General features: G+C 43.4%; 1 protein-coding gene across 1 annotated transcript; it reads left to right on the forward strand.

Annotated features, from left to right (window-relative positions):
• Window positions 1-2,062: 2,062 nt before the first annotated feature.
• Window positions 2,063-56,781, forward strand: LOC308094038 (NACHT, LRR and PYD domains-containing protein 3-like). Its single transcript, XM_080440481.1, has 13 exons — window positions 2,063-2,136; window positions 12,922-13,000; window positions 17,288-17,567; window positions 17,918-17,998; window positions 21,051-21,140; window positions 31,359-31,448; window positions 31,832-32,072; window positions 32,486-32,538; window positions 32,999-34,829; window positions 36,353-36,526; window positions 39,394-39,552; window positions 40,649-40,698; window positions 55,232-56,781. Exons 2-13 carry the CDS (start codon window positions 12,956-12,958, stop codon window positions 55,786-55,788), a joined length of 3,651 nt encoding a protein of 1,216 aa, XP_080296607.1. The 5' UTR covers window positions 2,063-2,136; window positions 12,922-12,955; the 3' UTR covers window positions 55,789-56,781.
• Window positions 56,782-72,089: the final 15,308 nt, after the last annotated feature.

Consider the following 72,089-nt stretch of genomic DNA (forward strand, 5'->3'; position numbering starts at 1 on the left):
ACAGTACAGTACAGTACAGTACAGTACAGTACAGTACAGTACAGTACAGTACAGGTACTGGTAGAGGTACAGTACAGTACAGTACAGACCGCACAGTACAGTACAGTACAGTACAGACCGTACAGTACAGTACAGTACAGTACAGTACAGACCGTACAGTACAGTACAGTACAGTACAGTACAGTACAGTACAGTACGTACGTACAGTACAGTACAGTACAGTACAGACCGTACAGTACAGTACAGTACAGTACAATACAATACAGTACAGTACAGTACAGTACAGTACAGTACAGACCGTACAGTACAGTACAGTACAGTACAGTACAGTACAGTACAGTACAGTACAGTACAGTACAGACCGTACAGTACAGTACAGTACAGTACGTACAGTACAGGTAGAGGTACAGTACAGTACAGTACAGTACAGGTACAGTACAGTACCGTACAGTACACACACACACACACACACACACACACACCACTTTTGAGTAAAAATACTTAAAATGAGTAAAAATACTTAAAATGAGTAAAAATACTTAAAATGAGTAAAAATACTTAAATATTAGTAAAGATACTTTAAAGTTCCTAAACTGAGTAAAAATACTTTAAATGAGTACAAATACTTAAAATGCGTAAAAATACTTAAAAGATGTTAAAATTAGTAAAAACACGTACAAATCTGTACAAACATTTTAAAGTACTTAAAATGAGTAAAAATACATTGAAGTCATCAAAGTCTGTAAAAAGTAACTAATGCAATGACCTCATGAAAGGCACCACTCTCTTCACACTGGGTGTGATTTTTTACTTTACTGGAGTATTTTCCAATTTCCAGCACTTTTACTTCTACTCCACTACATCTCAGAGGCAAATATTATACTTTTACTCCACTACAATTATTTGAAAACTTTAGTTACTAGTTACTTTGCAGATATAAATGATTATATTATAAAACATACATTAACCACTTCAGCCCTATTTTATACCTAGGCCAGGGGTGATGCAAATTTGATGATGTAGAGGGCCACTATATTTACACACTCACTCCAGAGGAACACATTGCATAATATACTGTCGGGCCATTCTATGTCACACAAAAGTAGCAAAAATAGACGATCTACAAGCTCAAAACACGTCGCAGTGTGACACGTTTTGAGCTTGCAGATCTGCTATTTTTTGCTAATTTTGAATTGGAATCCAGATTCTTTTTTGCTATTTTTGAATTGGAATCCTGAAAATGGACAGACAGACAGACAGACAGACAGACAGACAGACAGACAGACAGACAGACAAGAAAAGTGCAAATCTCCGCCAGGCTACCCAGGGCCCACAACTTTGAAAGTCAATCATAGCCAATTGGAATTTAATATGCAGGATCCGACTGATACATCTTGATCACATGACTCCACATATAATGTGTAGCGATGTGTGAGAGTTTAGGACAAAATCTGTGGGAGTTAACTTGTAGCAAAAAGTGTGTTTTGAAGAAAAGAAATGGTGAAAAATATAGTCAGTCACAAATGGGCGGGGCCAATATGATTAGTTGCAGCATGATCCAAGCAATACAAGGAACAAGAAAATGTGATTTTAGAACCTACGGTTTGAGTTATAAGCCAAAATGCGTCTTATAGCGTCACCATGAGGCCCATTTAAAAAATGTGTGGCAGGGGTTCTTCCTTGGCCTACAGGGAGTGTGTGCAAAGTTTCATACTGATCGGTCCAACGTTGCTGGAGATTAGCTGTTTACAGACGGACAGACAAACAGGGGCAAAAACATAATCCCCGGCCTTTCGCCGTCTGGCCTGGCTGAGATATTTAATAACTAATATAACTGTATATTCAACTCCAGGTGGAGTTAAGTCATTTTGGGTCATTTTATTTGTATTTACAGTACCTTCTTAGAGTTATTACTAAACTTCTCTTCACTTCACCAACAAACCCCACTATGCCACGCCCCTTTCTCTTTACTCCAAGGTTTTATAAGGTCATGTTTACCTGAATGTATTGACACATCTGACCGCTGTTCTAAACCAATCAAACTCTTGTTTCCTTGTATGGTCAGGTCCTGTATCAAGTCCTGTGAGAGCTATGAAGATCTAGAGCGCCTTCTTAGACTGAACTACAACAACACAGGTAAGACTTACGGAATAAAATCATGACTGTATTCATAGATTCAAGATGTATCTTCTTTCCTGCTCCTTTTCATTCATGGAATATGTAAAACAAAAAAAAAGAAGTCGAGCGCTGGCTAAGAATGGCTTCCAGAGTTTGCAGTATTTAGACGACAAACGAGGTCAGGTCAGGTGACCAGTATGTTTAGAGTCTGAGGCAGAAACACTATGTGCGTGTATATGTATGTGTAATTACCGGATACAGTAGGCGGGCTCTAGACCGGATCCGAGCGCTGAGCAGTAAATAGAAACCAGGCTTTAGCATCAGTGTTGCCAGATCTGCTTAAAAGCTTTTTAAGATTTTATTGAAAATAGCAGATCTACAAGCTCGCGACACGTTGTGAACTTGTAGATCTGCTATTTTCAAATAGCCGATGTATATACAGTCAGTATAAGTACTAAGTATTAAGTGCTCATGTGGCCAACAATAGTCGCTTCTTTTGGGCTTGTTTTCCTAGACCTGGTTGCTTGTTTCTCTCACAGAATCTAGCTGCACTGTTTAGCACGCAGCCCTGCACATTAAAGCCAAGACATCTACGATGTGTTCAGAGAATGCACTTTCTTTAATTGAGTTAACTTTATTATTGCTGCTACATCCTTGGTTTAAAGAAAAAAAGGTACTATTTTGTTTACAGGAAATGTAACACATTTTGATTTTATATCAGCACTTTGCCTACAGCAACCCACATGATTTTGGGGGGGTACCCGGATGACAGTAAAGTGACAATTTAAGGACTTATATACCCTTTTAATACCTAAAAAGATCAAAAGTAATAATAATTAAAAAAAAAGGAGGCACGGTGGCGCAGTCGGTAGCGCTGTCGCCTCACAGCTAGAAGGTCCTGGGTTCGATTCCCGCCGGGGACGCTGTGGGCGCTGGGGGCGTGTCTTCTCCTCCGCGTCATCAGCGCCCATACCCTAGGTGGAGTTGGCGAAAGGGCCTACTCTGTGTGGAGTTTGCATGTTCTCCCCGTGTCTCCTAGGGTAGTTAATACCCTCACAAAAACATGTAGTAATCCTGGTCGCTATACCGCCTCCCCCATGACAGCCGGGGCGCCTGATGGAGGGGAAGGGAACTGGTTGGAATAACGTGTTCCTTCCACGCGCTACGTCCAACCAGGGAACCTCCCCCCTGTCAGGTGACAAGAAGGTCCGTTGGCTCTCATGCCTGAAGGAAGCATGAGCTCGGCCCTGGCCTCCCTACTGTGGGGGACTGGTGTAGTGCTGGTGTAGGGCTGGTGTAGCACCCAGGATCACTTAGGAAATTGGCACCGGGTGAAAAATATGGGTTACAAAAATCGCGGGATAAAAAAATTATGATAAAAAAAAAAAGTAATAAAAAAAAACTCTATATAAAAACGTATCAATTGTGAAATAATATATATAGCTGATCTACAAGCTCTATCTCAATCTATTTTGTAGATCAGCTATTTTCACAATATTTATCTGTGGAACCGAGTCAAACTAAATGTAACGCCTCAACTCCTGCAATTCCAAGTGCTTGTCAGGGTGGGGGGTCCCCAGTTCAAATATGATTATTTTGGGGGGTCCCCACTCCCCAGTTCAGATATGATTATTTTGGGGGGTCCCCACTCCCCAGTTCAGATATGATTATTTTGGGGGGTCCCCACTCCCCAGTTCCGATATGATTATTTTGGGGGGTCCCCACTCCCCAGTTCAGATATGATTATTTGGGGGGGGGGGGGGTCCCCAGTTCAGATATGATTATTTGGGGGGGGGGGGGGTCCCCAGTTCAGATACGATTATTTGGGGGGGGGGGGGGGTCCCCAGTTCAGATATGATTATTTTGGGGGGTCAGCCTCAAAAGGTTGAGAACCACTGTCCTAGACTCCTCGGATACACAGGTTCAGCAGCACCTTTTTTATTTGATTGATTGATTACTTTAGTAACAGTTTTGTTATGTTGTTGATATATTAGAGAACAAAATATATTTAATGTTTTATATTCAGTATCTTTTGTATTTGATTGATTGAATACTTTAATAACAGTTGTTATATACTTACAGTAACAGTACAGTTGTTTTACAGCCAAGAAAGCTGTAAAAAGATATTATCTTTGAAGGAAGTATTCATTATTATTGTCTTTATTGTTAGTTAGAACATGCCTAAAACTAGCCTGGGACCAGACGAATCTGCGAGTGCAAAAAAAAATTGCACTCTCGGATTTGGGTCTGGCACCGCTCCATAGAGAATCCATTTCCTGCTCCAGAAGACGTGGGTAACCAATCAGGGCCCAGGATTCGAATATGGGAGACTGTAATTGGTAGTTGGTTTGTAGGTCTAACCAATTGCGTCGAGAGTCATTGTTTTGATCCCGCCCCCTTGGAAAAAAAACGTCCTCATGGAAGCACCAGACTCATATCCACACAGTGATATAGTCTGTATATCTGCGTGGATATGAGTCTGGTGCTTCCATGAGGACGTTTTTTTTCCAAGGGGGTAGTATCTACATTATAAGATAATCGACCGATTCATCGATTATGAAATTAATCGTTAGTTGCAGCCTTAATGTTGACAGCAAGTCATGTGACCTCAGGGTAATAAGGTCATGTGATACTTCCTTCTTTAGAGTGTGGACTATTGATTGATTGATTGATGTAGTTTATTTAGAAAGACATGAGAATAGTACATGACAGTACATAACAGTACATGGAAGTACAAATTCACAATACAAGGTCTACTAAACTGGAAACCCTCATTAAGCATTACGCTTGTTTAAGATGAGAACCCCATGCACACAAATCATGATGAAATATAAGAGGCAGGCAGATATACACACTACTATACAGAATGTCATACAATCAGCTTTCAGGTTACTGGTATGACGAGAGAAAAAAAATATATATATATATACAAAAGAGGAAAATGAAGGAGGGGGGGGTAGGGAGGGGTAGGTTAAGACTTAGACAGGGGCCATTTTCGAATTGCAGCCTCCTGAAGGTGTATCTTTAGGGCAGTTTTGAAAGTGAGTAGGGTTTTACACTCCTTTACTCCTTTTGGTAGGGCATTCCACATTTTTGATGAATAGCATGAGAACGAGTTCATACCCTTAGTTGAGCCAAATCTGGGTTGAACATGATCAGTGGAGCTGCCTCTGGTGTTATGATCATGGACTTCATTAACATTTTTGAAGTATTTTGACAAATAATGTTAAATATGTCTGCATTTACACACACACACACACACACACACACACACACACACACACACACACACACACACACACACACACACACACACACACACACACACACACACACACACACACACACACACACACACACACACACACACACACACACATCTGGCCGTAAGTCATCAGCAAGCACCCCGCCGGCCGCAGACGTGCCGCTGAGTCCCGTCGTAGTTACAGACCTGTAAGGGTCCATTTGGTTCTATTTGTACACTCTCAGAGGTACAGACCTGTAAGGGTCCATTTGCTTCTATTTTTACACTAGAGTTACAAACCTGTAAGGGTCCATTTGGTTCTATTTGTACACTAGAGTTACAGACCTGTAAGGGTCCATTTGGTTCTATTTGTACACTAGAGTTACAGACCTGTAAGGGTCCATTTGGTTCTATTTGTACACTAGAGTTAGACCTGTAAGGGTTCATTTGGTTCTATTTGTACACTAGAGTTAGAGACCTGTAAGGGTCCATTTGGTTCTATTTGTACACTAGAGTTACAGACCTGTAAGGGTCCATTTGGTTCTATTTGTACTCTAGAGTTACAGACCTGTAAGGGTCCATTTGGTTCTATTTGTACTCTAGAGTGACAGACCATCAATTTGAAACCACTCCAAGGAACCCTGAGGGTCCCTGTATAACTAACTAAAGCTGGCCTTACACTACAAGACTTTTTCAGTCTTAAACCATTTTGAAATCTGGTATCATCACACACTACAGGATCATCTTTTAAGATTTTCTTATCAGATTATCTTAAACATGCACACACTACACCATTAAACAAATATGGGGCATCTCACACTACAAGATTCTATCCAGATTATCGGGCTTGCCTGAACAGAGCAATAATAAATAATATAAAAATAATAATTAATTATTAATTATTAATAATTATAATTATATAAGATATTATTATATCAGTAGCCTATATTATTTTGATATTAAATAAAGTTACACATTACAATCCGTACATTTTCATATGTCAATTCAGTGTTTTTTTCCGACATCCAGTTGCGCTCCTGAGCAGCGCTCCTGCGCTGCGCTGCACGCGGTTTTACCGCTATGGCCCAACGTGCCAATGACGTGTTTTTGAAAAAATAATAAAATTAAATTAAAAAAAAGTTCAGAACCCAAGATATCATTATCTGAAGATTTGATGCTCCATTCACTCCTTGTTTAACTTATTACTGAAAAAGGCTGTAACTCGGCTCCTGAGCACTTTTTTTTTACTATGAATTTTTAGCCCAGACATGTTATTTTCAACATCAGATAATTAATGTCAACAAGATCGCGATGACCTCGTTGACCTTTGTGAAACCACACAGTGCAACCCTCAGTGATTAGCAACCACCCTAGGATAGATAATACTGGAGATAAAAATTCTGTGACTACTTGAAAATCTAAGATAAATTGAAAAATCTCTGGCACTGAGACCACATAGCCAGAAATAATTTTGGCACTCAATGAGTTAAGTTCCACATCACCTACAAACTACTCCTCCTCACCTATAAAGCTCTCCATGCCCTCGCCCCAGGGTACCTCTCAGACCTCCTCTGTGATTACACCCCAGCCTTAGGTCTTCTGACTTGGGGCTCCTCACCACCCCTCACAGCAACAAGCGGACCCTTGGCGATAGAGCGTTCAGTGTGGCAGCCCCTGACCTCTGGAACTCTCTCCCAATGGAGATTCACCAGGCACCAACACTGGACTCTTTCAAGTCCTCACTGAAGAGACTTATTTACTCAGGCTTTTGGCAATTCATTTGTTTATTTTTTGTACTGTAAAGCGTCCTTGGGTTTCAGAAAGGCGCTATATAAATTCAAGTTATTTGTATTGTCTCCGCCAGGCCGAAGGCATGGTGGAGAGTATGTTTTACCCTCCGTGTGTGTGTCCGTCTCAGCCAAGCTAACATTGGTCAAGCTTCACGTGACACGTGACAATATGTAATATTGTACCGTGATTGGCTGACTCTATTCAGACCCTTTGCTTTGATTGGCTAGCGAGACGCATGATGAAATAATAACCTATAAATAGCACCAAGCACTTCAGAAAATATTTTTTTTTTAAGTGAGCTTCCATCACTGTGATGACCACTGTTGTTTCTAAATAACACCTCTCACTTCACACTGGGTGTGATTTTGTCTCCGCCATGCCGAAGGCATGGTGGAGAGTATGTTTTACCCTCCGTGTGTGTGTCCGTCTCAGCTTCACGTGACACGTGACAATATGTAATATAGATAGGTAAGACAGGATTAATCAGGAACAGTACTCGTCTGGTGGAGACCTGTGCTCCGAGGAGCACATTTTCTAGTTATTATTATTATTATTATTATTATTATTATTATTATTGTACAGAGCCTGAAGGACACTCTTCCAGTTGTGGAGTAGCTCTTGAGCTGTATCGCCGCCACAGTACAGATCATCTGCAATCTTGGCCACAACACCCTCCTGCAGGAGGTGACCCATAACGAGGCACATCAGCCCCTTCCAGAGCCGTCTCTGACCCAAGCCCATCGCAGATCGTGTTTGTACTCGCACTCTCTTAAAGGGCGTGGCAACGGCGCAGAACTCCATAGACTCAGGTGCAAGCGGTATTTGCTAAAATGCATTCGCCAAGTCCTAGACCACGAGTCCTAGACCTCCAGCTGGTCAAACGTATCCTGAAGCTCCTCAAGCTTGCCTCGTACATAAAGAAGAAGACGCCCTTTTTGCTTTGGAGGCTCGAATGGCTCCAAGTTAATCTTGGCCTCAAATGACCCAGCGCCATTGTATCCTTTAATGCCCGGGCTGAAGACAACTTCATGTTAAGTACAGCGCCAAACTGCACACAAACCTCCGGTGGGAGGAGGCTGTCCGTGTCAACCTGCACATCAGTTTTATTTGGTGCATGTTTCACAGGGTCCTGTGGTGGGCCTCCGTCTGGCAACAGCACCTCAATAAACTCTCTCGAACATACAGTCCTTAAGGGAGTCGAAGCGCGAAGTACAGCCGCTGCACCGGACACGGCGAGCCTCACCTCTCTCTTGGCAGGGCGGAAAGCAATGTAATTCAACTCTGTGAAGGGATTGTTAGCAAGCACCTCATCATCAAGATCATCCACAATGAGATCATCAAATCATCCCGAGTTAAAGAGATTTGCGTCTGGCCAACCACCCGCAGTCGTGAGGCTCCATCAGGCCGACTATGAGATGGCCACGACCCGCGCCACTGTCGGCATCAGACTCGCCCTCCAAGACGTCTACGATCTGCCGCGCCCTGACAACGTATCAACAGTCCTTCTCAGGGAGGTAACTGCAATCACTCAGTAAATGGCGGGTCTCCTGGCACCCCGCCTGCTGGCACAGAGGGCGCCACTGTCCTGGCGTAGCCGTCTGGGCCCATGAATGAGGTGCTCTGAGCCATGTGGAAGATTTTTGTGTCGTCAGAGGCACAAATCTCATCCAACAGTGACAACAGTGCCTGTGATATCTCTGGCTTAATAGAAGCCAAGGTACTTGATCTCAGCTCCATGCCATACCGCTGTTTGATGAGACTTGGCACACCAGGATGAATGAGTCTGAGCCATGTGAGGAACACCATATTGTCCTATGTAAAAGGTGAGACCTCCTCTTCCTCTACCATCTTCTCACCATGGTGGCTAAGGCCGTTGCCACACAACAATGAATCCTCTACAAAGGCCAGAAGCCGCTGATAAAAGTCCTCTGGGTGCTCATCACCTTCCAGAAGAAGGTCATTAAAGTCAATAAATGTGCACCAGTGGCATGGAAACCAAAATGCTGCCTTAATGTTTGTCATATAAACTCTAGTGATGTTGAATGTATCACCAAAGTACTACAAGAAATAATGAGGCAGTAAATGGCAATCTTCCCCAGCATCAAGAAAGGCCAATGGAAGGCCAATGACATGACGGGGGGGGGGGGGGGGGGGGGGGGGCATTGGGGCTACACTGAAATGGAGGATGTGGTGAAGGTGTTGTTGGGGGAGGAGCTACACTGGACAGGGTGGAGGATGTAGTGAAGTTAGTTAGGTAGGTAGGTAGGTAGGTCATTGGTTAGTTAGTTAGTTAGTTAGTTAGTTAGTTAGTTAGGTTGGTAGGTAGTTTATTTCGGTCATGATTTAGAAAAACAAACAGTTGAACATACAGAATAATGTCAACAAGATAATTTTGGCCGAAAAGGTTTGGGCTGAAGCCGAAGCTTATTATGCCCACCATATTAATATTAAATAAAATGTATTGACACAAAAGAAAAGGAAACAAAAGAGCAAAAAAAACCTGAAGAAACCCAAGTGTTAAGGTACAGAGGAGGTCATCAGGACCAACCACTCCCATCTCCTCCAGATGGAGATGAAGAACAAATGAGCGATAGGAGATTATTCCTACTCGACGCTATTGCCATGGCTCTCCACACCGTCCTCTCGCACATGGACAACAAGCTGCTGAAGGACAAATATGTACGTATGCTGTTCGTGGACTACAGCTCAGCATTCAACACCATTGTCCCAGCAATACTTGACAAAAAGCTCAGAGACCTAGGGCTAAACACAAGCATGTGCGACTGGATACAGGACTTCTTGTCCAACCGACATCAGGTGGTGAGAATGGGCAGCATCACATCCGACCCCCTGACCCTCAACACCGGAGCACCCCAGGGATGCGTGCTGAGCCCTCTCCTCTACTCCCTGTACACGTATGACTGCATAGCCACACATGTCTCCAACACCATCATAAAGTACGCGGACGACACGACAGTGATAGGCCGAATCGTCAACAACGACGAGTCTGACTACAGAGAGGAGATCAAATCACTGGCACGCTGGTGCCGGGAGAACAACCTCTCCCTTAACGTCGACAAGACCAAAGAACTGATCGTGGACTTCAGGAGGCCGCGGAGAGACCATGCGCCCATCCTCATCGACGGTGCTGCAGTGGAAAGGGTCAGCAAGTTCAAGTTCCTCGGAGTACACATCGAGGAGGACCTCAAATGGGAGACGCACTCCACACACGTGAGGAAAAAGGCTCAGCAGCGACTGTACTGGCTCCGCCGCCTGAAGAAGCTCGGAGTAGGACGTCGCATCCTCAGGCTGTATTACAACAGTTCTGTTGAAGGCATCCTAACAGGGTGTCACGGCCTGGTACGGGAACTGCACTGCCCGAGAAAAGATCAGCCTACAACGAGTAGTGCGATCGGCAGAGCGGATAATGGGAATCGAGCTCCCAGCGCTCCAGGAACTGTACAAAAAGCGGTGCGTGGTCAAAGCCAAGCGCATCATCAAGGACAAGCACCACCCAAGTCATAGACTGTTCAACCCCCTACAACGACCGCGACCGGGCAAGGGGCTCTACCGCAGTATCAAGAGTTCCACCACCAGGCTCTGGTGTAGTTTCAATCCGGCTGCTGTCAGAATGCTGAATGGGGCATAAGACTGAATGAGGCATAGGCCTTGTTCAGCAGCCTGACAACAGGCGGCGCAGACTTTTCTGGCTCTTCCTGAACACACCTGTGGATTATACCAGGGACAATGACTTGGACTTTAGCCCCCCCTCGGACACACCTGTGGACTACACCAGGTACAAATGACTTTTTGTTGCACTCCCTCATGGAGCTACTTGCGGATTATACAAGGGTCAGTCCACTCTAGGTGGACACGCACTGACCTTTTGCACCTTAATCCCTTGTATAACGCACTGACTTTTTTTGGTCTTTTTTTATTGTGCTCCTTTTCCTCTAAGCACCTTAACGTCCATTGTCTATCATGCACAGTATAAGTATAACATGCACAGTATACAATACATTGCTGCTATGCTCAGGCACCTTAGTTTAGTTTTTTTTTAGTTTTTTAGTTTTTTATTATCTCAGGTAATTTGTAAATATGTAGATAACTTGTCTGGCCTTCTGTTGCTCTCTTGTTTTGATCTCCTTCCCACTTGCCCCCCACCCTCTTCTTCTCCCCCCCCCTCTTCTTTCTATGGAAACTAACGTTGCGATGGGAACGATGTACAAAAAAGAATTTCACCCACCTTTTTACCTTGTAAACCTGTGATGTGACAATAAAACTGATTCTGATTCTGATTCTGATTCTACTCTAGGATGAGGCTGGAGCGGCTTTGTCAGTTGTCAGTTCAATAGAACCGAAGGGTCTATTGAACGCATGCACAGGTCTATTGAGAAGGTCGACCCTTCTTAATGGCAAGCTTTTCTTGAAAAGTCCTTCTTGAAAAAGGCTTTGCCAGTAAATCCACCTCCAAATCTGTTTGTTTTCCTCCTTCAGCCGTTTTAGTTTTTTTGTGCGTTTGTTTGTGAGTTAATTTAGTGAACTCAATCAACTAAGAGACGACAACAACAAACCATAGAGCAACAAACCCGCAGCAGAAGTTTGAATTAATCAGTTCTCTCGTCTCATTGGTCAACATTTCTTCCCAGCCATGGGATGCAATCAAGATGTTAATGCAGGGGTCTTCAACAGGGGTTCCGGGACCCCTAGGGGGTCCTCAGAGTTACTACACGGGGTCCGCCAATTTTTTGTGTGATATGATTTATTTTTTCGCATTAACCACTTGAACCCTAGCATCCCTTTTTGGTGGAGAACTTTAGCCAAAAATAGCGGATCTACAAGCTCACATTGTAGATCGGCTATTTTTGGCAAAGAGGTATGTGTCGAGGGAAAAAAGAGCAGACCAAGTAAAAAAAAAAGTTAATCTGAAACACAATTGTATACAATATAGAGGGGGTCCCTGCTTCATCTCTCTCTCAGCTAAGGGGTCCTTGGCCTGAAAAGGTTGAAGACCCCTAGTTAACGTCATCAGGTAGACCAGCTAGAAGGCCCTGATACCTGAAAGAATACGCCCAGCAGGGCAAACTCGAAATCTGATTGGTTAAAGAACCTGCCAATCTAAATATCGGCCCCATTTACTTCAACAGCAGGTGGATTCAGTTGAGATTCTGAAGGCCTCACGGTGGAGATCTTTACCCGGAGACAACACAAGAAAAACATCTGATTGGTTAAAAAACAGGCGGTATTTTTAGACCTGCAGAGAATGGAAGCAGCGCGTTGGCGTGTCCAGTCTGACTGAGAGACAGTGCAATGACGGCAGCAAAATAAATACAATATGTTCGTGAAAAGTAAATATATATTATGAAATATAGATGTTTTAATCAGTCAAGTGCAGCAGGGCCAGCAGAGAAGGCTTTGCTGGCCCTGACGGCTCGCCTCTGCGTATAGAGCAGCAGTAACTGACTCTCTGTGACTGTAGCATTATGACATTGTGTGACTATTGTATCATCCAATCTATTGTGCTGATGTCATCTATCTATCTATCTGTCTACAGTATCTATCTATCTATCTATCTATCTATCTATAGTATCTATCTATCTATCTATCTATCTATAGTATCTATCTATCTATCTATCTATCTATCTATCTATAGTATCTATAGTATCTATCTATCTATCTATCTATCTATCTATCTATCTATCTATGAATGACTTACTGCACATGAAGTACACAATTAGAATAAATGCCACTGTTGTTGTTGTCACCAGAACCAATAGAAGAAGCAGAAAGGAAGAAGTAAAAATGAGGAAAAATCAATCACGGAAAGTCAGAAGGAAACAACAAAAGGTATGTTTATTTACACACCAAACTAACTGCAGACCAGCGTCCAGGGCGTTTAAATGCATTGTAGACATCCACTATAGACATACTCTAGGTATCCAAATTCAGTTGTTAATCACATAATGCATTGTATTTGAAATTGTTATAATTTACTTATATTTTGCTGAAACATCTGTATAGCAAATAAATATTTCCCCCCAAAAACACATGTGAAAAACTAGAAAAATGTGATCCTCGAGCTCAAATCCCTGCCAGGCTGGGTTGCCTACCCATGTTGTACTGTTTAAGAGTCGCCAGGCTGATTTGAAAAAATAGGGTGGAAGTTCTTCCTTGACAATACTTAGCATGTGCGTGCAACGTTTCACGCAGTAGGACACTGCATTCAGGATTTGTCATTTTCTGCAAAATGGAATTTTGAAAAATAGGATACCCTATCTCTTGACTACAGAGATATGGTGTACCAATGAGTTTTGGACAGAATCTCTAGGAGTGGTAGCACACAGGGTGTTTGTGAAAATCAGAGGTAGCTCTGTAGCCTACTAGCAGCATACAAGGTAGCTCTGTAGCCTACTGGTAGCATACATATAAGGTAGCTCTGTAGCATACTGGCAGCATACATACAAGGTAGCTCTGTAGCTAATGGTAGCATACATACAAGGTATCTCTGTAGCCTTCAGGCAGCATACATACAAGGTATCTCTATAGCCTACTGGCAGCATACATACAAGGTAGCAGCCTACTGGCAGCATTCATACAAGGTAGCTCTGTAGCTACTGGCAGCATGCATACAAGGTAGCTCTGTAGCTACTGTCAGCATACATAAAAGGTATTGCTGTAGCTACTGGCAACATGCATACAAGGTAGCTCTGTAGCAACTGGCAGTTGCATACAAGGTGGCTCTGTAGTCTACTGGCAGCATGCATACACGGTAGCTCTTTAGCCTACTGGCAGCGTGCATACAAGGTAGCTCTGTAGCCTACTGGCAGCATACATAAAAGGTATCTCTGTAGCGGTTACATGTCGGCTTTCCGACATGTCGCCTTTCCGACGGTTACTAACCCTATACCTAACCCTAACCCTAACCCTAACCGCACGCGGAGGCCACTAGTCGGAGTAGTGAGATGTCGGAATGGAGGCAGGACACCCTCTGTAGCTACTGGCAGCATGAATACAAGGTAGCTCTGTAGCAACTGGCAGTTGCATACAAGGTAGCTCTGTAGCTACTGGGAGCATACATACAAGGTAGCTCTGTAGCCTACTGGCAGCATGCATACAAGGTAGTTCTGTAGCTACTGGCAGCTTATATTCAAGGTAGCTCTGTAGCTACTGGCAGCATGCATACAAGGTAGCTCTGTAGCTACTGGCAGTATATATACAAGGTAGCTCTGTAGCCTACTAGCAGCATACATACAAGATATCTCTGTAGCTACTGGCAGCATATATGCAAGGTAGCTCTGTAGCTACTGGCAGCATACATACAGGGTAGCTCTGTAGCTACTGGCAGCATGCATACAAGGTAGCTCTGTAGCCTATTGGCAGCATACAAGGTAGCTCTGTAGCTACTGGCAGCATGCATACACGGTAGCTCTGTAGCTACTGGCAGCATATATACAAGGTAGCTCTGTAGCTATTGGCAGCATACATACAAGGTATCTCTTGTATGTATGCCAGTCACTATTAGGATGCTCTATTGTATCTGAGGTTTTAATTGATATTTGCATTTGCACAGCAACGCCTCAGTTGTTGTGTATGTCCCATCTAATGTAACGTTCTACATTCATATAGTAACAGTATTTAAACTATGAGGGGCTTGTCCACAGAGAACGCCTTTTGAGCTGAGGAGCACTTTCCATATCATGACCATAGTGCTCTCTCTCTCTCTCACACACACACACACACACACACACACACACACACACACACACACACACAGTGGATATCATGTCCACAGTGCTCACACACAGCACTGTTCCAACCAATCAATCATGTAGGTGGTCACCTGTCATAGGGGAAGGACCAGATAAGCATATCGTTGCTGTCGGCCAGAAACCAGCTATCAATAATCTTTGGGTTAGGGTTAGACAGCTATGTTGTATGGTTTAGAGACATACAGCTATGTTGTATGGTTTAGAGACAGACAGCTATGTTGTATGGTTTAGAGACAGACAGCTATGTTGTATGGTTTAGAGACAGACAGCTATGTTGTATGGTTTAGAGACAGACAGCTATGTTGTATGGTTTAGAGACATACAGCTATGTTGTATGGTTTAGAGACAGACAGCTATGTTGTATGGTTTAGAGACATACATACAGCTATGTTGTATGGTTTAGAGACAGACAGCTATGTTGTATGGTTTAGAGACATACAGACAGCTATGTTGTATGGTTTAGAGTCATACAGCTATGTTGTATGGTTTAGAGACATACATACAGCTATGTTGTATGGTTTAGAGACAGACAGCTATGTTGTATGGTTTAGAGACAGACAGCTATGTTGTATGGTTTAGAGACATACAGCTATGTTGTATGGTTTAGAGACAGACAGCTATGTTGTATGGTTTAGAGACAGACAGCTATGTTGTATGGTTTAGAGACAGACAGCTATGTTGTATGGTTTAGAGACAGACAGCTATGTTGTATGGTTTAGAGACATACAGCTATGTTGTATGGTTTAGAGACAGACAGCTATGTTGTATGGTTTAGAGACATACATACAGCTATGTTGTATGGTTTAGAGACAGACAGCTATGTTGTATGGTTTAGAGACATACAGACAGCTATGTTGTATGGTTTAGAGTCATACAGCTATGTTGTATGGTTTAGAGACAGACAGCTATGTTGTATGGTTTAGAGACATACATACAGCTATGTTGTATGGTTTAGAGACATACAGACAGCTATGTTGTATGGTTTAGAGACAGACAGCTATGTTGTATGGTTTAGAGACATACAGACAGCTATGTTGTATGGTTTAGAGTCATACAGCTATGTTGTATGGTTTAGAGACAGACAGCTATGTTGTATGGTTTAGAGACATACATACAGCTATGTTGTATGGTTTAGAGACATACAGACAGCTATGTTGTATGGTGTAGAGACAGACAGCTATGTTGTATGGTTTAGAGACAGACAGCTATGTTGTATGGTTTAGAGACAGACAGCTATGTTGTATGGTTTAGAGACATACAGCTATGATAATGAATTTTATTTGTATAGCACCTTTCCAAACAAAGTTCCAAAGTAATGCACAGAGCAAGGTTAAAAACAACAGACAGCAAACAAAACATGAAATTAGAAAAACAACATTACAGTGCATATACAATCATATAAAAACAATTAGGAAAAACTCTTAGTGTAGAGGTAGGTTTTCAGACGTGACTTAAACAGAGGCATGGATGGTGCTAACCTTAGCTGCACCGGCAGTTCGTTCCACAGCCTAGGTGCCCGGGCAGCTATGTTGCACTATACTATAATACAAAGATGCAACCAGTTTACCTTAATTAAACAATAACATGCGTCACTTAAGGACATGCAGCGACAAACACAGGCTGGCTCAGCACACGCGCACGGCTGCACACACACACACACACACACACACACACACACACACACACACACACACACACACACACACACACACACACACACACACACACACACACACACACACACACACACACACACACACACACACACACACACATCCCCTGTGTGGTCCTATTGGCTGGTCTTTAAACAGCCATAACTCCAGTTCCCAGCAAGCTAAACTTCCTAAACTTAGTAGGTGCTCTTAGACGGCCAATAGGGAAAGGTTGTAATTGCTTAAGCCCCGCCCCCTCTGTGTTCCTGTTGAGCAGCCCTGAAATGAATGGACAGGGATTTAACATTGTTCTAGAGGAACAATGTTATGAATGTTATGTTCATATAGCTTAATGAAATTAACTCATCAAAGGCACCACTCACTTCACACTGGGTGTGATTCTTTGCATTATTGTGCATTATATTGTGCTTTTAAATTTTGATATTAGCACAAATAGCTACACTGAAACAATGTAAACATGGATTTTCTTCATTCTCTACGGACAAGGCCCCTAAGACCGCTTTCACTGACCTACATGTGCCTATATGTAAATAATTAATTCTACTATGTTTTAGAAACATTGCATGTATAATTGTACATTCATGTGTATTTGCTAATGTATATAAAGTATGGTTAAGCTTGTGTTCATTCTCTTCATAACCAACACATGAAGAAAATGAAGCTGAGATGTTATCATCCTCTGTTTGTACCAGGACTCAACCATTGAGCCACTTGAGAAACACATCTTGAAAACTCTGGATGAGCTGGGAGACTTGGAGTTCGAGATGTTCAAGTTACATTTGCAACACCCTGATGTCCTTGAAGGCCTGGCTCCAATCCCACAGAGATGCCTGAAGGAGGAGGGCAAGAGGACCATCGCTCGTCTGATGGTGAGGCGCTACTCCAGTGATGCAGCTCAGAGGATCGTGGTGAAAGTTCTGAAGAACATCCACAGGAATGATCTAGTGGACATGTTTCCAGACACATCCCAAGGTAGGTGAAGAGAGGCTGCATACAGTAGGTTTACACGATAAACCTACTGAAACACTCCTATGTTGTAATTGGATATGAACAGCAGGTGCAATTCATTAATATCCATCCATCATCCACCCGCGTGGGCGCACGCACACACACACACACACACACACACACACACACACACACACACACACACACACACACACACACACACACAGTTGTCTTTCCTGCTGCATATTAACTGTCTGTAAACAACAGTCAATTACATTACTAAAACACAAACATAATCAATGTAATTTAATATAATTACTGACAGGTAATAGCAGGTTTCTTATACAAGTCTGTTGTCTTTTCTGACACAATAGTTGTAACATCAGAGCAGCATGAAGCTACAGACGCTGACCCACCAACAACTTCTACAACGAGGGGAGTCTCTACAACTGAAGGTGAATAGATGTGTTCAATAAACTGATTCAACTGTCTGGTCTGTTTACACTGTTTACCTGTAGTCTGTAGAAACACACAGCCAATGTTGGTCAATAACATGTTACTTAGTAATATATTACCGTTCATATTATTACTTTACCCACCCAGTAAGAAGTGTAACTTATTACAGCAGCTAAAACAGTAATATTATTACACATTACTGATCCAAGTAACGCTGCGTTACTCATTAAAATGAATGTGATTTGTTTTTGTTTCTGATTGAGATAAAAGCGTTCTCTCTTCTCTGTATCATTGTCTATGAGCCGGTGTTGCGGTGTGTCTGTCTGTGTCCAGCAGTCAGCTGCAGATCTGTGGAGCAGACATGCGCGTCAATCCCGGGGGGGACGGGGGGGTTTTGTCCCCCCCTAGCTTCAGATTGGACCCCCCCAAGTCAGATTGGACCCCCCCCCCCCCCCCAAGTAATTTAGGATAATTAAAAAATACTTTTTTAATTTAAGTTAATAGAATCCGAACCCGCTTTTGAAATCATGACATGCACTAATAAACACTAATTTATCCCCCCCCCCCCGTGTAAATCCCAAAATGGTTTGGTCCACAGCGCCGCATTCTCGAAATTCAGAGGAGCACGGTGAAAACACTCGCCCCAAAACACACTCACCCCTATTTTTTTCGCCGGCCGAGGCCGCCAGATATACCCGGGGCGAGTGTGTTTTGGGACGATGCGTTTTTGTATTGTACCGACACACAGCAACATCCATGTGGTTTTTCACCGGGTTTGTTTACGTTTTGGGGAAAGAACTCAACAACATAACGAGACACGAGAGGATACAAGAGCTATCTGTGCTAGCTGCAAAGTGTGCAGATTTAAGCAAGTATTTTAAAACAGTGAAAGCTACAGAGGAAAAAGAAACAGAGTGATAGACCCCCGCCAACTCAAACTAACGACGAAAACGGGAGTTTATCATCAAATCCAAGGATTCGTAGTGTATAATTATAAACAAACAACCTCCTGGTGCTTCCAAGTTGGGGGGTAGTTTGACCAAAACCAAAGGTATTGAAGAGGAGGATATGGATAATGTTACGGTCATCAGAGATCAAAGGATTTAGCAGCTGCCATTCTGATAATGTTAGGAGAATGGACTGACAGGAGTGACACTACGATCAGGTAAGACCATGTATTATGCAAGTACATAATGAAGTTGACCAAAGTTTCTCAGGTGCATTATATTTGTTATTAGTGTCTGTCTATCCTCTGAAACAAATCAACTCCAAGTGCGGCTGCATCAGGAGTAAGTTTACTAAGTTAATATAAAGCAAACTTCACGTTCTGAACAAAACTCACACGTCTCTGTGCCAAACCTTCTATTCGTTATACTTTACAGTAGCTATTGATAATCGTAGATGGTTGATGCTCAATTCCTCTGCTCTGCTCATTATTTGAAACAGCCAGTGGTGGGTAAAATAAAATGTATACTCCTACTTGGCAGTTGGCTGTGCCTCGGCCTGTGTTTTGCCTTGAGGTGATCAGGGCTACTCATCCCCAAGTCATTTAGAATAATAAAAAATGAATGTTAAAATAGTATTTTGATATTAAATCAGTAAAATTAGGCAAAATAACATAACCCTAACCTAACCCTAAAACCAAAATAAAGTAACCAAAATCCAAGAAAGAACCCGCCATATAACCATTTTTTTTACATTAGTATAAACCCATTTTGTTTGAATATTTTATTAGGCAGAAATTGTTTTTTGAGATAATAAATTGGTAAAATCAGGCAAAAATATGAATTAAATAACATAACCCTAACCTAACTCCTAATCCTAACCCTAAAACCAAAATAAATAAACCAAAAACTGGAAAAAAAACGAACCCAATCCGCCCAGAACCGGCAAAAAAACGGACCGCGCGCGAGGGACCCCCCCCAGCCTTGAGACAGATTGACGCCCCTGGGAGCAGAGCACTTAAACATCAGAGTAGAAGGTTGTCACAAAGAGGAAAAAAATAGAAATAAACAGATTTTCAAGCCAACAACACTGTGCGATGGTACAGGATATTAGCTTGTAGATCTGATCTTTTTAAGCATGCGTCATCACACAAAGTTATGATGCATACAGTATGTGCAGGTCTGTGTTCCTCTGTGTGTGGCTCTTTTATTATTGTGGGCAACAGTGGCTCAGGAGGTAGAGCGGCCGTCTTGGAATCCAAAGGTTCCAGTTCGATTCCCGGCTCCTTCTGGCTAAGTGTCAAAGTGTCCTTGAGCAAGACACTGAACCCCTAAACTGCTCCCTATGAGCAGGTTGGTGCCTTGCATGGTTTCCTCTGCCATCGGCGTGTAAATGTGTGTGTGTGCCTGTGCGTGTGTGCCTGTGCGTGTGTGCATGTGTGTGCGTGTGCGTGTGCGTGTGTGTGTGTGTGTGTGTGTGTGAATATCTGAATGTGTGTGTGAATAAGTGAATTTTAAGTACATTGTAAAGTGCTTTGGAGAAAAGCACTTGAACTTGCTTCGACATGGTGGGGAGGCGGGGCCTTGCTTTGACATGGGGCGGGGCCTTGCTTTGACATGGGGGAGGCGGTGCCTCTGCGTTATTTGCAGAGCCCTCTGTAAGTAATGTAGTGAGTGTAGGAGTCATCATCTGGCTCACAGACACAACCATTTTTTCTAACAGTAAATAATAGTGGTTATTGTGGTGATTTACAAACATAAGTCAGTTTCATTTCATTCATGGTCCTTTTCAGTCACTGGAAGGGAAATTGAGGGGAAATGTGAAAGCTAAATAAAAATGTATAGTACATGCATCTGAGACAGAACACCTTCTAGATTTCCTAGAGCGCAGCAGGCAGGTTCTGGAGTCGAGCTCCGGCACAAATGAAGCCCTGAGCACCCAGACGTTATTATAATTCGTCTCAGACTTTTTACTCATTTCAGTGCCTGGTTATCTTTCCTGCTACTGTTAATTGCTAAAATTCAAATAAAATAATTCTTATGTCAGGATAATTACTGGGAGGTAATAGCAGGTTTCTTATGTCTGTTGTCTTTTCTGACACAATAGTTGTAACATCAGACCAGCATGAAGCTACAGACGCTGACCCACCAAGTTCAAGTTCAACGTCAACAAGTACAAAAGTTTCTACAGCTGAAGGTGAGATGTCACTATGAATAGATGTATTCAATAAACCACTTGGGGGAACATTAGCCAAAAATAGCAGATCTACAAGCTCACAACGCGTTGCAACATGTTGCATTGTGAGCTTGTATATCGGCTATTTTTGACAAAGAGAATTGATGTACACAAAAAAATCTGTCCTAATAAACAAACTGAGGTCCAGTTTAATAAGAATAGAAGGTTTAACATATGCGTGTCGGAGCAGTCAACCCGGCCTATCTTGAGATTTTGAAGTCAATAATCTTTGCTCAGGAAACTCTCAGATTCATTCAAATGACGAGAGGTATGAGCCGCTACGTGGCCCTCGTATCTAGACTTCAGGCCGCTACGTGGCCCTCACATCTAGAGTTCAGGTCTCTACGTGGCCCTCACATCTAGAGTTCAGGTCTCTACGTGGCCCTCACATCTAGACTTCAGGCCACTACGTTGCCCTCACATCTAGACTTCTGGTCGCTACGTGGCCCTCACATCTAGACTTCAGGCTGCTACGTGGCCCTCACATCTAGACTTCAGGCTGCTAAGTGGCCCTCACATCTAGAGTTCAGGTCTCTACGTGGCCCTCACATCTAGACTTCAGGCTGCTAAGTGGCCCTCACATCTAGACTTCAGGCTGCTACGTGGCCCTCACATCTAGAGTTCAGGTCGCTACGTGGCCCTCACATCTAGAGTTCAGGTCACTATGTGGCCCTCCCATCTAGAGTCCAGGTCACTATGTGGCCCTCACATCTAGAGTTCAGGTCACTACGTGGCCGTCACATCTAGAGTTCAGGTCATTATGTCTAGAGTCCAGGTCACTATGTGGCCCTCACATCTAGAGTCCAAGTCACTACGTGGCCCTCACATCTAGAGTCCAGGTCACTATTTGGCCCTCACATCTAGAGTTCAGGTCACTACGTGGCCCTCACATCTAGAGTTCAGGTCACTACGTGGCCCTCACATCTAGAGTTCTGGTCACTATGTGGCCCTCACATCTAGAGTTCAGGTCACTACGTGGCCCTCACATCTAGAGTTCAGGTCACTACGTGGCCCTCACATCTAGAGTTCAGGTCACTATGTGGCCCTCACATCTAGAGTTCAGGTCACTACGTGACCCTCACATCTACATTACATATTACATTACATTAGTCATTTAGCAGACGCTTTTATCCAAAGCGACTTACAATAAGTGTATTCAACATAGGTAGGGAACGAAAACTACTAATCACCAGAAGTCTTTAGTGTATTTTCTGCAAAAACAAGCAACCAAGAGTATACCTAGCGCTAAGGTAAAAGTGCAATATATCAGCTACCTATTTCCTTAAACAGATGAGACAAAATAGCTAAATCAAATGAGCATGAGCTAAAACAAATAAGTGTATCGACTAAACAAGATCCAATAAACAATACAACAATAGAAAACAAGCGTTCGTACAACTAGTTAACAACAAGTAGGTCAGGCAGAGAGGAAGGGTAGTGTTTCCTGAAGAGGTGGGTTTTCAGCCTGCGGCGAAATATGGGCAGTGACTCTGCTGTCCTAACATCAGTGGGAAGTTCATTCCACCACTGTGGGGACAGAACAGAAAAGAGTCGTGACCGTGTGGATCGGCCAGAAGGACCCTTGAGTGACGAGGCAATCAGTCGCCCCGAGGTGGCAGACCGAAGTGGTCGGGCAGGGGTGTAGGCATCGACCATAGCCCGGAGGTAAGAAGGAGCTGTTCCTTTCACTGCCCTATAGGCTAGCACCAGGGTTTTGAACTGGATGCGAGCCGCTACGGGGAGCCAGTGTAGAGAACGGAGAAGGATGGTTGTGTGGGAGAACTTGGGGCGGTTGAACACCAGACGAGCCGCAGCTTTCTGAACAAGCTCCACCGGAGCACCAGCAAGGAGGGAGTTGCAGTAGTCCAGGCGGGAGATGACAAGAGCCTGGATGAGCACCTGGGCTGCCTTCTCCGTGAGGAAGGGGCGAATCCTCCTGATGTTGTAGAGGAGGAATCTGCAGGACCTTGTCACTGATGCGATGTTTGCCGAGAACGTCAGTTGATCGTCCAGGGTCACACCCAGATTCTTCGCAGTCCGAGTTGAGGTCACCACAGCATTATCAATGGTGATGGCCATGTCTCGGTGCGGACAGCCCTTCCCCGGGAGGAACATCAGCTCGGTCTTGTCCAGGTTGAGCTTCAGGTGGTTTGTCGACATCCACTCCGAGATGTCAGCCAGACAAGCAGCAATGCGTGCCTCCACTTGGGTATCAGAGGGGGGGAATGAGAGGATCAGCAGGGTGTCATCGGCATAGCAGTGGTAGGAAAAGCCATGGGAGTGGATGACAGCACCAAGAGATGTAGTGTAGAGAGAGAAAAGAAGAGGACCCAGAACCGAGCCTTGGGGAACCCCAGTTGTGAGCCTGTGTGGTTCTGACACAGACCCTCTCAGCATCACCTGGTAGGAGCGACCCGTCAGGTAGGATGCAAACAGGGAGAGTGCAGAGCCTGAGACACCCATCCCCTCGAGGGTGGAGAGGAGGATCTGATGGTTCACCGTGTCGAACGCTGCAGACAGGTCCAGGAGTATCAGGACGGAGGAGAGAGAGTTCGCTCTAGCGGCATGGAGCGACTCCGTCACTGCCAGGAGGGCAGTCTCTGTCGAGTGACCCACTTTGAACCCAGACTGGTTGGAGTCCAGGAGGTTGTTCTGGTGGAGGTAGGAGGACAGTTGTTTAAAGACAGCACGCTCGAGAGTTTTAGATAGGAAGGATAGAAGGGAAACCGGTCTGTAGTTCTTGATCTCAGAGGGGTCAAGTGTCGGTTTCTTCAGGAGGGGGGTGACTCTGGCAGTCTTGAAAGCAGAGGGAAAGTAGCCAGATGTCAGAAAGGTGTTAATAAGGTGGGTTAAGAAGGGAAGAAGTTCAGGTGCAATAGACTGCAGCAGAGTGGATGGGACCGGGTCCAGAGAGCATGAGGTGGGGTGACTAGAGGTAACAAGGAGAAGGACCTCGTTAGGGGAGAGGGGAGAGAAGTGGGATAGAGAGGGGATGGGGGGTGAAGAGGAGTAGATGAAGGTAGAGAGGGGGGGTGGCAGGCAGACGGGTGTGGGTAGTGCGCAGGGCACCAGCCGGGGGAGGAGGGAAGGAGGATCGGATATCGTTCACCTTCTTGTCAAAGAAGTTGGCGAAATCGTCAGGGAGGAGGGACGAGGAGGGAGGAGGGGGTGGTGGTTGCAGGAGAGAGGAGAAAGTTTCAAAGAGTTTTTTAGGGTTGGAAGCAGAAGCCTGAATTTTAGTGCAGAAAAAAGCAGCTTTAGCAGCTGATAGAGAGGAGGAAAAAGTAGAAATGAGAGATTGGAAGGTGAGAAGGTCCTCCAGGAGGTTGCCATTTCTCCATTTGCGCTCAGCCGCTCTCAGGCTCCGTCTCTCAGTCCACACTGAGTCCGACAACCAGGGGGCAGGTGGAGTTTGGCGTGCAGGCCTGGTGGTGAGGGGACAGAGATGGTCGAGAGAAGAGGATAGAGTAGAGAAAAGAAGATCTGTGGCGGTATCAGGGGATAGAAGAGCAAAGGATTCAGGGGCAGGGAGAGCAGAGAGAACAGAAGAGGAAAGATCAGTGGAGGAAAGTGAGCGAAGATTGTGACGTGAGGAAATCATGTGGGTAGGGAGGGGCTGTGAGGGGGGAGAGGAGAGAGAGAGAGTAGGACATGAAGTAGTGATCAGAGAGTTTCTTACCCTTTTCACTGGAAAGAGGAGTGACAGACAGGTTAGCAGTGGAGCAGCCTCTGGTGAAGATCAGGTCCAGTTGGTTGCCCGCCTCATGGGTAGGAGGAGATGGGGAAATAACTAGGTCAAAGGCGGCGAGAAACGAAAGTAGTGGGTCTAGCTGCTTCTCAGTCGGGAGGTTGAAGTCACCCAGAAGGTTGAATCCAGAGCCATCGACAGGGAAGTGAGAGACTAGATGGTCCAGCTCCTCCAGGAAGCCACCAGCAGGGCCCGGTGGGCGATAAACAACTGCAATGGTGAGCTTGACTGGATGAGAAACAGTGACCACATGAAATTCAAATGAGGTAGGAGAGAATTGTGACAGTGAAACAGGAGAGTATTTCCATTTTCTGGAAATTAGCAGACCAGCACCACCACCTGTCCGCACGGCTCTGGGAGTGTGAGAGAAAGAGTACACATCTGACAGAGCCGCGGGCGTAGCAGTGTTTTCTGGTCTGATCCAAGTCTCAGTCAGGGCAAGGAAGTTGAGGGAGAGCAAGGATGCGTAGGCTGAGATGAAAGCAGATTTGCCTTCCACCACAGCCGAGTGGCAATTCCAAAGCCCTCCCGTTACCACTTGCTCGACGTGAGTTGAAAGAGTAGGATAGATGAGATTAGTAGTGTCGCGACATCTGGGTGTAACCCAGTGTTTGTGCGACCACCAGGAAGAAGAGAGGACAGGAATAGGAAGAAAACACATTGTAGATCACTAAACATATACACTACTATATCTATCACACTACTATATATGTCACTAATCAATGATACAGCTTATCGTTCATTGACGAAGTCGGACTTTGACAAAGTCGCCTGTCGCCTTTGTTCGCCTGGCCTTTGTTTGCTGGCCGCCGCTTAAAAGCTGACGCTTCCAGCTGGTGGTATAAGGCCACTTCAACTGATTGCTAATCGTCTGCCAGGAGTGCTGGCCAAACGAGACACTTAAGAGGGCAATCAAATTGGCCTATCCTGGGTGAAACTATTCCTACTACAGAGTGCCAATAGCCTACTGCTTGAAGCACAAATACAATACAGCTATAAACTACAGACTAACACACAAGCTAATAATACAGTACTAATAGAAAAGCACTTAGGGTACAACTACTAGCAGCTTGCTAAATAACAAAAATGCTACTATACTCAACTAGCCAGAGGTCAGGAGCTCAGTTCTCTTCAGATGTTGTTTACACACTGAGTTCAGGTCACATCTAGAGTTCAGGTCACTACGTGGCCCTCAAATCTAGAGTTCAGGTCACTATGTGGCCCTCAAATCTAGAGTTCAGGTCACTATGTGGCCCTCACATCTAGAGTTCAGGTCACTATGTGGCCCTCACATCTAGAGTTCAGGTCACTATGTGACCCTCACATCTAGAGTTCAATTCACTATGTGGCCCTCACATCTAGAGTTCAGGTCACTATGTGGCCCTCACATCTAGAGTTCAGGTCACTACGTGGCCCTCACCTCTAGAGTTCAGGTCACTACGTGGCCCTCACATCTAGAGTCCAGGTCACTACGTGGCCCTCACCTCTAGAGTTCAGGTCTCTACGTGGCCCTCATATCTAGAGTTCAGGTCACTACGTGGTCCTCACATCTAGAGTTCAGGTCTCTACGTGGCCCTCACATCTAGAGTTCAGGTCACTACGTGACCCTCACATCTAAAGTCCAGGTCACTATGTGGCCCTCACATCTAGAGTCCAGGTCACTATGTGGCCCTCACATCTAGAGTTCAGGTCACTATGTGGCCCTCACATCTAGAGTCCAGGTCACTATGTGGCCCTCACATCTAGAGTCCAGGTCAGAAGAAGAATCAGTTTTATTGTCACATCACAGGTTTACAAGGTAAAAAAGTGGGTGAAATTATTTTTTGTACATCGTTCCCATCGCAACGTTAGTTTCCATAGAAAGAAGAGGGGGGGGGGGAGAAGAAGAGGGTGGGGGGCAGGTGGGAAGGAGATCAAAAACAAGAGAAGAACAGAAGGCCAGACAAGTTATCTACATATTTACAAATTACCTGAGATAATAAAAAAACTAAAAAAACTAAACTAAGGTGCCTGAGCATAGCAGCAATGTATTGTATACTGTGCATGTTATACTTATACTGTGCATGATAGACAATGGACGTTAAGGTGCTTAGAGGAAAAGGAGCACAGTAAAAAAAAGACCCAAAAAAAGTCAGTGCGTTATACAAGGGATTAAGGTGCAAAAGGTCAGTGCGTGTCCACCTAGAGTGGACTGACCCTAGTATAATCCGCATGTAGCTCCATGAGGGAGTGCAACAAAAAGTCATTTGTACCTGGTGTGGTCCACAGGTGTGTCCGAGGGGGGGCTAAGGTCACTATGTGGCCCTCACATCTAGAGTCCGGGTCACTATGTGGCCCTCACATCTAGAGTTCAGGTCACTATGTGGCCCTCATATCTAGAGTTCAGGTCACTACGTGACCCTCACATCTAGAGTCCGGGTCACTACGTGGCCCTCACATCTAGAGTCCGGGTCACTACGTGGCCCTCACATCTAGAGTTCAGGTCACTACGTGGCCCTCACATCTAGAGTTCGGGTCACTATGTGGCCCTAACATCTAGAGTTCAGGACTCTACGAGGCCCTCACATCTAGAGTCCAGGTCACTACGTGGCCCTCAAATCTAGAGTCCAGGTCACTACGTGGCCCTCACATCTAGAGTTCGGGTCACTATTTGGCCCTCACATCTAGAGTCCAGGTCACTACGTGGCGCTCACATCTAGAGTTCAGGTCTCTACGTGGCCCTCACATCTAGAGTTTAGTCTGTTACTTGGCCCTCACATCTAGAGTTCAGGTCACTACGTGACCCTCACATCTAGAGTTCAGGTCACTACGTGACCCTCACATCTAGAGTTCAGGTCTCTACGAGGCCCTCACATCTAGAGTCCAGGTCACTACGTGGCCCTCACATCTAGAGTCCAGGTCACTACGTGGCCCTCACATCTAGAGTCCAGGTCACTATGTGGCCCTCACATCTAGAGTCCAGGTCACTATGTGGCCCTCACATCTAGAGTCCAGGTCACTATGTGGCCCTCACATCTAGAGTCCAGGTCACTATGTGGCCCTCACATCTAGAGTTCAGGTCACTATGTGGCCCTCATATCTAGAGTTCAGGTCACTACGTGACCCTCACATCTAGAGTCCGGGTCACTACGTGGCCCTCACATCTAGAGTCCGGGTCACTACGTGGCCCTCACATCTAGAGTTCAGGTCACTACGTGGCCCTCACATCTAGAGTTCGGGTCACTAGGTGGCCCTAACATCTAGAGTTCAGGTCTCTACGAGGCCCTCACATCTAGAGTCCAGGTCACTACGTGGCCCTCAAATCTAGAGTCCAGGTCACTACGTGGCCCTCACATCTAGAGTTCGGGTCACTATTTGGCCCTCACATCTAGAGTCCAGGTCACTACGTGGCCCTCACATCTAGAGTTCAGGTCTCTACGTGGCCCTCACATCTAGAGTTCAGTCTGTTACTTGGCCCTCACATCTAGAGTTCAGGTCACTACGTGACCCTCACATCTAGAGTTCAGGTCACTACGTGACCCTCACATCTAGAGTTCAGGTCTCTACGAGGCCCTCACATCTAGAGTCCAGGTCACTACGTGGCCCTCACATCTAGAGTCCAGGTCACTACGTGGCCCTCACATCTAGAGTTCAGGTCACTATTTGGCCCTCACATCTAGAGTCCAGGTCACTACGTGGCCCTCACATCTAGAGTTCAGGTCACTATGTGGCCCTCACATCTAGAGTCCAGGTCACTATGTGGCCCTCACATCTAGAGTCCAGGTCACTATGTGGCCCTCACATCTAGAGTCCAGGTCACTATGTGGCCCTCACATCTAGAGTTCAGGTCACTATGTGGCCCTCATATCTAGAGTTCAGGTCACTACGTGACCCTCACATCTAGAGTCCGGGTCACTACGTGGCCCTCACATCTAGAGTCCGGGTCACTACGTGGCCCTCACATCTAGAGTTCAGGTCACTACGTGGCCCTCACATCTAGAGTTCGGGTCACTATGTGGCCCTAACATCTAGAGTTCAGGTCTCTACGAGGCCCTCACATCTAGAGTCCAGGTCACTACGTGGCCCTCAAATCTAGAGTCCAGGTCACTACGTGGCCCTCACATCTAGAGTTCGGGTCACTATTTGGCCCTCACATCTAGAGTCCAGGTCACTACGTGGCCCTCACATCTAGAGTTCAGGTCTCTACGTGGCCCTCACATCTAGAGTTCAGTCTGTTACTTGGCCCTCACATCTAGAGTTCAGGTCACTACGTGACCCTCACATCTAGAGTTCAGGTCACTACGTGACCCTCACATCTAGAGTTCAGGTCTCTACGAGGCCCTCACATCTAGAGTCCAGGTCACTACTTGGCCCTCACATCTAGAGTCCAGGTCACTACGTGGCCCTCACATCTAGAGTTCAGGTCACTATTTGGCCCTCACATCTAGAGTCCAGGTCACTACGTGGCCCTCACATCTAGAGTTCAGGTCTTTACGTGGCCCTCACATCTAGAGTTCAGTCTGTTACTTGGCCCTCACATCTAGAGTTCAGGTCACTACGTGGCCCTCACATCTAGAGTTCAGTGTGTTACTTGGCCCTCACATCTAGAGTTCAGGTTGCAGAGAAAACACCTTCTAGATTTCCCGGAGCGCAGCAGGCAGGTTCTGGAGTCGAGCTCCGGCACAAATTAAGCCTTGAGCACCCAGTGTGTGAATATGTGTGTGAAGAACATTGTAATGTAAAGCACTTTGAAGAAAAATGCTTTATAAATGCAGTCCATTTACCATTATTGCTTTTTAGAAGGATAAGTAATTAGTAACATATTACTTATCTAATAGAGTAATATTGCTCAACACTGTACACAACATATCCCATCATCACCCAATGAAGCCGTCATTCTTTAGTTTGCTGAATTTAAACTTGCATGGATAATGGATTACTTTCTTGACTTCCACAACTGGCTTCTGCTGTCTGCTGATGGCCGATTCTGAGTCAGAATTTCCCAATTGAGTCAGAATTTCCCTGCCAATGGGATCCCATGGAATTTTTCTCCGGAGATTTTGAACCCGCCCCTCTAGACCAGATATCAGACGCGGTAGGGCAGCCTAGGGCGACACTGGCAAATACTCTGAGGGACCTAATAATTCAGCTCTAAATTCAACTGATAGCCTAGGGGGAAAAAAAAGTGGTGGAATCTGCATCATGTCTATACCTATGGTCTATTATGCATCGGCTACAAGCAATACATCGCTTGACATATTTTTTCTTTTTTATATATATGTGTTGACTAATGTTGAGCACATACTATTTTATTTGAGACTTGAACACTGTTGTAATTGATTTTGCATGAAGAATAAAGCATTCTAATGACATACGCACAGCTTTGCTCCCTGGTAAGATAGCCTCGGGGCTGACTTGAGAACAGGTGCACCTCACGCTCAAATCACAGACAAAAAAACATGAATGAATCTGACTGCTAGTATAGGAATTGTCTTAAATGCCGGTACGATCAAAGTATGGTCGTAAATTACTTAGTGAATCGGGGCCAATGTGAGTACGTGTTTAACCTGACTGACTTTGTGTAGGCCTAGGTACTTTGGATTGATTATAAATGTGAAATATAAAGCTAGGGATTTAATATTGTAGACAATAGATGCTTAGTTCATTAAAGGAGTAGTTCACCCCAAAAAATACTTATTGTCTATCAATTACTCACCCAATGAAGCCTTGAATTCATGGAGATTTTTTTGTTTTTGTCGCATTCCTGAGCCAATAATTTGATGACCGGTAGGAGACAACTCAAGTCTCCTACCGGGGACTCCTTTAAGAAAGGCTTCACCATACACTACATGTGAGCTACAAGCCTAAATTTACACAGTATACTTTCACTTTTCTGGTTAAAAAAAGAAAAAAAGAAAAATGTCTTCATCAATGCATTTAGCTAAGTAAGTGACTCATCTTAACAGTTAGTGTTCATCTATATTAGGCCATATTAGCTCACATGTGTGTGTTTTAATTTAATTTGAACACTGTTTTATTTACTGCAGCCTCTGCGTTATTTGCAGAGCCCTCTGCCACTAAAGTAGTGAGTGTAGGAGTCAGACCATCCGACTCACGGGCAACCATTTTCAACAGCGAATAATAATGGTTATTGTGGCGATTTACAAACCTAAGTCAGTTTCTTTTCATCCATGGTCCTTTTTAATAACTGGAAGGGAAATGGAGGGGAAACGTGAACCCTAAATAAAAATGTATTGTGTTATATCTGCATCTGAGGTGATGGAACGCCTTCTAGATTTCACTGAGTGCAGCAGGCAGGTTCCAGCAAACAGTACAGGAAAACCTTGTGCACTTTATTTGTTATCACAAATGCAATTAATTTAATATCAGTTAATGTCAGGTAATACCAGGTTTATTATACAAGTCTGTTGTCTTTTCTAACTCAACAATAGTTGTAACATCAGACCAGCATGAAGCTACAGACACTGACCCACCGATGTCAATTCCAACGTCAACAAGTACAGGAGTCTCTAAAGCTAAAGGTAAGCTGACACTATGAATAGATGTGCTATGAGTTGTTCACATTCTTTACCCGCAATCTGTAGTATTCCTTTAAGTGCTTCATATATGTGTTAAAACAGGGTCACATACATCATAATGAAACAGATCTAACATTCCATTCACATGATCACTTTCCATCCATATATTTTTATACTGGAAGGATTGTTGGCTAATCCAATGATTGATGAGCCATTTAAATTCCCCCCAAAACAGATATAGGTGTATACAAACATTTGCGAATATTCCATTAACAGAGGGATGGAAAGTCTTTGCATTTTAAAATGTAGAATGTTCAGAAACATGTTTAAATGGGTTTGGCACAGCGTATCACCGAGAACTACATTTTCATTCCACTTATCTTCAGATAATCACTTTGTCGATGAACATCGGCTTGGCCTGGTTCAGAGAGTGACCATGGTCAAACCCATCCTGGATCTGCTCCTTCAGGAGCGTGTTATCATCCAGGAGGGCTACAACAATGTGATGGGCAATATCACCCCTCAGGATCAGATGAGGGAACTCTACACATTCCTGAACTGCAGAAAAGCCAAAGACATTTTCTACAAAGGTCTTGAAACAAATGAGAAGGGTCTTCTTGATGAGCTGTAAGTAATACTCATTTATGTTCATCTTTAGACCAAACATTGTATTAGTACAAGACAATGTACCTTTTCAGGCCATGATGCTTTCACTATCATGTATCATTCTCATTTATCCTCTTTCTATTTCTAAGAGATTCACACTTTAATGCCAGTATATTCATAAGTCTTACAATATTAATTAGAATCGTTTACCCAATATTTTCATATATAGTTAATCTTATGTTTGTCACTGTGGTGTTAACTTTGCATTAGGTGATCTTAAAGAGAGAAATATGTCTTAGTTATAATCTATGAATATGATAATTAAGTTACTGATGATGTTTGGTTCTATAATGTAATGTAGGATTTGTATAGTATGGTAGATTTACTGTATATACAGTATAGTTAGTAAAGAAAAAAAATGAATTTCACAACAGGAACGCTCAGCCCAGTGCAGTACAACCCAAAGGAACAGCTGCTTCTGTCTCAGGTCAGTGCTGTTTAAAGTCATTTATTTTTCTAATAATGATGGGTCATTCCTACTATTCAGTGCCATTTCAGCCTAGTAACTTTCTTCAAAAAAGATTTGTTTTTGTTTTGTTTGATTTTGTTTTCATTGGACATTAAACTTACATTACACTTACACTCAATTACCTTACATTGCATTGCATTACACTTAACATGTTTCTGATAATAGTAGCATGTAGCATTGTTACATCAGACATGTCAGATCATGCTGGGATAACATGGGTCCTCGGGTTTGTACAAACCAGCTGGAGTAAAGTAATGTAAAGTAAAGTAAAGTAGGCAAAGTAAAGTATAAAAGATCTGGACAAAAATATCGTAATAATAATATCAAGTGAAAACATTTTGTTATTCATTATGTTAACACGTCATGCCCATCTTGTCATTTCCCTCAATATCTAAAGGAATTGCTTTGTTACTTACAGATTTCCTGGTGGAAACAAAAATGCATACAGGTCCTATTACACACTACCAAGACAAGCTTAAAAGAAACGTTAAGGACCCATTTGCGTGTGTACCTGACGGGACAGTCCAAAGGACAGATAAGAAGGATTTTGAGTGTTACACGCGTCTCACAATCGTACGTGTGGATGACACAGAGATCAGCAGTGACCATGAGGTCACACAGATGGAGAAGAAAAAAGCAGGGCAGGAGATCCAACTCAGTGAAATATTTACACACCCTTCTGGACAACACAAACGCATGAGAACAGTGATGTCAATTGGTGAAGCAGGAGTTGGCAAAACCTTTCTTGTACACAAATATGTCTCTGACTGGGCAAACACAAAAGATCAAGATCCCCATCTCACATTTGTGCTCTTATTCCGCCATCTCAATTTGCTGCAGGGGCGAGAGTTTAGTTTGGCTCAGCTAATTCATGAATGCAACCCCACATATGAATGCATCTCAGAAGAAGCTCTTAATGACATCTTCACCAAGCTGCAGACGTCAGGAGAGAAAAATTACGACAAGAGTCCCTGCAAAGTTCAGTTTGTCCTGGATGGTTACGATGAAAGTCACATAAAATTAGACTTCAAAACCCATCATGAATGCTCTAAGGACTTGTCCCATGCCACCTCACTGGAAGTTCTCTTGGTCAACCTCATGAAAGGGAAACTGCTTTGCTGTGCTCAAATCTGGATAACCACACGCCCTGCAGCAGCCAAACAGATCCCTGATGGCTTAGTTGACATGGTAACAGAGGTGAAAGGATTCACTGATGAAATGAAGGAGAAGTACATCAGGAAGAGAATCGGAGATGAGAAGCAGGCCAGCAGAATCATCTCACACGTCAAAGAATCAAAGAACCTCCACATCATGTGTGACACCCCAGTCTTCTGTTTAATCATTGCCGCCGTTCTGCAGCACAAGTTGAAGACAGATGAGAGAGGAGAGCTTCCGAAGACCCTGGCTGAGATTTACAGCCACTTCATCTTCGTCCAGACAAAGATGAAGTGGCTAAAGCGTGGTAAGAATCAACAGAAACTCACAAAGGCTGATAAAAAAGTTCTTCTGAAGCTGGGCAGGCTTGCGTTTGAACATCTGCTGAAAGGCCGCCTTATTTTCTACGAAGAAGACCTGAAGAGATGTCACCTTGATATTAAAGAGGGTCCAGTGGACTCAGGACTGTGCACAGAGATCTTCAAACCAGACAGTAAATTCTTCCAGGAAACTGTCTACTGCTTTGTTCATCTGAGCATCCAGGAGTTTCTGGCTGCAGTTTACCTGTTTGACTGTTTCACACAGAAGAACATGGAGGTACTGAAGGGATTCATGAACAATGACGATTACAAAAGCAACAGTTCCCTGTCTGACTTCCTGAAAGCTGCAATGGAAAAAACCCTGAAGAGCAAAAGTGGCCACCTGGACCTCTTTGTCCGTTTCCTTCATGGTCTCTCACTGAAGTCCAACCAGAGACTGTTAGGAGGCCTGCTGGGTCAGACAGAGAACAGTCCAGAGGAGATCCAGAAAGCCATCAATAACCTGAAGAAGATGGATCCCTGCAGTGGCTCTCCGGACAGATGTATCAACATCTTTCAATGTTTGATGGAGATGAAGGCCAACTCAGTAAGTCAAGGGATCCAACAATTCCTGGAGTCAGGAAAGGAACTCTCTGAGATCCAATGTTCAGCTCTGGTCAGATTGCTGCAGATGTCAGAGGAAGTTCTGGGGGTGTTGGACCTGCAGAAATGCAACACATCAGAGGGTGGGCGACAGACACTGGTCCCAGCTGTGAGGAACTGCACAACAGCCAGGTTAGTCATGGGTTCAGGTTAGTAGTCATGTGAATGTCAACATGTTAGAGCACCATTCACTCATTATACTCCTTATATTCATTAAAAATAAAAACAATAAAAAAATAAACACACATGTGCGCACACACTCAGAGAGAGAGAGAGAGAGAGCGAGAGCGAGAGAGAGTCATTGTGAGAAATGAGAACATCATTATAGTTAAAACGACCGTCAACAATTCAGTACAGTGAGACCCTCACTTCAATTACGTATGAATGGTTCAAACAGTATATTGATAGCATCATAGTGTATTTAGTGTGTGTGTGTGTGTGTGTGTGTGTGTGTGTGTGTGTGTGTGTGTGTGTGTGTGTGTGTGTGTGTGTGTGTGTGTGTGTGTGTGTGTGTGTGTGTGTGTGTGCATGCGCATGCATGCTGTGTTCTTCTTGTGCCGCGCTGTAGTTTCTCTCATTCCTTTCTGCAATGCCACTCATTTATTTAACTCTTATTTGGCTACGGACCCTCTTCTGAAAATATGTTGTGCCAGAGACCCCCATACAATATGTGTCTTGTTAAAATGGTTCAAAACTTCTTATTTTTTTCAAAATCTTTGCAGGTTTTACTTAAAATAGATCTACATCCTACAACGCATCACATTGTGAAGCGTTGTGAGCTTGTAGATCGACTATTTCCAAATAGCCAATGTACAGAATAGGGTTAAACTGTGATGCTATATTAACTAATTTTGCTGGGGACCCCCTGGAACCCCTCCGAACCACTGTGTGTGTGTGTGTGTGTGTGTGTGTGTGTGTGTGTGTGTGTGTGTGTGTGTGTGTGTGTGTGTGTGTGTGTGTGTGTGTGTGTGTGTGTGTGTGTGTGTGTGTGTGTGTGTGTGTGTGTGTGTGTGTGTGTGTGAACAGAACAAGAAGTGAAGTCCTCTGGACTATTTACAAGTCTCCTCATCAGCTATTCTACAATGAAAACAAACTATACCAAATGAGAAATGGATCATACCATTAGTGAAGGGGTGTACAGAGGATGGTCTTTTAAACAATGAGCTTGGTCATTACTTAGGTTTACATGTTACTTAATACATCAATACAAGTTCCATGCTGTACTTTAGAGACAACTTTCCATCTGTTCTTACTGACATCGTGTTAATGTCTGAAGAACCAGATAGAAGATCTTTTAGGTGCCTTTCACACCTAAGGTTTGCTTAAAAGGTTCCGATCAAGGACCAAATATTTACATTGTTACATTTTGCATTTGGTCTGGATAGCGTTCACAAAGAACTTTGTTAAGAGAACCAAAGTAAGTAAACAAATGACATGCGGTCGTACAGGCTGTTCATCTATTGACAGAACATGTATTCACTTCACTGCCATAGAATGGAGCAACAGCAGCGTGTTGTGAGCGTCTTATTTAGTTGGCCAGAAAAGTAGCCAAATGCATGTACATTTCAGGCAGCACCACAGGTAACCTCATTGACAGTGAACACGCCTGATCTGTTTTGTTCATCTCTGATTTTACATTTAATTTGTAATTACAGGCTTGTTGGCTGTGGCCTCAAAAAGGAACACATTGAGGTTGTGGCTTCAGCTCTCAACTCTGATCCTTCCCATTTGAAAGAACTGGACCTGAGCGGAAATGTCTTTGAGGTTTCCGGACTGGAACTCATCTGTGCTGGACTGAAGAGTCCACACTGTTGTCTGGACATTCTGAGGTCAGACAAACGTAAAATGTTTATTTTGATTTGTATCAGTTCTGTTATAGTAAGTGATTATAATGTAGTTATGATGGTGGTACTTTATTTGAAGAGTGTGGTTAAGGTTGAAATCATGGTAATCCACACTGACCATAATATTGATAAGATACAGTGACTAATATATGTAGTCTTTATGCTGAGATACTACATTTATAACCTAAGAACCTCTGGTTACACTGTGAGTGGTTTAATATGTTTTGTCAGACTGTCATCCCCTAGTTTTGAATGGTATTTATATTCATGTTAATTCTTAATTGGTGTGAGTATTCATTGCAGTAATACAGTTTTCACCTAGATGGCCATCCTTGAAAGGTTGTTAAGGTAGAAAGTAAGTAAGTAAGTAAGTAGTAAGTTTTCCTCCCTAGTGTGTCCATTATGAGTGAGTGTGTTTATCTCCTTCCTACATGAACTATCTTTCTGAACTCTGTAGCTCTGAATCAGTGGTGGAAGAAGTACTCATGTTATTATTATTATTATTATCATTATTATTATTAAGTGAAAGTAGCAATACCACCATATAAAAAGATGTAAAAGGCCTGTATTCAAAATGGTATTAAATGGTGCATTTATATAGCGTCTTTATTCAAGGCACTTTACAATGATTGTGCATTACATTCACCCATTCACTGATGGTGAAGGAAACCATGCAAGGCACCAACCTGCTCATCGGGAGCAATTAGGGGTTCAGTGTCTTGCTCAAGGACACTTCGACACTGACTCTGGGGGAGCCCGGGATCGAACTGGGAACCTTCCCAGTTGCCAAGCGCCGCTCTACCCCTGAACCACTGCCGCCCTAAAGTACAAAAGTATTGGCAGCATATAGTTAAAGTAGAAAAGTATTGGCATCAAAATATACTTCAAGTACCAAAGTAAAATAACTCACACATGTTAAAGTTTCATAATTTGTCAAAATGTGTCTAGTCTGGCTATAATGCACAATCTGTGGTACAGCAAGCTTTGTATTTGGAAAAAACGTTAAATACTGAGATTAAGTCTTATTTTTGCAACACTAACTGGTAGCTCTGCGTCCTTACAGCGTGTGCCTATAGGGAAGAAATGGTTGCTAGGTTGTTGTCCTAGTGCCCAAGGATATGTTGGAACGCAAGGAACAAGTTTCGGAGGCAGAGACCCGCGATTAAAATAGTATTTGATAATGTTTAGCGAAGTTGTCAATCACATTTCTGTGAAATGGTTAATTTTGAAAGATATAGCAGTGAAATATTAAATAGTACACATATTTTATTCAAATGAAAAAGTTACAGTTGTGTGTGTGTGTGTGTGTGTGTGTGTGTGTGTGTGTGTGTGTGTGTGTGTGTGTGTGTATGTGTGTGTGTGTGTGTGTGTGTGTGTGTGTGTGTGTGTGTGTGTGTGTGTGTGTGTGTGTGCGCGTGCTCAGTGAGAGTGTTGCAGATTGTGACTCATTCAATTAGGGATTTCATTAGAATGATTTTTGTTTTAAGCACATAATACAGAAGCAGTTCAGGCCTAAAGCTCAATTTATTAAAGGAAAAATTAACAATGTTCAGAGAGGGGGTGCATGCATATCATGCAGAAACAAACTTAGGTTCTTCCCACGTCAGGAGTTAGCAGGTTTTAAGGTGAAACAGTGCAGGCTTCATGAACGCTCGTACGTTGCCTACGAATAAAAGAAACACAACATGAGCTTTGTACACTAACACACATTAACAGTGAGAAATGTGAGTGAGTGTATCACTTACCGCCGGACGGTGTTTCCCCCAGGGAGTCAGCAGTGAGTGAGCCAGAGTGAGCACCTTAAGTAAACTCAGCCCAGCTGCCTTCTGATTGCCCAACACGCAGGTGTCATCACTTCCAACTGATTGAGGATGCAGAGTGGCACATACCACCCCTCAACCAGTTGCCCTAGGCAATGGGGCTGTCTGAGGTGCTGGACTCTAGGCTCCTCACTCTGGCTCCAACTGTATCAAAACTCACCTGACCGCTGGGACTGGAGCGAGACTCCACAGTATCATGTAATGAACCATAGTTATTCATCTTAAAGCAGTGTATTTAATGGACACTAAAGGGAGTATCTCACCTCAGAAAAGAAAGGATGGGTCGAGGGGTGGGAGGATGTTAGGAAATGATTCCATACTGTGTTTGTTCATCTCATTTTTATTGACTTAAACATCATAATTCTGCCCAAGAATATCTCTGATATTGACTCTGGAGGTCTTGTGTGTTCTGAAGCTGCATCTCTTAACCATTAACAAGAAATGTTTTGAAGTAAAATACAATAGCAATTTACTGAGGGAGTGTAAGAGTACCAATTAATACAATAACAGTTTACTGAGGGAGTGTAAGAGTACCAATTAATACAATAACAGTTTACTGAGGGACTGTAAGAGTACCAATTAATACAATAACAGTTTACTGAGTATACTGTGTAAAAGTACCACTTACTATACAATGCACAACTCAACTGATAGTCTTGTGTGTTCACACTATGCATGTCTGGATAAACAGTGTTATTGAATCCAAAATGACTAGATTAAGTGCTTGATGCTAAACAGAAGGTGTTAGCCATTAAAATGTTATTTATTGACCGACTAAACATTATTATTATTCTTTTCCAACTTGGGACACTAGTCCAAAACATTGACAGTCGACAAGCACGTTCTCTATCCAGGAATATATTTGTTTTTAATCTCTCGCTCGCTCTCTCTCTCTCTCTCTCTCTCTCTCTCTCTCTCTCTCTCTCTCTCTCTCTCTCTCTCTCTCTCTCTCTCTCTCTCTCTCTCTCTCTCTCTCTCTCTCTCTCTCTCTCTCTCTCTCTCTCTCTCTCTCTCTCTCTCTTACACTTTCAGACTGAAGAACTGCTGGTTGTCAGAGAGATGCTGTGAAGTTCTGGCCTCAGCTCTAACTTCTAATCCCTCCATCCATCTGAGAGAATTGGACGTGAGTCTAAACATGGTTGAGTCGGGAATGAAGAAGCTGCTCTATCTCTCTGGGCTGAAGGATTTCACGTGAGTAGACATGGGGCCCTACTTTCTGGGAGAACCCGCAACCCGCTATTTGTGGGTGGGGACATCACCCATCGCTATTCTATAATTTTCTGTCATGTGCAACACGCAACGCTGCCCCTAAACGCATGCGCTACACACTATATTATTCACAGGAGTGGTTTGGGCGTTACATTAATCAACCACTATGCACAGAAATGCTGCGCACACCAAAGTCCTTGTAGTGGTGCCGGCCACGGCAGAAGAATCAACTATCAACTAGTCTTCAAGAGACATAAAGGTGGCCGCACACACTTCATGTCTTATGAAGACTAGAGATTGCTGCAATCCGATTAACAGATCGGATATCGGCTCCATATCAACCCAAAAATTTTAATCGGATCAGACTGCAGCGAAAATGACCGATCAAAGCACTCCAAAAAGAGTGAAAAACTCCCAAGAGAGAGCAAGAAGGCAAAAGAAATAACAGAGCACATTTCCCAGTTGATAGTGCTGGATGACCAGCCACTGTCGGTGGTGAATAATGTCACATTTAAATGCTTAATCGCATGGACTGACACAAACAAGTGCACAGCACACGTCCCGAATCAAGATTTAATTCAAATATCTCTGTAATCCACACAAGTATGTTTATAAATACCTTGTGTCAGTTAAGTTATATCACCAGCCGATCACAGAAAACAATTTGAAACGCAAATGACAGATTTTGGTTGAAGGAACCACACTCGCTTTGGGACTCGAGCCCCGCTCTCTGGAACAGTGGTGGAAAGTAACTAAGTACATTTACTTAAGTAAAGTTTTGAGGTATTTGCACTTTACTTGAGTATATCTAATTTCCAATACTTTTACTTCTACTCCACTACATCTCGTATCTGAATATTGTAGCCTACTTTTACTCCACTACATTTATTTGAAAGCTACTAGTTACTTTGTAGATTTTGATTATTATTACAAAACATACATTAACCACTTCAGCCCATACATTTCGGCCATTTGAAAATAGCAGATCTACAAGAAAGGAGAAACACTGTAGTTTCAGGTAGTGGAGACGTTGTGTTAGACAGACATTGATGCATTGTTGTTGTTCTACTTCCTACAGAGTGAAACATGGTGGAGAAGATCGGTTCAATCCTCATCTCATTAAAGGATGTGAGTATCTGTCAATATTGACATTTTATACGTAGTTTTTTAGGGCAGATTCACACCTACTGTATAGTTTGGTAGACTCAGGGGTTCAGGGGTGCAGTTGCAACATTGTTGCATTTTTCATTTGGTTTGGTTTGCTTTCACATTGTACTTTGTCAAGCACACCAAACATTGCTAACAAATGTCACATACAGTAGTTGACGGGCGCTTGTTGATTGGACATCAAGAAACTCATCGTCATGTTCTTGTCTTCCATTGGACTGTTGCATGTTGGAAGGTAGCCTGGGATCCAGCCTGCTTCGCTACGTTCGGCGGTTTTTTTTCTCTCTTCGCTTCTCAGTCTGGAAAGCCTCCCATTGGGAGGTTTTGCAGAACTACACTAGAACTACTATGATGATTGGATGTCGTTCCAACGAATGAGAGTAGCGTTATAGTTGGGTCATCTGTGGCACTTCCGTGACCGTGGAGAGCGAAGGTCCGTTTCTCAATGGATTTGTCATCTAGGAGGGTTATTAAACAAATTTAGCCGGGGTGTCTTTTTAAAAGGGGCGGGGAAAATTTGTGAGAGACCAAAATCCAAAATGGCTGCCGTGAAAATGAACTTTTTAATGGTTTGACCTACAAAGATGCACAATACATGGTTTCAGAGCTTAATTTGGTCAAGGAATACATATTTGGTGTTTATATAATGATTTGACCTATTGTTGACCTTCAAATGCAAAATGGCTGCCAATTATGAGCTCCAAAAGGTTTTTTTGTTTCCAAAATCACAGTCACAATCACAGAGCCTTCTTATTAGGCTCTAATGAAAGTTCTGCTCATGATGAGTTGAATAATATACAGTATAAGTACACAGAAGTAATCTCTGAGGTCAATAAAGTCAATGTTTGTGTGTAAACAACAGTTACTGATTTGCAGTTTCCCATTAAATAGTGTAGGCTACTGAGAATATGGTGTCCAGTTCATCCCATCACATCTTCATAATGAACCAAAAATAAATGAGCACTATAGCCTAACATAAAATAGTATTCTGTATGCAAAGCTAGAAAGGTTAGTTGCTTGAGGTGAATTTAAAGGTCAACTCATTTGTCACCCTTATTTTGTAGTATTGCTCCCAGTGTTTCCAGTCTGCCCAGTTACTTTTACTTGCCTTGTCTAACCAGTCTTGTGATTTTGTCAGTGTTTCCACCTGTGTCCTCCTAGTCCCCCAGCCTATCCCAGTGTTGATTGCCAGTTGATTTCACCTGTGTCCTGTTAATCCCTGTCTATTTAAACCCTGTGTTTGCACTGTGGTTTTGTTGGTCTGTAGTCATGTGAGGTGAGGTTTTTAGTTGTTGTTCTTTGTGCTCAAGAGTCTTGGACATTAGAGCGTCTGCCATTCCAGATCCCTTGAATCGCTTGTAGATGGCATAGATGTAGGACATCAGCTGGTGGAACTGGATTGGGAGGATGTCCTTGAACATTTCTGGATTCTCCGCCTTGAGCTGAGTGAGGGTCTTGTAGGTGGGCAGGTCACCAACAAGAAAGGAGAATGGAATATTCTTCTGCCGCATGGCCTCCACATGTTTCACCATTATGTCATTCACCACTGACTTGCTTGGAGGTTCATTGTATGTTGTGTGGTTTGCTCTTGTTGGGTGGTGGATGACAGCAGGACTGGGCACCACTGTATCCTGGAACTCGCTGCTCTTCAGGTGGTGGTCTTGTGCCATGATTGTCTACACAAGACAGTGCATGTATTACAGAGCGAGCATGCTACGGAGCTGACCCATCCACTGTTGGATCTACCCTGGGACGAGCAGGTGGCTCACTCTTGCTACCAGGGGGGCATCTGTACTGGCAAACCTTTGTCAGTTCTGCACACTTCTGCTTTAGCTGTGCAGAGATTTCCTTCTTCTTGGTGAGCGTTTCAGCAGTCTCTTCGCCTGGTTTCTTTTCATAGCTCTCTGGCTGCATGTACATGACATTTGTTCGATGGACTCCTGTAGAGTCACCTGTCACAGTGTCAATATTGAAGTCGTCATTGTCGATGATCACGATAGCTGGCTTGCTGTCTGCGATCTCGTGTGGGCAGGTTGTTGATGCCTCCACATCCATCAGAGCCCAATGGTCATAGAGGAGCAGTGTGTCTGCATAGCTGATGCAGACACCGCTCTTGTGCAGAGTGTCTACCAGATCTTTACTCCTTGTCATGCCATGGACATTTACTCCCAGGTTGATAGCAGAGCTCCGCAGCGTGCTCGCTCTGTGATACATACACTTCTTGTGTAGACAATTATGGCACAAGACCACCACCTGAAGAGCAGCGAGTTCCAGGATACAGTGGTGCCCAGTCCTGCTGTCATCCACCACCCAACAAGAGCAAGCCTAATTACCACACAACATACAATGAACCTCCAAGCAAGTCAGTGGTGAATGACATCATGGTGAAACATGTGGAGGCTATGCGGCAGAAGAATATTCCATTCTCCTTTCTTGTTGGTGATCTGCCAACCTACAAGACACTCACTGAGCTCAAGGCGGAGAATCCAGAAATGTTCAAGGACATCCTCCAATGATACATTTATACGTTTTTAACACATATATGATTAATGCTTCTACTACCTATTACCATTATTATATTTTCGAAAATGGCAAATTTACATGGTGTAGCCAGCATGAAATTTCATCTAAATCACTTGCTGCTCCCAGACACCTGACATCTCTTTGCTTTAACAAACTTGCCAATGTCAGGGAGCAGTTATTTTCATAACACTGCACTACGTGTGTGTGTGTGTGTGTGTGTGTGTGTGTGTGTGTGTGTGTGTGTGTGAGACAGACAGACAGACAGACAGAGAGAGAGAGAGAGAGAGAGAGTGTCCGTGCTGGGCTGACTGAGTCTGGGCTGGGTGTGAGGATCAAAGAGTATAGCCATTACTACTCGACTAGTTGAATAGACTGTTAACGAGCCAATCAGCCAGAACATTCCACAGCTGCGGAGACAATGCCTTGGCCATCAGAGGTACTCAGCCAAGTTGCAGGGGCGAGCTGCTTGGAAGAACAGCATTGCAAACTGCGACTCTATGTCTGTTACATGTAGTATCAATTTACTATTTTTAAAAGTATTTCGCGGGCCGCATTAGACCTTTCCGCGGGCCGCAAAACGCCCGCGGGCCGCAAAACGCCCGCGGGCCGCGAGTTTGACAAGCCTGATCTATGCCATCTACAAGCGATTCAAGGGTTCTGGAATGGCCGACACTCTGGTTACAGCAGGGGTAGTAGTGTAGGGGTTGGTAGACCAAGCACTACGAGGAAAGCACTACAAATGGGGGGTGCGGTGCATCCTGCTCTGGAGAGGTTCTTATCCAAAATCACTTGTCCAAGATTCTTGAGCACAAAGAACAACGACTAAAAACCTCACATGACAAAGGTCTACAGACCAACAAGAACGCAATGCAAAGGGGGCACGGTGGCACAGTCGGTAGTGCTGTCGCCTCACAGCTAGAAGGTCCTGGGTTCGATTCCCGCAGGGGACGCTGTGGGCGCTGGGGGCGTGTTCTCTCCTCCGCGTTATCAGTGCCCATACCCTAGGTGGGGTTGGCGAAAGGGCCTTTCTGTGTGGAGTTTGCATGTTCTCCCCGTGTCTCCTAGGGTAGATACCCTCACAAAAACATGCAGTAATCCTGGTCACTATACTGCCTCCCCCTGGCCAGCCGAGGCGCCTGATGGAGGGGAAGGGAACTGGTTGGAATAACGTGTTCCTTCCACGCGCTACGTCCAACCAGGGAAACTCTCCCCTGTCAGGTGACAAGAAGGTCAGTTGGCTCTCATGCATTGAAGGAGGCATGAGCTCGGCCCTGGCCTCCCTAGGTTGGCAGAGGGAAGGTAGTGCCCAGGATTACATAGACAATTGGCACTGGGTGTAAAAAATAGGGTTACAAAATCGTGGGATAAAAATTTAGAAAAAAAAAGAAAAAAAAAAGAACGCAATGCAATGCAAACACAGGGCTTAAATAGACAGGGATTAACAGGACACAGGTGAACTCAACAGACAATCAACACTGGGATAGGCTGGGGAACTAGGACGACAAAGGTGGAAACACTGACAAAATCACAAGATTGGTTAAGGCAGGTAAAAGTAACTAGGCAGACAGGAAACACTGGGATCAATACTACAAAATAAGGGTGACAAATGAGTTGACCTTTAAATTCACCTCAAGCAACTAACCTTTCTAGCTTTACATACAGAATACTATTTTATGTTAGGCTATAGTGCTCATTTATTTTTGGTTCATTATGAAAATGGGATGGGATGAACTGGACACCATATTCTCAGTAGCCTACACTATTTAATGGGAAACTGCAAATCAGTAACTGTTTACACACAAACATTGACTTTATTGACCTCAGAGATTACTTCTGTGTACTTATACTGTATATTATTCAACTCATCATGAGCAGAACTTTCATTAGAGCCTAATAAGAAGGCTCTGTGACGATTTTGAAAGAAAAACCTTTTGGAGCTCATAATTGGCAGCCATTTTGCATTTGAAGGTCAACAATAGGTCAAATCATTATATAAACACCAAATATGTATTCCTTGAGCAAAATATGCTCTGAAACCATGTATTGTGCATCTTTATAGGTCAAACCATTAAAAAAGTTCATTTTCACGGCAGCCATTTTGGATTTTGGTCTCTCACAAATTTTCCCCGCCCCTTTTAAAAATACACCCCGGCTAAATTTGTTTAATAACCCTCCTAGATAACAAATCCATTGAGAAACGGACCTTCGCTCTCCACGGTCACGGAAGTGCCACAGATGACCCAACTATTAGGCAACCTACGTCATCAGCCAGCGCCACCCTCCATGCTTTTCACACTGTTATTTTTCTGCGCATTGGAATGACGTCTCACTGGTGCTTTGTATCTGCAATGTATCTGCAATACTGCGCAATGTTGAAATACTCTGTTACAAGTAAAAGTCCGGAATTCAAAATGTACTTGAGTAAAAGTACAAAAGTATTGGCATCAAAATGTAATTAAAGTATCAAAAGTAAAAGTACTCATTGTGCAGAATGTCCCATTTCAAGTTTTCAAATGTATGAAAATGTTTTGAAAAAATCAGATCTACAAGCTCACAATGCGTCACATCGCGACACATTGTGAGCTTGTAGATCTACTATTTTCAAATGGCTGAAATGTATATAGGGCTGAAGTGATAAATGTATGTTTTGAAATAATAATCAAAATCTACAAAGTAACTAATCTTTTCAAATAATTGTAGTGGAGTAAAAGTATAATATTTGCTTATGAGATGTAATGGAGTAAAAGTATTGCAAATTGGAAATACTCCTTTAAAGTAAAAGTACCACGTACTTAGTTACGTTCCACCACTGCCAGCATAAGATGAATTACTCACCTTCTGCAAAAGATGAGGAAAGAGAACACACTTTTGTTCCATAGGCCCATATTGTCCTGGTTTCAGAGAGCATGGTGGTAAATATGAATTTTTGCCCCAAAGTCTTTATATTCCATAATTTCTGTGTTGTTTTTAATGCACAGATGAATGCAGGCTTGACAAACCGTCAAGGGCATGGAAATCCTTTTCCTTTCAAAACGAATTTCAAAATAAGAGTTTATTTTCATCTATACTTGTTGTGTGATGATTCAACACGTTTTATTTTGAAATCGTACTACCGGAAATAGAAGTAGCCAGGTAGCCTAGTTGAAACTGACGGAAATAGCAGATCTACAAGATCTGTGAATTTGTAGATCTGCTCTTTTTGGCACGTGATGCGAGACACTATCGCACGCCGGGATATATATATATGAGAATGAAATTACACTGGTGATTCCGGCGCAAGCTATTTCAAAACATTTAATCAATTCAACGTAGAATGAACAAACGTGTTAAATGAACACTGTCTGTACTCTAGGCAATTAAAAAACTATGTCAAGATCAGGATTAGAACATGCACATTTAGCCTGTTGTCTCAGTCACTGCTATAACTTTACAAATTGTGTTTATTATTAAGAAGAATGTAATTATTGACTTTCATTATTGGTTATTAGGCTACAGGAAATTGTGAAACATACGATACAATTCAAAATTTTCATTAATCAAACTCAAACAATAAGGCCTAACTCAGTGTGTTGTCTGTTGTATTGAAGTGACACGCTATGCTTTCACAGTCACACCGCTTCATTTGATGTAGCAGGCGGGGCACGCAGTCTCACGGGCACCCATGTGCATGCCAGTGCATCTGCGGGCGTGTTGATCTTCTTGCTCTCTATCTGGCGACCGGAGAAGATGATGAAGTTTACAATATTCTCAAATGGGAGCTTCTTTCTGAGCAACAGTTATTCTCCTCCTGGGGGTAAAATTGTTACGTAGGAGGAATCTAGTAAGCCACCCGGTAGTCGCCCGGGTTGCTAAAAATCGTTATTTGTGGACCTGCCTTGTATTGCTTTAAAGATGAACAGCCGCAGCAGACAGTCTATCTAGAGAGACGGACGCGTTTCGGCACGTCGGCCTTCCTCAGCGTTTTCAAACTAGTCCGGAGTTTGAAACGTTGAGGACGGCTGACGTGCCGAAACGCGGTTACCATTGCTTTGATCAGCGCAATATATCCGTTAATTTAAAAATAGCCAATCTACAAGTTCACAACTTGTCAAAATGTGTGAGGTCAGCCTGATCTCCAAGAATTTAGTATACATTGCATAGTAGCCTAGAAACCCTGAAAATCTGTGCATATGTACGGCGAGTCCCATGGTGGGCGCAACCCGGAAAAACCCGGAAGCAGAGCAGTCCCCACAACAAAATGTACGATTCTGTGCCTATCGGTACATAACTCAAACAGCGCTGAAATCTGTCTGGAGCCGCAAAACCTATTTTAGCCCACTAATGCGGTGCCGCGCCAATAAATGTGTTGCAGGCTTTGACGCAAATTTGACAGAAATGTTGAAACTTTTATTTATACTTTTATATTTATTTATTCTACACATCTTTACAGTATTGGAGCACGTACAAATCTATGTCTCATATTACAGCAACGATAAATACAATTTTAAATGTGAAAAAAAAACATTGTTAATTTCCATATAATGTTTTCTATAGCTACAGGAAGCCACAAGGGAAAGGCTCTGGAGCCACATGTGGCTCCAGAGCCGCAGGTTGCAGACCCCTGGTTCAAGGGAACGTCGCAACGTTCGGGACGGCATCTTGTTCGCTTTAGCTCACTCGGTGGTCCCTCACGTGTCGACAGTTCCCTTGAAACTGCGCGCCTCCGAAATGGTTTAGTCACAATGGGGGAGATGCGAGGCGGCTATGCACGGATTTTCAGGTTTTCCAGTTGTCTATGCACGGAATGACCACTCCTTGTAATGTATACTAAATTCTTGGAGATCGGGTTGGTGAGGTTGTAAGCTTGTAGTTGGGCTATTTAAAAAAAAATTGCTGATCTGCAAGCTCACAACGCCTGACATTGTGACACATTCTGAGTTGGTAGATTGGCTCGTAGATTGTCTAAACTTTAAACAAAATGCTAAAATAGTAGATATACAAGCTCATGACGTCTCACATTGTGACACATTGTAAGCTTGTAGATTGGCTGTATTAAAAAAATATTTAAATGATCTTTTTTATTAAAGAGATGGTGTTAGAGCATTCCACACTTTGGTGTCAGAGTAATAGAATGATAATGTTCTATAAGTGGGTGTCAGAGTAGTAGACTGATAATGTTCTATAAGTGGGTGTCAGAGTAGTAGAATGATAATGTTCTATAAGTGGGTGTCAGAGTAGTATAATGATAATGTTCTATAAGTGGGTGTCAGAGTAGTAGAATGATAATGTTCTATAAGTGGGTGTCAGAGTAGTAGAATGATAATGTTCTATAAGTGTGTCAGAGTAGTAGAATGATAATGTTCTATAAGTGGGTGTCAGAGTAGTAGAATGATAATGTTCTATAAGTGGGTGTCAGAGTAGTAGAATGATAATGTTCTATAAGTTGGTGTCAGAGTAGTAGAATGATAATGTTCTAGAAGTGGGTGTCAGAGTAGTAGAATGATAATGTTCTAGAAGTGGGTGTCAGAGTAGTAGAATGATTATGTTCTATAAGTGGGTGTCAGAGTAGTAGAGTAGTAGAATGATAATGTTCTATAAGTGGGTGTCGGAGTAGTAGAATGATAATGTTCTATAAGTGGGTCAGAGTAGTAGAATGATTATGTTCTATAAGTTGGTGTCAGAGTAGTAGAATGATAATGTTCTATAAGTGGGTGTCAGAGTAGTAGAATGATTATGTTCTATAAGTGGGTGTCAGAGTAGTAGAATGATAATGTTCTATAAGTGGGTGTCGGAGTAGTAGAATGATAATGTTCTATAAGTGGGTCAGAGTAGTAGAATGATTATGTTCTATAAGTTGGTGTCAGAGTAGTAGAATGATAATGTTCTATAAGTGGGTGTCAGAGTAGTAGAATGATTATGTTCTATAAGTGGGTGTCAGAGTAGTAGAATGATTATGTTCTATAAGTGGGTGTCAGAGTAGTAGAATGATTATGTTCTATAAGTGGGTGTCAGAGTAGTAGAATGATAATGTTCTATTAGTGGGTGTCAGAGTAGTAGAATGATAATGTTCTATAAGTGGGTGTCAGAGTAGTAGAATGATAATGTTCTATAAGTGGGTGTCAAAGTAGTAGAATGATAATGTTCTATAAGTGGGTGTCAGAGTAGTAGAATGATAATGTTCTATAAGTGGGTCAGAGTAGTAGAATGATAATGTTCTATAAGTGTGTCAGAGTAGTAGAATGATAATGTTCTATAAGTGTGTCAGAGTAGTAGAATGATAATGTTCTATAAGTGGGTGTCAGAGTAGTAGAATGATAATGTTCTATAAGTGGGTGTCAAAGTAGTAGAATGATAATGTTCTATAAGTGGGTGTCAGAGTAGTAGAATGATAATGTTCTATAAGTGGGTCAGAGTAGTAGAATGATAATGTTCTATAAGTGTGTCAGAGTAGTAGAATGATAATGTTCTATAAGTGTGTCAGAGTAGTAGAATGATAATGTTCTATAAGTGGGTGTCAGAGTAGTAGAATGATAATGTTCTATAAGTGGGTGTCAGAGTAGTAGAATGATTATGTTCTATAAGTGGGTGTCAGAGTAGTAGAATGATAATGTTCTATAAGTGGGTGTCAGAGTAGTAGAATGATAATGTTCTATAAGTGGGTCAGAGTAGTAGAATGATTATGTTCTATAAGTTGGTGTCAGAGTAGTAGAATGATAATGTTCTATAAGTGGGTGTCAGAGTAGTAGAATGATTATGTTCTATAAGTGGGTGTCAGAGTAGTAGAATGATTATGTTCTATAAGTGGGTGTCAGAGTAGTAGAATGATAATGTTCTATAAGTGGGTGTCAGAGTAGTAGAATGATAATGTTCTATAAGTGGGTGTCAGAGTAGTAGAATGATAATGTTCTATAAGTGGGTGTCAGAGTAGTAGAATGATAATGTTCTATAAGTGGGTGTCAGAGTAGTAGAATGATAATGTTCTATAAGTGGGTGGCACCAGATCGTTGTCACTTCCTCTACTGTTAGGGTTTGGGTGTCACTAACTTTGGGGAGGTAGTTAGTCAGGCAAGAGGGTATTGAGGGCATTGAGGGCATTGAGGCCTCTTTAATTTTGTATTAATACAAGACAATAAATCAGATCTTATGAAATAACTTCATAGTATTTTCAATAGTTAATATGTAGATACTTTTACTTCTGCTTGAGTCATTATTTAAAGTTACAGTTTTTGATTACTATACTCTGTCTGTCTGACCGGGTCCCTCAGGGCTCCTTTTCCCTCTACACCAAATATGTGAGCCGAAAATAGCCGATCTACAAGCTCACAATGTGTTGCATTGCAACATGTTGTGAGCTTGAAGATCTGCTATTTTAGTATTATTATTACAGAATAGGTCACTAGGGTTCAAGTGGTTAATTAAAGCTGTCATCTGGAACTGATTTTAATTCATAAATTTTTTTTTTTTTTTTTTTTTTTTCGTTTAACACTTAACACCAAGTATGTTCCCTGAATATATCAGATCTACAAGCTCACAACCACAAATAATTCCTCAAAGAACCTTCTTTGAACCATTAACCACTTAAACCCCTGCATCCCAATGTTGACATGTCTTAATACGTGAGGATTCATCAAAAATAGAAGATCTACAAGCTCACAACACATTGCGAGTAGATCTGCTGTTTTCAGTGGTATAAATTAACTAAGTACATTTACTCAAGTACTGTTCTCAAGTACAATTGAAGGTATTTTTTATTTTACTGGAGTATTTCCAGTTTTCTGTACTTTGACTTTCTGGGGGAAGATGTAGGTGGGGGAAGATGTAGTGGAGTTCCAGGGGGTCCTCAGCAAAATGTTTAATACAGCATCACAATCATTTTAACTCCTTTATACATATTTCATATGTTGGCTGTTTAAATATAGCAGATCTACAAGCTCGCAGCGCACCACTTCGTGCCGCGCTGCGAGCTTATAGGTCTGCTATTCTAGATATGTTTTGAAAAATATTTAAATGTTTGGAAACAAGTTGAATAATTGTGATAGTTTTTAACATAAATCTTCTCTTCTGGGGTCCCTGGCACAAAATATTTTCAGATGGGGGTCCACAGACAAATATATGTAAATGTGGGGGTCCCTGGCACAACACATCTTCAGATGGGGGTCCACAGACCAATACATATAAATGTGGGGGTCCCTGGCACAAAACATTTTCAGATGGGGGTCCACAGACAAATACATATAAATGTGGGGGTCCTTCACACTAAAAGCTAGAATTACTGCTTTATAGAAGCATTTAAATAGTTAAATAATGATTCTTTAAAGAACGTTTCTTCTACGGCCTCAACAACCAGTTTCATGTGTGCGTGCGTGCGTGCGTGTGTGCGTGCGTGCGTGCGTGCGTGGTTATTATTTCCAATTTTCAATACTTTTACTTCTACTCCACTACATCTCAGAGTCAAATATTGTACTTTCACTCCACTACAATTAAAAAAAAAAAACTTTAGTTACTAGTTACTTTGTAGATTATTATTACAAAACATACATTAACCACTTCAGCCCTAAATACATTTCAGCCATTTGAAATTAGCAGATCTACAAGCTCACAATGCGTCACACTGCGACGCATTGTGAGCTTGTAGATCTGCTATTTTCAAAAGCTTTAAACACTTTTTATACATTTGAAAACTTGTGAAATGGGACATTCTGCATTATGAGTACTTTCTACTTTTGTAATTTAAGTATATTTTGATACCAATACTTTTGTACTTTTACTCAAGTACATTTTGAATTCCAGACTTTTACTTAATACTTTTACTTAAGTAAAACATTTGAGTACTGATGTATCTGATGTGTGCAACAACCCATATGTGGTATCTGAGAACCACAGACTTAAAGGTTTCTATTGCACTTTTGTAGTTGCCAACAACGCCATATTGTAGATAGTTTGTTGTTCCAGTGGTGAGTATGAAGGGTTGTAGAATGAATTGAGTCATCACTCCAGCAGTGAGGTTTCTTTGCTTCCATTTATTGCATAGTACAAACAGCTTTCTATGGAGACCCTGAGGTCCCCACCACACAACAGCCTGACGGCCGCTGAGTAACACACAATACAAGCTTACATTTCATAGTCTTTATAGCACATTCAGAGAAAGAGGAGGTACAGGTATGGGTGTGTCAGACTTCAAAGGTGAGCCCCCACCCGGCACAAACATTTGCAACTGTTAGGGCAGGAAGGGGGAATGGGAGACACACAGTAGACCTCTGTCTCCCAGGTAAACAACAAAGAGAATGTTAATTTTAACCCCACACCCCGGTCAGCCAACAGCCACCTCTCTGTCTCAATCCACTTCTTCTGTCTGACTGTAGGCTACTTGTAGAGTGAATATATGACCTAGATTTGTATCTATGTTTATTAAATATACACATCAGACCCCCCATGGGAGACCTTAAACGTCTTCCACAAACACGTATATTTCAAAAGAACCACAAAGAACCGCCCCCCATGAAAAGCGACTGGAACCCCAAACCAGGAAAAAAAATTAAACATTCAGGAAGACCAAAACAGCAAACAACATCACACAGAACAATGCACATTCAAGACCCAAGATTACATAGTACAGCGACACGGTGAATTACATCAAATAGACACATCCCCCAAAACTAATTAGCGTGCAGGATCCCTCTGTTAGCCTTTTAAACTCCAGGATAAAACATTACACAGCCACCACCCAGTAGAAGCTGACAGCATACAGTCGAATTACGCTCACCAAGCGATAACACCACCCCCCAAGATCAATGTCCCCCCCGCCTAGTCACCAAAATATACTCAAAGATAGCCTAATACTTATCCCTAAGTTTTACACCGTACCATCAAGCACATATGACAACTACAAACGGAAGTGCCTACACGGAAAAAAGAAGGCAGTGTACCCCCAATGAAACAATAACCCACAAAGTAAACTCACATTAAACACAAGAGACCAGAGAGTGAAACAACATCCCCACATCACTTCCCATGGCAGCCATTGCCCCATAGTTTAAACCACCCTCATCACAAAAACATAACCCCAGGTCCCATATGCGCAGTGTTCCACTCGATAATGTCTCTCTCGCAGTCTCCCTCAATGTCATCTTCTCACCCCAGCCGTGCTGTCCAGTGCCGTTCCCAGATTGTCCAACAGATAGCCGCATGTTTACAACAGAGCGCTCTACTCGCGATCGCTGAAGATGTGTTACCACACTCTTCACGAAGAACCCCTTCACCGTAAGTTCTCCACTCTGCTGGCACCCGCTGTCCTCTCCTCACAACATACCCGCTACGAAGAACCCCGTCCATCCACAGGCTCCCCGCTCTGCCGTCAGCACCGCAGCGCGCCCTTCTAGCGATCGCAGAAGATAAGTTGTGTAGCCAGATGAGTCGTGCAGCCGTCCTAGATCTGGTCATGAAGTCCTCTCCTTGTAGATTCTCGAAAAGTTGTCGTCATCCCGTGCCGATGTCCATAATCACCTACACGGTGGTTTCCCCACGTCTCAGGAAGAGAACGTGATCCGTACACCCACCGCAAGGCAAAAACGCCGCCGCATGTTCTTTCGACGCCTGGCTCAGTATCCCTGGAGACTGACGTCCCCAAAAAAACAAACCAACGCGACTGCCGACTTAAACGCCATATGATGTATCTGATGTGTGCAACAACCCATATGTGGTATCTGAGAACCACAGACTTAAAGGTTTCTATTGCACTTTTGTAGTTGCCAACAACGCCATATTGTAGATAATTTGTTGTTCCAGAGATGAGAATGAATGGTTGTAGAATGAATTGAGTCATCACTCCAGCAGTGAGGTTTCTTTGCTTCCATTTATTGCATAGTACAAACAGCTTTCTATGGAGACCCTGAGGTCCCCACCACACAACAGCCTGACGGCCGCTGAGTAACACACAATACAAGCTTACATGTCATAGTCTTTATAGCACATTCAGAGAAAGAGGAGGTACAGGTATGGGTGTGTCAGACTTCAAAGGTGAGCCCCCACCCGGCACAAACATTTGCAACTGTTAGGGCAGGAAGGGGGAATGGGAGACACACAGTAGACCTCTGTCTCCCAGGTAAACAACAAAGAGAATGTTAATTTTAACCCCACACCCCGGTCAGCCAACAGCCACCTCTCTGTCTCAATCCACTTCTTCTGTCTGACTGTAGGCTACTTGTAGAGTGAATATATGACCTAGATTTGTATCTATGTTTATGAAATATACACATCAGTACTTTTTCCACCACTGGTGCGTTCGTGCGTGCGTGCGTGCGTGCGTGCGTGCGTGCGTCTCTCAGTGGTGGAAAGTATTTCCAATTTTCAATTACTTTTACTTCTATTCCATTACATCTCAGAGTCAAATATTGTACTTTTTACTCCACTACAATTATTTGAAAACTTTAGTTACTAGTTACTTTGTAGATTTAGATTATTATTACAAAACATACATTAACCACTTCAGCTCTATATACAATTAAGCCATTTGAAAATAGCAGATCTACAAGCTCAAGCTTGTAGATCTGCTATTTTCAAAATATTTGTATACATTTGAAAACATGGGACGTTCTGCATGATGAGTACTTTCTACTTTTGTACTTTAAGTATATTTTGATACCAATAATTTTGTACTTTTACTTAAGGAAAAAATTTGAGTACTTTTCCCACCACTGGTGTGTGTGTGTGTGTGTGTGTGTGTGTGTGTGTGTGTGTGTGTGTGTGTGTGTGTGTGTGTGTGTGTGTGTGTGTGTGTGTGTGTGTGTGTGTGTGTGTGTGTGTGTGTGTGTGTGTGTGTACATGTGTGCTTGTGTCTGTATGTGTGTGTGTGTGTGTGTGTGTGTGTGTGTGTGTGTGTGTGTGTGTGTGTGTGTGTGTGTGTGTGTGTGTGTGTGTGTGTGTGTGTGTGTGTGTGTGTGTGTCACTCAGTGAATGATGTGTTTAATGTTTACTGTGTTGTTTTTCTCATCAGATTATCATCGTCTCACACTGGACACAAATACAGCATACAGAAGACTCTCTCTGTCTGAGAACAACAGGAAGGTGACACGTGATGACAGACAGGATCATCAGTATCCTCCTCATCCTGACAGGTTTGATGTACAGTATCAGGTTCTGTGTTCAGAGGGTCTGACTGGACGCTGTTACTGGGAGGTAGAGTGGGAGGGGAGAATGGTTTCTATAGCAGTGACTGACAGAGGAATCAGCAGGAAAGGAAAGGGTGATGACTGTAGGCTAGGACACAATGACATGTCCTGGAGTCTGGACTGTGAAAGAGGACTGTTAGGTAAAGGGTACAGTGTCAGACACAATAGTGAGCAGACTGACCTCCCTGTCAGTGCCTCTAGAGGCTCTAAGAGAGTAGCAGTGTATCTAGACTGTTCTGCTGGAACTCTGTCATTCTATGAAATATCAGAGGACATTCTGATACACCTGTACACCTTCAGGGACACATTCACTGATCCTCTCTATGCTGGGTTCTATGTTTACTTCTCCTTCTCCTCAGTGTTTCTGTGTGAGCAGAGATAGAGTCTCTATGTGAGGGTGACATCAGGTCGTCATGGTTACTCAACATGTCTGAGTGAGTCCAGGTTGTCATGGTTACCACAAGTACTTCAATCTGTAGATCAGTGTTTCTCAAACATGTTCATGTCAAGGACCCCCATATGAACATATTCTGTTCCAGGGACCCCCATATATATTTTTAAAGCGTTAGGATTTTTTTATCGGCCTCAGGTCTTAATGGGTTAATAAGAAAAACTGCAGATCTATAAGCTCACAACGCTTCGCCGCTTGTAGATCTGTAACTGAATCAACTGATTCAATCATTTAGCTGGGGACCCCCTGGAACCCCTGGGGGTCCCCAGACCACACTTTGAGAACCATCTAGACACTGTTTCTCAACATCAGGTCCGGGGCCCACTAGGGGTCCATATGGACTCTTACAGCAGTGGTTCTCAAACCTGTTCAAGTCAAGGACCCCCAGATTAATATGTGTTTGGGCTGCGGACCCCCATCTGAAAATGTGTTGTGCCAGGGACCCCCATCTGAAAACGTGTTGTGTCAGAGACCCCCATCTGAAAATGTGTTGTGCCAGGGACCCCCATCTGAAAACGTGTTGTGTCAGGGACCCCCATCTGAAAATGTGTTGTGCCAGGGACCCCCATCTGAAAACGTGTTGTGCCAGGGACCCCCATCTGAAAACGTGTTGTGCCAGGGACCCCCATCTGAAAATGTGTTGTGCCAGGGACCCCCATCTGAAAATGTGTAGTGTCAGGGACCCCCATCTGAAAATGTGTTGTGCCAGGGACCCCCATCTGAAAATGTGTTGTGTCAGGGACCCCCAGAGGAGAAGATTTATGTTTACCAGAAAAATCTAAATTATTCAAAATGTTCCAACCATTTTCAATACTTTTCTTTTTTCAAAAACAGCAGATCTACAAGCTCACAGCGCAGCACTTTGTGCCGCGCTGTGAGCTTGTAGATCTGCTGTTTTTGTGTAGCCAATGCATAACATTATAAAGTGGTTAAAATGATTGTGATGATGTTAACTACTTTCGCTGGGGAACCCCCCCCCCCCCCCCCCCAAGGACAGACCTGTAAGGGTCCATTTGGTTCCATTTAAACACTCTCAGAGTTACAGACCTGTAAGGGTCCATTTGGACCCCTTGGGGGTCCCCAGACCTGACATTGAAAAGCGGTGGTCTAGACCAGAGGTTCTCAAAGTGTGGTCCGGGGACCCCCAGGGGTCCTTGAGGGGGTTCCAGGGAGGGTTTAAAGTTAAACATATATAAATTGGCGTTTTGGAAATAGCAGATCTACAAGCTGAACGTGTGAACTTGTAGATCTGCCATTTTCAAATACATCTTGGAACACGTTTTGATTATGTTTTGAAACATTTTAATATCACAGATCTTGTATGGGGGTCCCTGGTACAACATGTTTTCAGAGGAGGGGTCCACGGAAATCCTCTCTAACACCAGTTCACTATAGTCTCCTTTTCTTTGATTCAGTCATCACCACAGGGAGATCAGATTACATCAGATTAGATTACAATAGATCAGATTACATTACATTACATTAGATTAGATTAGATTAGATTACAATAGATCAGATTACATTACATTACATTACATTACATTACATTACATTACATTACATTAGATTAGATTAGATTACAATAGATCAGATTACATTACATTACATTACATTACATTACATTACATTAGATTAGATCAGATTAGATTACAATAGATCAGATTACATTAGATTACATTACATTACATTACATTAGATTAGATTAGATTAGATTAGATTAGATTAGATTAGATTAGATTAGATTAGATCAGATCAGATTAGATTAGACAGCGCTGCACAAACCTCCACTCCACAGATGTATAAATATGTATCATATATCATAATACTGATGATGATGATGATAATGTAAATATCAGTGTCATACGTGTGTCTCTCATGTAGAAACACACTCATGTATTTGATATAAATATGTATCATAAATAGTGATGATGTAAATATCAGTGTCATACGTGTGTCTCTCATGTAGAAACACACTCATGTATTTGATATAAATATATATCATAAATAGTGATGATGTAAATATCAGGGTCATACGTGTGTCTCTCATGTAGAAACACACTCATGTATTTGATGTCTATTTGACACAACAGAGTGAGGAACAGTGTGTGTTTGACTCTGGATTCAAACATCCACTAAATGCATTCATTCATCAATGAAGTCAAATCATTCATTGTTTATCTATTGATTCATTATTAGATCATTGTTTCATTGTGTTGTTTTCATTCCATATTATTCTCATTCTTCATAATGTTTCATTTCATGTGTTATTGTACGATCATTAAAGATGACATCATCTTCTCAGAGAGAGAGAGATTATTGTAAGGTCATTTGTAGAAGTAAACTGTAATTGTTTAATAAATGTTTTGAAAGTCTGTCGTTGTTCCTGTGTATTAATATTATTAGGACATTATTTCTGTTGCTTGCAGTGGTGGAAAGTAACTAAGTACATTTACTCAAGTACTGTATTTTCTTTTACTTTACTGGAGTGTTTCCAATTATTTTTTTACAATTTAACTTCTACTCCACTACATCTCAAAGGCAGATATTTTTACTCCACTACAATGATTTGAACACTTTACTTACTAGTTACTTTGTAGATTTTTAGTATTATAACAAACCACTTCAGACCTATATATAAACTTCCACAATTTGAAAGTAGCTGATCTACAAGCTCACACCGCGTCGCTTTGTGACGCGTTGTGAGCTTGTAGATCTGCTATTTTCAAAGGATTTTTATTCATTGTATACATTTGAAAACGGGACATTCTGCATAATGAGTACTTTTACTTTTGGTACTTTAAGTGCATTTTGATGCCAATACTTTGGCAAACTCCCTCTGGAGTGAGTTTGTAAATATCAGCCTGATCTCCAGAGATTACCGTAACATTGCACGGAACGAGTGCACTTCATTCCGTGGATAGTCGCCTAGAAACCCCGAAATTGCGTGCATATGTACGGCGAGTCCCACGGTGGGCGTAACCAGTCGCAACCCGGAAAAACCCGGAAGCAGAGCAGTCCCCACAACAAAATTTACGATTCTGTGCCTATCGGTACATAACTCAAACGGCGCTGAGTAGGCACAGGCGAACGTCACAACGTGACTGCGCGCCTCCGAAATGGTTTTGTCACAAAGGGAGCGCCGTACATATGCACGCAATTTGGGGGTTTCGAGGCGGCTATCCACGGAATGAAGTGCACTCGTTCCGTGCAATGTTACGGTAATCTCTGGAGATCGGGTTGGTAAATATAGTGTTCCTCTGGAGTGAGTGTGTAAATATAGTGTCTCTCTGGAGTGAGTGTGTAAATATAGTGTTCCTCTGGAGTGAGTGTGTAAATATAGTGTCCCTCTGGAGTGAGTGTGTAAATATAGTGTTCCTCTGGAGTGAGTGTGTAAATATAGTGTTCCTCTGGAGTGAGTGTGTAAATATAGTGTTCCTCTGGAGTGAGTGTGTAAATATAGTGTTCCTCTGGAGTGAGTGTGTAAATATAGTGTTCCTCTGGAGTGAGTGTGTAAATATAGTGTCCCTCTGGAGTGAGTGTGTAAATATAGTGTTCCTCTGGCGTGAGTGTGTAAATATAGTGTTCCTCTGGAGTGAGGAGCTGGGATGCATGTCCCGTGGTCTCACCAGGTCATGCACTTAGTTCGTGTTGCTGTCAAATCTAGATATTAAAACTTGTGTCAGGTATATTTATATCACCATCAGTCAGTCAATCAATGCAATTTGAAATGTCCCTCTGGAGTGAGTGTGTAAATATAGTGTCCCTCTATATATCTATATAGCTTTGCTGTTTGCATCTTCAATTAACCAATCTAGAATCCCCATGTCAAAGAGTGTAACATTAGACCAGGGGGTCCCCAGCAGAACCTGCAGCAGAACTGAAATTGCTTTAGGACAAATTGCTTTAGGAAAGACCTGAAATTGCTTTAGGACAACCCGGCTCTTACGTGTCTGCTAAGGTACTGCGCAGCCTGTGTGGAGAGAGTCTCTTACGTGCGGTGTTTGGGAAACGGCACGTAGACCCTTCATAAGGACCCTTATGTAAGTCCCTACGCAGCATCTCTTTGGGAAACGAGGCCAATGAGTGTTCCTATGGCTGTGTATGGAAGACATGCAATAATATCCTGCTGTATTGTAACCTTATCAATCACTGGAAAAACAACCCAACGTTCATCTAGAGTACTGCTGATGATTGTAGAGTGGGCAATTAGACTGGAGCAAGCTCAGATAAATTATAAGTTGTAGTTGTAACTATTACAAACTATTCATATCCAACACAAAGGTTTTTGCTAGGCAAAAATACACCCTTTGCCATGCACTTATTGCCATGCATATAGGCTCACATCTACACCTTTTGTCATTCATATGTATTGATGTTATAACATATGAAATGTAATGTTTTCATATTGGTCAAGGTGCGCTGTCACAATGTTTCCGCATTACATCTGCATGTTTTTATAGTGTGTGCGTGTCCGCGCATTTCACGCACGTGCACGAAAATGCACGTGCACGTGACTGCGCATGCATGTACGCTCCCCGCTTCTAAAAGTAGCACTAAAACACTGAACACACCCACTGCCACATTGGATATGTTATCCAATTAATTCTTGTTCATATTCCATCCTGATTGGCTAAGATTCACATCTAAAGTTTGCTGTAGTGGCTTGTTTGAACAAAATGCCGCAAATCATGAACGCAGCGTCCGATTGCGGTCAAACTTTGCACGCACATTCACACTATGTTGAGGAACAAATGCCACCCTTTTTAACATTGGCCTGTTATAGCGCTACCAGCAGGTCTAATTTTGCAAAGCAAATTTTTGGAACACAATTCCAGGGCCACAAACCAACAGTCACTGAACATGTTTCACTGCCACACCGGGCCCCAACATGACAGCAACATGTTTCACTGTCACACCGGGCCCCAACATGACAGCAACATGTTTCACTGCCACACCGGGCCCCAACATGACAGCAACATGTTTCACTACCACACCGGGCCCCAACATGACAGCAACATGTTTCACTGCCACACCGGGCCCCAACATGACAGCAACATGTTTCGCTGCCACACCGGGCCCCAACATGACAACAACATGTTTCACTGCCACACCGGGCCCCAACATGACAGCAACATGTTTCACTGCCACACCGGGCCCCAACATGACAGCAACATGTTTCACTACCACACCGGGCCCCAACATGACAGCAACATGTTTCACTACCACACCGGGCCCCAACATGACAGCAACATGTTTCACTACCACACCGGGCCCCAACATGACAGCAACATGTTTCACTGCCACACCGGGCCCCAACATGACAGCAACATGTTTCAGTGCCACACCGGGCCCCAACATGACAGCAACATGTTTCAGTGCCACACCGGGCCCCAACATGACAGCAATATGTTTCAGTGCCACACCGGGCCCCAACATGACAGCAACATGTTTCGCTGCCACACCGGGCCCCAACATGACAACAACATGTTTCACTACCACACCGGGCCCCAACATGACAGCAACATGTTTCACTGCCACACCGGGCCCCAACATGACAGCAACATGTTTCACTACCACACCGGGCCCCAACATGACAGCAACATGTTTCACTGTCACACCGGGCCCCAACATGACAGCAACATGTTTCGCTGCCACACCGGGCCCCAACATGACAGCAACATGTTTCGCTGCCACACCGGGCCCCAACATGACAGCAACATGTTTCACTGCCACACCGGGCCCCAACATGGCAGAAACATGTTTCACTGCCACACCGGGCCCCAACATGACAGCAACATGTTTCACTGCCACACCGGGCCCCAACATGACAGCAACATTTTTCGCTGCCACACCGGGCCCCAACATGACAGCAACATGTTTCACTGCCACACCGGGCCCCAACATGACAGCAACATGTTTCACTGCCACACCGGGCCCCAACATGACAGCAACATGTTTCACTGCCACACCGGGCCCCAACATGACATCAACATGTTTCACTGCCACACCGGGCCCCAACATGACAGCAACATGTTTCACTGCCACACCGGGCCCCAACATGACAGCAACATGTTTCACTGCCACACCGGGCCCCAACATGACAGCAACATGTTTCACTGCCACACAGAGCTACTGTACATCTTGAACCACATCAGCACATGACGCAAACAGCATCAAACACAAACAGCATCAAACACAAACAACATACAACAAAAACATCATACAACACAAACTGCAGCAGCAGCATCCAGAAAAGGAAAAGGAAAAATTATGTATGTCACAATTATTACGTAATCACCTGAGAGCAAGTATTTCAGATAATCGCAATACTTTTTCGGATAATTGACATAATCATTTCCATGTTGAAAAATGTTCATATGTTTTCAAACATTTTCAAAAATAGTGGAAATAGCAGACTGCTATTTCCACTATTCATGTTTTTGTTAAAGTATAAAGTTATTGAGTTATGCAAGTTATTTGTCATATCTGACCTGAGCACCTTTTGTTTACGAAGACAGACACATTTTTATTAATAATGTTACAATGTTCAGTGTACGATGCAATAATTAATTAATTCGGACTAGTTAATCCCAATTATTTGAGCAACAATTAATCGTCAAGTAAAATGTCATAATCGTGACAGTCCTAAAGAGGTTCTTACTTTGAGTCGTCTTCATCAGCCGTCTTCAGGGGAAACCCCCGAGAAGGACAAGGTCTTCGGCCGTTCGACCGTGCGGACCAAGTCTTCGGAGGAATCCCCCATGCAGACAAACCCATGGATAGAGAGAGATCTCCAGATCTCCATCACTAGGGCAGGGCATCCTCCATGAGCCTTCCAGCGGGCGTCTCCCATCATCTCCATCCTCCATACTGGTTAGCTTCACCAGTACTTTACATCTCTCTGGTTAGCTTCACCAGTACTTTACATCTCTCTGGTTAGCTTCACCAGTACTTTATCAGAGGTGGATGGTCTGGGTTGGTTAAACTGTAGGTGAGAACCCCAGTCTTCTGGGCATTTACGTATGTGTGTGTGTGTGTGTGTGTGTGTGTGTGTGTGTGTGTGTGTGTGTGTGTGTGTGTGTGTGTGTTTATAAAATAATTTAAAAAAAGTATCTGAAAGAAAGAAAGAAAAATTAATTCAAGTAACCGATAGCCACGTATACGTATACGTATACTTTATCCTGTCACAACATGCAGCCTAGTATACGTATACTGCATCCTGTCACAGCATACACAGCCTAGTATACGTAGAGCTTGTAGATCGGCTATTTTCACAATGTTTGCCTCTTTTTCTTACGTAACATTTGGCCAATTTAGTATTAAAAGTCATAATTGTAACTTTATAAATGTGCAAATACCCTGTATACACTTATAGTGGCGGCCATTTTGTCACTGATAGAAAACCCATTAATGTTTCCCATGGATATTTCCGAAAATATTTTTTATAAATGATGTTAAGCCTGGAACCAAGCCATCCAGGATCCTGATGAATGTGCCCAGTGGTGCAAAAAGCACTCAAAATCTTTACTTGAGTAAAAGTACCAATACAGCCATTTTCAAATACTCTAGAAGTACAAGTCTGGTATTCAAACTTTACTTCAGTAAAAGAACAAAAGTATTGGCATCAAAATATACTTAAAGTACCAAAAGTAAAAGTACTCATTATGCACAAAGCGTTACAATGTGTCACGTTGTGATTTTGTAGATCGGCTATTTTCAAATAGCCTAACTAGGCTATAGGGCTGAAGTGGTATGTTTTGTAATAATAATCCAAATCTACAAAAAAAATGGTAACCAAAGTTTTCAAATAATTGTAGTGGAGTAAAATATTTGTCTCTTGCATGGAGTGGAGTAGAAGTAAAAGTATTGAAAATGTAAAATACTCCAGTAAAGTAAAAGCGTCTCAAAATTGTACAGTAGCCTACTTGAGTACATGTACTTAGTTACTTTACACCACTGACTAGGCCTGCAAACACAGCTCAACAATACAACATATTCACTTCACATCACACAACAATGCTTCATCCTGACTAGTTGTTGCTTTACCAAGTAAAATAAAAGTGAAATTAAACACAAATTCCATCAATTCCTTTAATGCTAAGCCGCTAATTAGCTAAGCTAAGTCACCTGCAGAAACTCACCTCAGTTTGGTCAGATGGAGAAAATGTCTCGTCACAAACGTGTTTTAGCAGCTTTCACCACTCTGGTAAACACTGACAACTCTACACAACGTTCATGTGGAGTAAAGTTGCATTATGAGTTGTTTATTTTGCTCTTTTACTTCCAAATTTAGCAGAGCTTGTAACAAACTCTGTCTGTCTGTCTGTCTGTGCGTGTGCGTGTGTGTATGTGTGTGTAAGGGGGGGGGCGAGGCTGACAATTGGAGGACTTATAAAGCCCGCCCCTCCCTCCCTGCTTCCTAGGGAGTGTGGAGCAATAACTAACTACCTCCCAGGGCAGGGTTTCTCAAAGTGGGTCCCCCGTGGCCAGTGGTGTGAAGTAACTAAGTACATTTACTCAAGTACTGTACTTACGTATTCTCACTTTACTGGAGTATTTCCAAATTTCAATACTTTTACTTCTACTCCACTACATCTCAGAGGAAAATATTGTACTTTTACAATTATTTGAAAACTTTAGTTACTAGTTACTTTGCACTTTAGATTATTACATTATAGAACATACATTAGCCACTTTAGCCCTATTTTATATATAGAATAATTTCAAACATTTTAGTACTTTTACTTTTGGTACTTTAAGTACCTTTTGATACCAATACTTTTGTACTTTTACTCAAGTACATTTTGAATTCTGGACTTTTACTTGTAACAGAGTACTTCTGCATTGCAGTATTGATACTTTTACTAAAAAACATTTGATTACTTTTTCCACCACGGGCCGTAGCACCCTAGGGTGCCGTGACACAAATCCAGGGGTTCCACAGCAGGATGCTTTGATAATAGATTCTGACAAGTCCGGGAAAAGACGCGCTGTGATTGGCCAGTAGTCAATGCACTGTGATTGGCCAGTAGTCACTTTGAGTAGCAGCTTCCCCTGCGGTAGAGCCTTGTATTGGATACAGGTCGCTCCAATGAACTGCAGAGACCAATGAGGTGTCTAGGTTTCTATATCTATGGTGTGATGTCCCACTCTAGGCTACAGTGGGTGTGTGTCAGTTGGGTTGCCTCCTAACTCTGCTTATTCCTAGGTGAGCAGGCCTGTAATCAGGCTTGATGGCTCATGGAGGGCACCTGGGCCCGGTGCCTCCAGAGCCTTCAAGTTCAGCTCATGTCATTCTCTCTTAAGAGAGACTCACAGAGATGACAGACCTGCCAGCACTCTTCCCTCAGTGCTCCATGTTCTTTTTCTTATAGGCTTGGCTTTCCATCCACACACCTGCACTACACCATATTCCACACAGCATAGTATACACGTTCAAATGTGGCGAGGTTGAAATAACAATATTTTGCTAATAGTAGCCGACTACGCCACCTGGGATTATGGAGCCCAGGACTCCACCAAAATCAGTGTAAAATACACAGAAACCAATGACATCAAACAGGTTTGTTTACCAGGGGTTTAGCAGAATTGAACCACAACAAACCAAGGATGCAAGAAACAGATTTATTGCCAAATGTACAAAATGATTAAAACAAAAGTATCAGGTGATCAGAGTCCTACTAGTAGCAATGTCCGTATGGTCCTTGTTTAAGGAGCAGAGCACAGTCCATAAAGTCCATATAGTTTATCAGTCCTTCTCCTCTTCTCCCAGGGGGTCTCCTTTAAGGGTCAATAAAATAATTCACATCAGTTACACTGTCCCACAACGGCCTACTGTCTACAACACTCAATGCACACACAAATAAGAGCTACAAAGTATTAAGTTTAACAGCATATAAAAGCATGCTCCAATTCATAATAAACCAGGCCAGGACTAGTGTTCACAAATGAATTAAATGTCCCAAACTGGAGCCTTCGAGTGGGGGCTGAATAACTAATAAACACACAAACTAAAATAATGGATTTAAAATAGCAGGTACACAGTGCACACACGCCGTCAAGCGTCACAAGAGGGGTATTTAGCTTTGAAGAGGGGCAAGGCTTAACTTGGCCCCTCTGCCGAGTTGATTTGGCTTCCCCTCTCTCACTCCTGTCGCCTCATGGAGTAAACAGCACCACCAACGATCTACGCCCGTCCAACGTGGCTGCTGCCTCCCCTCCTGGCTGCACCGCTGCTCTGTTGGAGCTTCTAGTGCATTCTCTCTAATGGCGTCCTCCCTCAGCCCCCCCACGGACGGGACCTCTCACAGGCGGACAGGCCACGCCTCCACTGGTGCCATAAGCAACCATTTCCCCGGCTGGGGTGTCCCTGTCCTCGATGCCCCGACTCGGCCCCGTCCGCGGTGGCTCTCCTTCCCTCCAGCCAGGTCTCCGTCCTCCGCCCTCTGTTCCTCTCCACAGCTCTGCTCTGTCTGCACTGCTCTCTGCCTTTTAAAGGCTGCATGCCCAGGTGCACCCAATCAAGCAGGTGCAGGTCCTTTCTCAATGAACTCATTTAAACTCTACTAGACCATACCCGGTGAAGGGCGCAGGCGAAAATAGTTGCAAACTTGGGGTTATTGCATGAACCTTGCCTCAATGGGGAAGAAGCAGTTTTCCAGGAAAGAAAGGTGCAAGGCTGGCAGGTTGTGCAGTTTGTCATGACAGACTCTGCAGAATGGGTGAATGTCAGCGGTGGCTTTTATGAGAGCGGTTTTGGTGTTGTGTGATGGGCAGAAGCCGGATTGTGACCTATGTGGTGGCAGAAGTTGCTGGAACAGTGCGGGATAATAGTTTATCCCTGTAACAAACAACTTTGCCAACCACCAATTGGTCAGCTGATCCTGAAGTTCATTAGGGGGGAAAACCCTATTAATAGTAGTGTTTTGAAGTGGATTCTTTGTTTGACCGGGGGCCACTGCAGGTTGTGTAGGACTGGTGTGAGATGGTCTCTGGAACGGGTGCTGGTGAGCAGGCAAGCCAGTGATATTTCTGTGAAGTGGTAAGCAGCGTCATTGTCAGCATCAGTTATGTAGATTAATGTGAAATGGCACATGTAACAATGCAACAGACGTACCTCATTTGTGAAGGAGCACTTCCGCATGAAGGAAAGTTGCAACGGCCTCAGGTTCCACAGATTGTCATGCATGGCAGAGGCTGCAGAATGGGAGAAACAGAGAAGACGGGAAGGAACCACACAATGTGAGACGTCCACCATGGATCATGTGACAGTAAAGGCAGTGTTTTTTGTGTGAAGTGGTAGGCATTGTCAGTTATGTAGAGCAATCAGAAATGACACAAGGAAGAATGCAACAACCTTACCTCAATGGGGAAGAAGCAGTCATCATGGCAAACCCGAGAACAGTGTGCAGAACATAACTGGCAATGAAGTATGGGGATTATGTATGGGTTAATATTTCTTTGTATACAACATTGTTCATTTCAGTGCGTTTGGTGTTGTCCTCCTCATTGATTAGCAAGAATCTGAGTTGCAGGGGGTTGCCAACTCTGCTTGCTGCCACATACAATTGTCCATGTGAGAAGAGGTCTTTCACAGAGTAGACACCCACATGTGACAGTGACTGACCTTGTGACTTGTTGACAGTCATGGCAAAGCAAGGGCGTACAGGAAACTGTTTGCGGGTGAGAGTGAAGGGGAAAATATTCTGAGACGGTGAGATAGGAATCCTAGGGATGAGTAGCTGGGCGCCGGCATGAATCCCAGATACCAGCTGTGCTAGGAGAAGATGTGGGCTGACTTGCTGCAGGATGTAGCGTGAGCCATTACAATGGCCATGTACTATATCAAAGTTCCGCAGCAGCATTATGATCATGCCAACCTTCAGTGACAGGCGATGCGGTGGCATGCCTGATGGACAAAGCGTGTTGAGGAATTCCACTGGGTAGTTATGGCTGTCATCTGCCTCCACGGTATCCACACTGTGGAGGATGTGCTCCTGACCTGGGAATGTTTGGGCAATGTAGTGATTGACTGCATCTACTTCTGCATTAGTTGGGCAGAGGATTGCCCTCTCATAAAGCCATTGATGGTTGTGCATATTGTGGGTGAGGTTCTCAAATACCCAGTCGACCATGTTGTGCAGAGTTGATCCTGGCATGAGAAAGCGATCCATAATTGCGACAGTAAATTCTCCCTTATCCTGGATTGTGGGGATTTTCCCCTCTCCCAAATCAAGGAGAAACTGGTGGAACACAACATCATCTTCCATGCTGCCTGATGTCGCCTGCGTTATGCGCATGTTGATTGTGAGTTTCATGGTTTGAACATGTTTCCATAGAAGGGAACTCTTCAGGCATCTGAGATGATCTGAGGTCGTGTGCCATGGGGAACGATTGGTAGTATCTGCCACCAGTCTCCACTGAAGATGGTGGTAATGCCTGAGGGTGTAATGTGAAAGATGCTCTATTATTGACAATTGTTATGAATGAGATAATGTGATGTGTTGGTTTTGTAGTTGTGTTTGTCTTGTAATGAGTAGCTGGCATAGATGGCAGCAGCAATTACTGTTGCTGGAATCGTGAACATGGGAAGTTGTCAATGTACTGTATGTGCACATATATGCTGTCAGAATGTAGATATGTTATTTTTGCAAATGGTAATGAATGTGCAAGTTTAAATAGTCTTACCTCCAAATGGAGAATTACAGTCCCTGGCTATTTGGAAAGAGCGGTCTGCAGCTTCGACAGCACGGCGATCCATCATGGAGACCTCATCAATGACGAACAGGGAGCACCGACGTATGAACTCTGCTGTGCTGCTCGTTGTTCTGAAATTGCACATGGACTCTTCTGTGAGTACAATGGGACACTTGGTGCGGCTGTGGAAGGTGCTTCCTTTTGGAAGTAATGTGGCAGCAATGCCACTTGAGGCTGTTGCAAGGGCTACTTTTCCATCAGCACGCACAGATTTCAGAATGAAGGTAAGTGTAAAGGTTTTTCCAGTTCCTCCACTTGCATCAAGCGCAATAAGCTTGCCACGGTTATGCCTAACACTTTCCAGGACACAGTCTGCTACTGCCCTCTGCTCATCATTTAGAAGGTGTTCTGTGGCCTGAATGTAACTCTGCAGCTCCGGAACATTGTGTTGTGTCTCATGTCTGATGTCATGGGGGACAGCGTGGTGAATGAGGGCACGGTCTGGCAGAGGGATATTGAAGTTTGCAGTTAGGTGATATCCATGTCGCTCCATATGTTCCTGAAGTTCCCACAGCACCTGGGTGAGTATGTTGTCATCTGGCACAGTAAGGCCTGCAGCATGAGTGAGGTCTTCTGAAATGGAATGGTTGTGTCTTTGCCAGAATTGAAAGTAGTCTTTCTTCAACACAAGATTTCACGTAGGCGAGGGCCAAAAGTGACAGATGCAGCTTCCTCCATAACCATGTCCACTTCATGGTCATCCTCACATATGCCTCTTGCAATGCATGCAGCCACGTACGTGTCATGCACAACGCCATTAACAGAGCGAATGTCGTTGTAGCAGGTTGGGCCCTTGACGCGGTAGAGCAACATTCGCATGAAGTACAGCTCAGTGTTATGAGGGGTAAAGGCAAGTACAGGAATGCGACCGATCGTGTCAGCCAGTTGGTCTTCGTTATGATGCCAACTCAGTCTCCTTTTCCTGCGGGTGAACGTCTTGTTTGTGCTGGTGTAGGAGAAATGCTTGAAGACGTCCGGCATCCGGGATTTCTGCTGATACAATGCGATCGATGTCAGCAGGGATGCAAGGCTTGTCCGCAGCCACCAGCGTGAATAGTGCATGTGCATTTCTCTCACTGTGACATATGCATCCACACGGCCGAAGATGTGTTTCTTAAGTATGTCATCGAGCAGTGCCACCCACTTCATGTGGAAGACCCTTGCAACGATGTCGGGGCGATCGGTAGACTTTTGGCCAGGCATCAGGTGACTGCAGAATTTCCGGCCATTTGGGATTGCAGGTGAAGGTGATGAAGAGGTCAGGTTTGCCTTTTTCACGAACAATAGCCATTGCGTCTTGGAACTGGTGGGCAAACCAACGTGGTGAGCCATACAGAGTGGAAGGAAGTATTGTGATCCTTCCTGGAAGGACAGGTTCATCAGATGCAATAGCATCTTGGACACATTTGTACTTTTCTGCTTTGAGGAGCTTCTGATTGAGGCGCATGAATTTGAGCCTCTGGGCCTCAATTTTAGCTTGCTGGTCACAGACGAATTGTATGGTGAGCTTCCCTGTAAGAGAGAAGGTAAAATGAATATATATGAAATCTGTGACACAATGTCATGATGCAAATAGAGGGATTAGGGCGGAAAGTGTAATATGTGTGTGGTAGGATGGTAAATACCTCCACGGAGGAATAAGTTGAAGTGTGTTGCTGGGTCACGTATTTGAAGGTGGTAGCGATAGAAGTCTGTCGCTGTGATCCCCTTTTTTCCATCAGGTTGCTGTGCATTCAGTGCCAGGTGATATCCATAGCTGCCTTCAGGGTATAGTAGGACATAAGCGAGGGGGTCATAGAGTGGGTGAAGGGAGTCGATGTGCTTTAGACCGCCACCGCGAAGTTGTAGTTGTACATGGAGTCTGCCAAACTGCTGCTGTTCAGTGGGGCCTGGCACAATGACAGCAATATCTGTGCCAGTTGGGAGGTTGACGGTACCTGGGGGGGAGAAGGAGTTTGTGTGAAAACCTTGTGTGAAATGACTGTAGTAGCTGAAGGGATGTAAGTGCACATATAGTGTGTGTTACATATATTCTGAGAAAGGACGTTTAATGTGCTAAGGAGTCTGTAATCAGACATTAGTGAGTGATGGTGTTAGCATGGCTGCGATGGCTTGTGTGAAACAGGTTTTTTTTGACACTTGCATGCAGAATGCAAGTACGTTGGCAAATGATGTGGGTTGAGGAGTTATGCATTTGGAGGTGTCATGGCTGGCTCTTGCCATGACAAATAATAGGGAGGGAGACCAACGGAAAGTTTAACAAAAGTATTTATTAACTAATAACCGACCACATAACTGAGAGATAACTCAAAGAGAACATACAAGGAAAGCATAACAATAAAGGAATGAGGTGTGGAGTCAGTAAATCAGTGGTGTAAGTGTGGATGAGTGGAACATGGTGTAGTGCAGGGTGTGTGGATGAAAAGAATAATCAAATGGAACTGAACACAGGCGTGGGGAGTAGCTGAAGAGGACGGCAGTCCTCTCTCCTCTGGATCTCAACATAGACTGATCATGGGCTGGCTTTTATAGACTCCTGGAAGCACCGGGCCCAGGTGCTCTCCAATGAGCCATTAGTAGACACACCCTGTTCACCTAGAAGGGACAGGTTTAGCAGAGTACACTCCCATACTCCATATAAGGGAGTGGGGCATCACAGAGGTGTCATACAAATATGTGCAGAAAGGAAGTGATGTAGTGTAAATTAAGAGATTGGAATTCTGTGATCGTAAGCATAGCAAAGCAAATGAACAGAGGTGGCTATGTGACATGTCAAGCAAAAGGATGTTATGACACTGAGCTTGTCTGTAAAGGCGTGTAGTTTTTAAGGGGAGATGAAATAGGGCAATGGTAGACAGTACAGGTGCAGAGCTGGTGTCGGTGGTGTTTTGAGGGAGCATTGTATGCTGCGAGTTTGGATTTGTAATATGTGAATTGAGAAAGTGCAGTTGAGTTTAAGATGTGGGGTACTGCAATGTGAGAACATGGATTTGTTGTCACAATGCGCTCTCGACGGGACAGGTTGGTAGGATCCAAGAGCAGGACACGACACAGGTAACGAGGATGATAATGAGTACTTTACTTAAGAGCAACAAACAAAGGATAACCTCACACAGGAGGGAAGGTTAAAACAGAGGAGTTTGACAGCTCGACAGGCAGAATCGCACCGAGACACAATTATCACCCAGCACAGAAGCACCGGCTGAAAAGTCTTAAATAGGGAACACAGGTAATCAGCCCAAAGGGCTTGCAGCCGGGCGTGCTGCGGGTCCAGGCTCACACCAGGCACAGAGTCCGTGACGAGAAGGGGGGGGGGGGGGGGGGGGCCGGAGGAGAGGCGAAGCCCGAACTGTGACAGTACCTCCCCCCCACGGGACGACTTCCAGGCGTCCCAGAACCAGAATGGGGGGGGGCAGAGAAGCGGACCAGAGCCTCCGGTGGGGAGAGGGCAGAGACAGAACAGGGGGGGGGGGGTT

This window comes from Gymnoscopelus braueri, assembly GCF_963280865.1.
Source record: "Gymnoscopelus braueri genome assembly, chromosome: 10".
In the NCBI taxonomy this organism is placed as follows: Eukaryota; Metazoa; Chordata; class Actinopteri; order Myctophiformes; family Myctophidae; genus Gymnoscopelus; species Gymnoscopelus braueri.

Bases quoted from the DNA above. Each gene is read 5' to 3' on its own strand.
- LOC308094038 (XM_080440481.1), top strand. From the start codon at position 12,956: ATGAGGAAAAATCAATCACGGAAAGTCAGAAGGAAACAACAAAAG. The intron at 17,999-21,050 runs GTGAATAGATGT...CTGACACAATAG, and splicing joins GGGAGTCTCTACAACTGAAG to TTGTAACATCAGACCAGCAT. The intron at 32,073-32,485 runs GTAAGTAATACT...ATTTCACAACAG, and splicing joins AAGGGTCTTCTTGATGAGCT to GAACGCTCAGCCCAGTGCAG.